The sequence below is a fragment of the Emys orbicularis genome, chromosome 11, assembly GCF_028017835.1.
Source record: "Emys orbicularis isolate rEmyOrb1 chromosome 11, rEmyOrb1.hap1, whole genome shotgun sequence".
NCBI classification, from domain to species: Eukaryota; Metazoa; Chordata; order Testudines; family Emydidae; genus Emys; species Emys orbicularis.
In genome coordinates, this window is record NC_088693.1 from 77,213,094 (window position 1) to 77,283,798 (window position 70,705).

A 70,705-nucleotide genomic window follows, 5' to 3' on the forward strand; every position below is an offset into this window, starting at 1 on the left:
ATCGGTGGAGTCTCCTTCTGCTCCCTTACCTCAGATGGGTCATCTACTCCACTCTCCGCATTAGTACCTGTGGAGAGAACATGGAAACGATTGCTCACCTGTATCTCCATTGCTGGTACATGGACGCTCCTCTTTCTCCTTCTGGAGGTCACATGCTGCCAAACTTCTTCATCATCCGTCTGTCCCTGCTGCGCCTGCTCTGAATCTTCAGAATATTGTGGCCGTAGAAGCATCTCCTGACGTCTGTCCAGGAAATCTTCATTTTCCCTTATGCAACGCAGAGTCGATACTCGTTTCTCCAGACCTCGAACCTTCTCTTCCAAATTCTACCTCAATGAAATTATTTCCGTTTTACACCGATGGGTACGTCTACACTTCAGTCCTGGGGCGTGACTGCAGCTCACATAGTCCCAAGCTTGCTGTGAAGCTGCGGCAGCATGGCTAGCTACTGAAGTAATTACCAACGGTCCAGGCAGGCTTCTACCGCTTGTACTGAAGACCATGCTGCTGTGGCTTCATTGCCCCAGTACCCAAGCTGGCTAAATTAACGCTGTGATTGCAGCATAGGCATTGTAAGGGCTGGGGTGGCGTCTAGGACCTGCAGAGCTGCCACCCAGCAGTAGCTGTAACCACCTTGCACTCCGCTACCTGTGACCCACTGTGGACACAGATCATGGGAAGTCCCACCTCAAGGGGTCTGACAAGCAGCAGCCTCATGGCTCCTGATTGGCTCCCTGTCCGATATAAACCCAAGGAGCGTTCCAGGAAGTATCCAGACAACAGTGCACAGATCTCCTGTAGCTGTCATGACCACTTCTGGTCTTGAACTTTGACCTCAGCTTGATTTGGACTTTGCCTCCTGGAAGCTGACTAAGAACTCCTCCACCACTCCCAGCCTCAGGTTTGACCCTGCTCTGACCCTTGGCCCTGACTGCCCTTGTGGGGATCCTGGCAGTTTGCCTGGACCACCCTGGCCCGTGGTGAAGACATTACCCTGGGGGAACATGGTGGCAGTGGTGCATTTCCTACCCAGGATGCCCCAGGCGGTATTGGAGGTGCCTGAATGGGTTGACCGCTCCCAGGAGGAGCTCCCCAGGCTCCAAGCCCAAGTATCGCAGCTCACAAGAGAGAACCAAGCTTTGCACAGACAGTCCACCCAGCTCTGTGATGAAAATGTGGCACTGCGGGTCCAACTGGAACGGTGCGCCGCAGGTAACCAGCTGCTACAAGAGCAGGTAGCCCGGCTGCAGAATGCGAACACTGCACTACAGGCATGACCCAGTTCCCCTTCCAGAATGTTTTAATGTGGACTGCCAAAAATTCAAGGTGTTTATTAACCAGTGCCGTCTCTGGTCCTATCCCCTGAGCAAGCAAAAGTAGGACTCATTATTAGCCTCTTGATGGTACATGCATTGGACTGGGCCTCACCCCTATTTGAATGAGTGAGCCTCGTGCTATTGAACTGGCTTGCCTTTCTCCAGGTGTTTTCCACCATATTTGATGATCCCCACCATGCCTACTCAGCAGAGGTGGCCCTGTGCAAACTCTCACGGGGCAGGGATTACGTGAGGAGATTATGGATGAGCTAGTTTATGTGGAGTCCCAACCTAGATGCCTTTGTCAACCTTGTCATACACAATGACAGTAGGCTCAGCAAACGGCATGAGGAAAGAAAGGGGTCCGTATTAACATCAAGCCAGTTCCCCTTGGTACCTGTCTCCAACTGGTGCCCACTGCCATGTGACCTCTGAGGAAAAAAAACACCATTGATGTCTACTGTGGAGGATCTGGCTATATTCTTGTCAACTGCCCAGCCTGAGCTCTAGCATGATGCAGTTTGGGAAATGACCACACCCAGACCCAGTAGAGGGAGCTGGCCTGGGAGAGTCCTGAGATAATGTCCCCCTCCTCCACACCAAGGCATGCCCCAGGCATGCTCCCTGCATCTTAAAGTCCAGGTCTGCCTCTGTGTTCCAGGGGAGCCTTAACGAATTCCACCACAGTGGGCACTGGTGGATTACAGGACAGTGGACACCGTCATCAATGTCAATAAGGCCCAACCTCTGGGTATTCCGGTTCAACCAAAAACGGGTCCCAACCTAGTGGAAACTATAGATTTCATCGGTGCTAGGAACACAGGAGATACCTCCTCTGGAAGTTGCCATTTGGGACCATCAGGATGTCTTTCAGTTGTGAGCAGATCGTTCCATGCACTTCCCCATAATCTTTGTCATTTCATGACTGGTGGTTCATGATCCACACATCCTTTGGCATGAGCACCAGGTTAGCTTTTGCTCCAAGTTCTGCCAGCAAGTCTGTCTGCACGCACCATCTGATGAGCTCCAGAAACAAGATGTGCACCACCAGGACCTGGCTGTGACTCAGGTGGGAACACCATCAGAGTTGACTCCAGCACTGCCCCACAAGTACAGTGACTATGGTGATGTCTTCAAGAAAAAGAATGCTGACACCCTACCTCCACACCAGGATTATGATTGCCCAGTCGAGTGCAATCAGGTACCAAGGTGCCCTTTGGCTGTATCTGCGCAATGGCTGCCCTGCATTCCTGTCTCCAGGATAATCTGGCCAAGGGCTTCATATGGCCATCTACCTCACCCGACAGGGCCCCAGTTCTGCTGTTAAAAAGAAAGATGGAAGCTTGAGTCTATGCATGGATTACTGGGCCCTCAATCAGGGTACCATCAGGAATATATACCACCTTCCACTCATCCTGGAACTAGTGGACCATGTACAATTGGCCCATGTATTCACAAAACTTGACCTATGAGGGGCCTACAACCTGGTTTGGATCTGAAGCAGGGATGAGTGGAAGATAGCTTTTCGAATGTGTTATGGCAATTATGAATACCTGGTAATGCCATTTAGCCTCACAAATGCCTCTGCAACATTCCAATACTTCATAAACAAGGCCTTCCGTGACATCCAAGACCGATACATGGTAGTCTACCTAGATAGTATCCTCATGTTTTCTGAGGGTTTCATGCTACACACTCAACACGTCCAGTCTGGATGCATAGCTGGAAAAGTGCAGCTTTGACCAGCACTCCATGGAGTTCCTGGGCTACATCCTGTCCCCCGATGGTCTCTGAATGGACCCAAAGAAGATGGAGGCAGTACGAACCTGGGCATCCCCCCCAAACATCAAGGAACTACAATGCTTCCTGGGGTTCACTAACTGTTATAGGCACTTCATCTCTGGATTTTCAAGCCAAATCACCCCATTGACAGCACATCTGTGCAAAAGCATCACTTTCACTTGGTCTCCAGAGTCCCAACAAGCTTTCAACCAGCTCAAGATGACCTTTATCAGAGCCCTGATCCTGGTCCACCCTGCCCTGGCATGACCCTTCATCACTGAGACAGATGCCTCCAGTGTGGCAATTGGGACCATACTCGTTCAAAGACACAGCACCTTAACCCTTGCACCTACTGTTCTTGGAAGCTCATTCCAGGTGAACAGAATTATGAAATTCTAGATAAGGAGCTTCTAGCCATGAAAGTGACCTTCAAAGAGTGGCACCACTATCTGGAGGCTGCTTGGTACCCAGTACAGGTATACATGGATCCTCACATGAGGCCCCAATTCATATCTCAAAGTTTGCATTTTTCAGCAGCTATAAACTCAATAGATTATTATAATATCATATATTATTTGCCAGCCATGCTGTATGGCAGTGAAACCTGGGCACTGACGAAGAGAGAAGAACAGCAGCTGTTGATAGCTGAAAGGGCAAGGGAACGAGCTATGTTGGGAATTTCCCTTCTGGATCGTATCCCAAATGAAACGATTAGAGAACACAGCGGTGTGAAAGATATTGTTGTGGAAAGCAGATATAATAAGATACGATGGGCGGACCACATAGCACGGTTCACGGACAATAGGTGGACCGCAATCATTACTGAGTGGTACCCGCGAGAACAGAAAAGACCACCTGGTCGGCCTCCAAGAAGATGGGAAGATGACATTGTAAAACGTTTCGGATGAACGTGGAGAAGAAAGGCAAGAATGCGAGAAGAATGGCGGACGTGTTGTGATCAGCGCAGTCTTAACGACAGCTGAAGACCGATCGATCCAGGTGATATTATTTGTATTAAGGTAATATACAGATGTCCCAACTGACAGTCACTCCGAACGGGTGAATCAAGAGTTAGAACAATACTTGTGCTGCTTCACAAGGGCAACTGGTCAAACCTTCTACCCCAAACAGAGTTTGCTTAGAACAACACCGACCATGTCTCCACCAGGCAGAGTCTGTTCTGTGCCAGTTGTGGCTCCCACCCCCATCTCCACCTGGCCACACCTGTCTGCTCCACCAATCCCGCAGCTGCTGACTGGGTGCAACAGATTCAGGAGGTCCAAGAAGAACTCAAGACCCATCTGGACAAGGCCAAGGAAGACTACAAGTGGTATATGACCAACAGCACTGGGAAGGCCAGGCTTGCAGCATCGGGCAAAAAGGGTGGTTCTCAGCCCAAAACCGCCACACCAAATAGCCATGTTGTAAAATGGACCTCCCATACCTCAGCATGTGTTCTGTAAGCCAAGTAATCAGCCGAGTGACCTGAAGCTTCAGTTACCCAGGTCCCTCAAAATACACCCAGTGTTTCATGTATCCTTGCTAACCCTACATTGACAACGGCTTTGCTCACTGGGCTCAACCACCCCCCTCTCTGGTACAGGTCCAAGGACATGATGAGTATGAGGTCCAGGAGAGACTGGAATCAAAAATCAGTCACAGCTTCCTATGGTACCTCAGAGACTGGGAGGACAATGACCTAGAAAGGGGATCTTAGGAGCCCATGTCCTAACCTCATGGTAGCCTTCTTTGTAGGTAGGGTAATGTAAGGGCCTGCAGGTCTAGAGCCTGGGCCTGCAGAGCTGACAGGTAGTAGACATGTCCATGCTGCCACCCTGCAGTAGCTATAACCAGCTTGCGCTCCACTGCCTATGACCTGCTGTGGACACAGACTATAGGAAGTCCCGCCTCAAGGGGTCTGACAGGAAGCAGCCTCATGGCTCTTGATTCACTCCCTGCCCTATATAAACTCAAGGGGTGTTCCAGGAAGTGTTCAAACATCAGTACCGATCTCCAATAGCTGCCTTGACCTTTCCTGCTCCTGAGTGCCAGGCTTCGACTTTGGCTTGATTTGGACTTTGCCTCCTAACCTGGACCCTGAAACCTGACTCGACCTCTGATAAAAATGGCCATACTGGGTCAGACCAAAGGTCCATCTAACCCAGTATCCTGTCTTCCCACAGTGACCAATGCCAGGTGCTTCAGAGGGAATTAACAGAACAGGTAATCATCAAGTGATCCATCCCCTGTCACCCATTCTCAGCTTCTGCAAACAAAGGCTAGGGACACCATCCCTGCCCAACGTGGTTAATAACCATTGATCGACTATCCTCCATGAACTTATCTAGTTCTTTTTTTTAACCCTGTTATACTTTTGGCCTTCACAACATCCTCTGGCAAGGAGTTTCACAGGTTGACTGTGCTTGGTATTGACCCTGGCCTGGAACCTGACTATGAACTTCTCTGCTACTCCCAGCCTCAGGTTTGACCCTGCTCTGACCCTTGGTCCCAACTATCCTTGCTAGGATCCTGTTGACATACCCCAAGAGTAGAATTTGGCCTACATTGTACATGCGTGGATTGAGTATATTTTTCATGGTATGTAATGAGTCAGATACCAGATGGGAAGGGAGTCATCAAAATCTATCTATCTTAGAGTTGGTTGAAAGATTAATTTATTTGAAATGTTTTGGCTTAAACATTCAATTTTTGCTGGAAAAATTTGAAACAGTTTTTATTTTGATGCAATTTTCAACAACTGAAAACTTTGAAAATTTTGGATGTTTATGTTTTCTTCTTTCTGTTTTCCACCACTGAACGCCATAGAATGAATTATATCTTGGGGTTTGCTTGTTTTCTTTTCTTCTTTCCCCCCTTTTTCCACTCTGTAATTTCTCAAGATTTCTACAGCTTTGGAAAAGCTAGAGTAGCACATTTATATTCTAAATTCACATTCCTTGTTGTTGTTGTTGTTATTTATTTGTATTATTATTTCAAGCATACGTAGTTTCATACCATATGTGTTTCACAAAAGGAAACTGCCCATATATAACTGTACCCGAAGTCCTGCCTCCAGGGTTCTCCAAGTTTTCCACTCTGCAGAGCATTCTGGGAAAGAAAGACCTTATCATGAGCCAGCAGCCCACCTCACTGCTTGGTTCTCAAATATTCCATTCCGTGGACCACCACGAAGGACTCTGTGACCTTTGGTAGTCCCTACATCACAGTTTGAGAACCACATAAGTATATGGAAAATAATTGGAAAATTACATGCAGGGGCTCTTTTTCCATGTGGGGCTTTTCCATGTACAGTACTGTGGAGTGAATGACTCATCGGTAAATCAGGACTGCTAGACTGTTGAACTGAAATGCATGGGGCACACTGGGCATGGGGCAGTTACAGTAGCAGGGAAGAAGCAAAAATCAGATTAGGAAAACAAATAGGAACATGGGTTTTCATTAAAATGATGGGTCTGGCTTGTACTTGGAACCCACCAGGGCTTGGCCTGTGAGAGCTATGCACAGGCTACTAACCCAGCACCACGACTGGCAGATCCCACCAAGAGGCCAAGGGCTGAATGGGTTTGGAGAGTGACCTGCTCCCCCAGCCCTAGATTGAGAGGTCAGTTCAGTGCAGTGTCCATGAGTGGGGAGGGCCTAGGACGATGCGGGGACGCTGGCGCTGCCATTCACCCTATTGTGTTTGTCTTTGCATTAGTGACATTAATGGGGGTTGGATCAGGACATTTTCCTGGCCAGGAGGTTGCCAGGGTCCCTGAGTAAGAGGTGAATATTTGTGAAGGCTGCGGGAAGCTGAAGTCTGAGCCCTTCCTGTTTTGAAATGTGCCAGTCCATTTTATGCATTCTCCTCAAGATAGGTTACAAATGGGGGGAAGAGGAGTAACATGAGTGAGTGGTGGAAATCCATGTGGCAGGCACAGAGAGAGCTCCTGTGCTTGGAAAAACATGATTTCCTCTTCCGTTTTTTTTAAAATAATCTCCTAACTGCAACATTACAGCTTCCCTCTGCCCCACTCCAGACACCCCCAGGAAAAGGAGTAGGGATTGGAGGGTGATTCCCACTCCCCAGCCTAGCCTAGTAGGGCTTCGATGGATCTGCAGTGACATCGTGTGGATACTTGGAGTAAGGACATCTTTGGCCTCTGTCACAGACAGAGTTGAAGGAGGAGAATTATAAAGTAGGCAGTTTCTTTTTTGCCAGAGAACAGAGGCTCTCGGCTGGAGAAGCCTCTGCCACTCCTAACTGATCCCTTCTCTTCATCAAAAATAGACACCAAAAACTCTAAGAAAAGAAATCCAACCCTTCCAACCAAAGATGCAGAAGCCCTATTAACACAAAGATTCCAAGACTTTTCTCTTCTTTTCCTGACGCGACTTTCTGGAGGAAACTTCGATCTTGTTTTCAGGTAGGCAAAGACTCTTGCTTCACCATTTAATATCTCCATAAACCTTCCTGCTTCTTTTGAAGCTGCTGCAGATGTAAACGGGGAAACTAACCTTTTTATCTTCAGGTTGTGTTTGTGCATATAACTCATCCAGTGCTGCTTTTTGTGAACTCTTGATCAAGTTGATACAGTAGACTTTCTAGGCATGTTGTTTTTAGAAACTAGACACAGTAAACAGATCTATATTTCACTTATCTCTCTGAGCTGCTGGATAGTTCAGAGATTTGCATGTGTGGATATTTTGGGCAACAAACTCTCTTGGGATTAGAATAATTGTTAATGAGACCACTTTCTGAAGGAAAGTTTTTGGGGAGAGATTCTGCAGCTTCTGCTCCTCACAAGACCCAAGGAAAGTTCAGTCCCTTGTATATGAACTCAAGTTTCAGGCATCATGGCCAAGGGGCTAGTAAATCACTAAAACTTGTTGGGCCAAATTAATCCCTAGTGTAACTCTATTGAAGCCAGTGGCATTACCTGAGGGACAAACTTGGCCCACTGTAACAGTACCAGAATGTTGATGCTGCTACAAAGCCTGAATTATTAGACCCAAGGGCATCTCTTTGACTTTGAATGACACACGAGTACAAGATTCTCTTTGCTCCTCACAGAAATCGGGCATTTTGGTCTGTTGAATTTCACAAGCCTGTCAATTTTCTGTGAAGAGGTAACCGGCAGGGTTTGAACAGGGCTCAGTGTTATTGCTAGGGTATGCGTAACTTGCTTTGTTCGGGCTGAGGGCTTTAAGGAGTGTACTCTGATTTCATGCACACAGTGAAATGTGCATGTGGCTGGTTCACTAGTACTGCAGTTCGCTGATGGGTGTGGTTAACATGGCAGTATAAGCCATCCCCTGGAAGAGGTGCCGTTTCTGCACAAGTGAAAATGGCACCCAGACTGAGATTGTTCCTCCCTCACAAAATGACATTCCCAGGCCTCTTGCCACCTCCTTCCCATGCTATCTGTGCTGTTTGAAGTCCTGTGGTGTTTGCAGTAAGATAGACGAGGTAGAGTTGGGTGCCAGGCAATGGAGGGGAAGCCTTTACAGTGGGTGATCTGCCTGGGAACCGACCACTGAGCACTAAGGGAAAGATCTAAGCAGATTGTTTGACACACACTGAAACTCCTGGCACTCGCACTGAGCGAGCCCAGCCTGTGTGTGCATGAGGGCAGGAGGAAGGCATTTGCCTGCGCATTTGTTACAGACGGGGGCACAGATTTCTCCTAGTTTTATCTTACTTGATTTTCAGAAGAAACCCTAGTGCCTTGGACAGAGCTAGAACAGAGGGTGCCTATGTGACTGCAGACCCAGGCACAGGCCACAGGTCTCAGGGTTGTACCCCGAGATCACATATTCCAGTGCACATATCCTGCTTCTCCACACACTCAACACAACCCATAGCCACTGCCATGAAAACCATGGGCCTGGATGGTTCTTCAAGGAGGAATGTGGAGTGTGAAACGTTATTGTACATTTGCCATCAGCGGGATGATGCACATGGGAATAGTTATCTTCTTGTGAGTGAAACACATCTGGTGGCATTAACTGCTGCTTCCATACAGTATTAGCCCAGACACTGGGGCTGGTTTGCTCAGGTCTGCTAGGGGCACCTCAGGCAAGTGAGATACTCAGGCCTCTTTCAGGGATGCCATGTAGATCTTCAGTGTAGTAGGTACACAAGATGGGGATTCTCACCTGCTGATGCTCCCAGCTCTCACAGTTGGGTGAGTGGACCAGAGTGGTATGGGGGACCCTGGCTATGCAGGGAGGTTCTGGGGCACTGAGCTGGCCCTTCTGGCATGCTAGGGGATCTGCCGGCTGTCTCCACTCTCAAGGATGGGACAGAAGGTCTGTCATGTCTGCTGGCTGGTGTCCCGCTGGTCTGTGAGCAGAGGGAATCTGTATCCCTCGTTGTGAAATTACTGCCACATTTCACTGGACTCCACACTCCACCAGCCAGGGTCTCCCCACTGTTGTAGGGAAGGGCAGCAGGGACAAATGATTGAATGATGTGATCGTGTGCAACAGGACTTGTGGGGGATCATCTCAAATGGTGGGTGGAGTTGCTCTCTTGCCAGGAGGACTTCAGGGGAGGGAGAGGTGTTTTTCCATTCTGCCTGCAAGCGCAGACCCGGCAGTCTCCTGCATGGCCACCGTCCTTGCCAGGCCACTGCTTGGCCATTAGGGCGTGCTGCAAACAAACAGGGCAACCTAGGACAGGTGTGGATGGGTGAGCTCCTGGGCTCCCATGCAGCACCGTACAGTGCATTGCTCCTGCACGTGCCCCCTCAAGTCTCCATAGATCGCTTGAGGTGAGGCCTGAACCACATGCAGGGAGAGGGTCACAGCACAGGCTGGGGCCTTCCGCATCCGCTCCGTGGACATGAAGCCAGGGCTGGCGAGTCCCAGGGCTGCTCCCTCCTGTCTCTATCACCAGCAGGGATGTCTCACTTCTGACTCCCAGACTTTGGAGGAGGGGAGGTCGGGGGAAGCTCTGAGAGGGTCCCCTCATGGACTCTGCCGAATCACTCCTTCAGCCCCTGCAGGCCAGACTGTCCGGGCACCTACGTGGGCCAGTGTAGGTAATACAGACCAGGCGATATGACCTTCCTGGCACCTCTCTGCAGGGCTGCCTGGGGGAGGGTCAGTGTGTGTCCCCCACCCCGCTCGCCCACGCCTCCCCAACCTGCTCACTACCTCCACGTGGGTCCTGAACTCAGCAGAGAACCCTCCACGGGATCCAGGGGGAGGGCAGGGGACAGCACCCATCCAGTGACCGGCGGTCCTGTTGGCATGTGGGCCTGGGGAACACACTTCCCCCATGGGAGGCTGGGGGAAGCAGATGTAATGGTACCACCTGAGGTGGGGCAGGGGTGCACTGAGGTGGGCTGGGGGGAGGAGAGGGTGGGGGCTGTGATGGGGTGAGGACCCCGGCTGCTTTAACTGCTGCTCATACAGCGACTCTGATGGGAGCAGGCCAGTCCCAGGGGAAAGCTCTGGTTACAAATGCCAGGTGGTTTGTCCTGGGGCTCTTGGGGGGCACTGCTGTGCCGTATGTGTCACGGGAGTGTGTGTACACAGAGGAGAGAAGGCTCTGGGTACACACCAGCAGCTCCAAGCCAGCACTACTCTTCTAGTAGCATCATTCATCCTGGTGCAGAAGAGGCCATGGCTAGTGGAACTTCCCCGCCCCCCACTGCTAGTGCACCCAGCCCTCTGCTGGAAGGGCGAGAGGCAATCTCTCACCATGCCCATCCACTCCTTGGCTTCTCCAATAGGGGGCAGCAAATTGCCACGTGGGCTGATGCCTGTCTGTGCTGTTGTGAGCCCCTGTCTGCTGTGAGCTGGACTCAGGATCCTTCTCATTGCACATAGGTCACACAGAGGCAGTCCCTGGCCAGCTGGGGGTGGGGGCCAGGGATAATCAGCTAATTCTTGAGCCAGCCTGTGCTCCAATGACTGGCCCCAGACTGCACAGCAACATCGTCCTCCACGGCGCTTCCCTCTAAACTAAACAAACGGGCGCTGATTTCGCTTTGTGAGCATACCTTAAGTATTTCTTTAATAGGCAGAGGCTCTCTGAATGCTGGCTCCAGTCCTGGGGCTCAGGATGGGGCCCAAAGGGCTGAGGGGTAATACTGGAGGATTTGGGGGTCTCGGAATGCTTGGCGCAACTCTCATCCGAGCCCCTCAAGCACTCTGCAGACATGACTGTTTTCTCAGCACCCTGCTGGCAGGTAGGAAGCTATGGGCATGGTATCCCGATTCCCAGGGGAGGAAACGGCTAAGTGACTGGCACGAGGCCAGACAATGGCTCTGATGCTGATCTCACATCCCTGTAAGTCAGAAATAGCCTTGTTGGACCCAATGGAGTGACACTGGTGGAACCAGCGTGAACCTAGCGAGTCAATGCAGTCAGGACAGCCTGACTCTCACGTTGCTGCGCTGGCCACTAGACCCCTTCCCTTGGAGCAACACGGGCTGGGGAAGCAACCACCCATCTGGCATGAGGTAAAAGCCGCTTAAAAACAACTTCCAGCCACACTCCAAGAAGAGGGGTGTTTAAAATAACTTAGCTGGATTAGTTAGACCTGAAACCTAACTGCGAGTCCCCAAGGTACAGCCACTCTGTGATGAAGGAGGGTGGAGCCACGCTCCGGACTGTGCAGAGAGCACGTTGCTTGGTGGGTCACTACTAGCAGTGGTTCCAGGCCCCGAAGGGAGCACTGTGCTCATCCAGTCTGCCCTCCTGCATAGCACAGGCCAGGGGACTTTGGGAATTAATTCCTGTTTGGACGAGGGCACTATTAGAGAAACATCTGCTCCTGATTTTAAAATGTCCAGTGAGGAGAGTCCAGCCCGACTCTTGGTAAGTTGTTCCAGTGGCTAATTACCCTGACTGACTCCTGGGTTCGGCTTGTTCTCCTGCAGGAAGCTGAATGTGAAGTGGAGTGGCTGAGATGTCCCAACCGGCCTTTTTTGCCGTTCTTCTTTGCATGACGCTGGTTCCCCTCCAGGCTCAGTATGATGACATAACCTTCAGTCCTCGCCCAGCTGCCTGTCCAGGTACCAGCAGGATAACTTGTCTCTCTGCCTCTGTCCTCTGTATTCAGCATTAACACTGAAAACTCCCCTGAGTTCAGTTTTAAAGGCTGCTCAGAGGCACGCCACTGCTCCTTTGCACTGGCTGCACAGTACCAAGCCCCGAGGAGTTTCCTTGCCCTGTGGGTGGGGCAGGGCACACATGCAGCTCCCATTTCTGAGGGATGAGCTGGGGTGCGGATGTCTGGGCATGAGGAGCTCAGTCTGGGGAGGCGGGGGGATCGCCCAGGCCTTCAGAAAGGAAGCAAGATCCGTGTCAGGTGTCAGGAAGTAAACCTGTCCTGTCGCACACGAATGAGAGGGGCAGATACTGGCTCAGACTTGAAAGATGCGGGGGGCGGGGACAGGGTGGGTATGTGCGGGGGAGGCAGGATGTCATTGTAGATAGCACAGTGGGCCCAGTTTGTGTGTATGTTCTTTGTTACCATTGAGACCCTCCCCGCACCTCCCTCCCAAACCCATTCTAAGAAGTCAGTGTAGACAAAGCCCAGTGTAGACAAAGCTGGGTGATTGGGCAACAAAATGGCAGATGAAATTCAATGTTGATAAGTGCAAAGTAATGCACATTGGAAAACATAATCCCAACTGTACATATAAAATGATGGGGGTCTAAATTAGCTGTTAAGAGCATAAGAATGGCCACACTGGGACAGACCAAAGGTCCATCTAGCCCAGTATCCTGTCTTCCAACAGTGGCCAATGCCAGGTGCCCCAGAGGGAATGAACGGAACAGGCAATCATCAAGTGATCCATCCCCTGTCGCCCATTCCCAGCTTCTGGCAAACAGAGGCTAGGGACACCATCCCTGCCCATCCTGTGTTATGAGAAGGAGTAAATAACACGTCCTTATTTACTTTTCCACACCAGGCATGATTGTATGGACATCTATCATATCCCTGCTTAGTCATGTCTTTTCCAAGCTGAAAAGTCTCAGTCTTATTAATCTCTCCTCATACGGCAGCCGTTCCATACCTCTAATCATTTTTGCTGCCCTTTTCTGAACCTTTTCCAATTCCAGTATATCTTTTTTGAGATGGGGCGACCACATCCGCACGCAGGATTCAAGATGTGGGCGTACCATGGATTTATATAGAGGCAATATGATATTTTCTATCTATCCCTTTCTTAATGATTCCCAACATTCTGTTCGCTTTTTTGACTGCCGCTGCACATTGAGTGGATGTTTTCAGAGAACTATCCACAATGACTCCAAGATCTTTCTTGAGTGGTAACAGCTAATTTAGACCCCATCATTTTATATGTATGTTTTTCAATGTGCATTACTTTGCATTTATCAGCATTGAATTTTGTCTGCAATTTTGTTGCCCAGTCACCCAGCTTTGTGAGATCATTTTGTAGCTCTTTGCAGTCTGCTTTGATCCCCCTTTGTCTGTCTGCTTTGCAGTCTGCTTTGATCCCCCTTGTCCACATCCCTTTTGACCCCTTCAAAGAATTCTAGTAGATTGGTGAGGCATGATTTCCCTTTACAAAAACCACGTTGACTCTTCCCCAACAAATTATGTTAATCTGTGTGTCTGACAATTTTGTTCTTTACTATAGTTTCAACCAGTTTGCCGGTACTGAAGTCAGGCTTACTGGCCTGTAATTGCTGGGATCACCTCTTGAACCTTTTTTTTTTTTTAAATGGGGTCATCTGGTACAGAAGCTGATTTAAATGATAGGTTACAGACTACAGTTAGTAGTGCTGCAATTTCACATTTGAGTTCCTTCAGAACTCTTGGGTGAATTCCATCTGGTTCTGGTGACTCATTACTGTTTAGATTATCTTTTTTTTCCAAAACCTCTTCTAATGACACCTCAATCTGGGACAGTTCCTCAGATTTGTCACCTAAAAAGAATGGCTCAGGTTTGGGAATCTCCCTCACATCCTCAGCTGTGAAGACCTATGCAAAGAATTCATTTAGTTTCTCCGCAATGGCCTCATTGTCCTTGAGTGCTCCTTTAACATCTCGATCGCCCAGTGGCCCCACTGGTTGTTTAGCAGGCTTCTTGCTTCTCATGTACTTAAAACAATTTTTGCTCTTACTTTTTGAGTCTTTGGCTAGCTGTTCTTCAAATTCTTTTTTGGCCTTCCTAATTATATTTGTACACTTCATTTGCCAGAGTTTATGCTCCTTTCTATTTTCCTCACTAGGCTGTAACTTCCACTTTTTAAAGGATGCCATTTTGCCTCTCACTGCTTCTTTTACTTTGTTGTTTAGCAATGGTGGCACTTTTTTGGTTCTCTTACTATGTTGAATTTGGGGTATTCATTTCAGTTGTGCCTCTGTTATGGTGTCTTTAAAAAGTTTCCATGCAGCTTGCATGGATTTCATTTTTTGCACTGTATCTTTTAATTTCTGTTTAACTAACTTCCTCATTTTTGTGTAGTCTCCCTTTCTGAAATTAAATGCTACAGTGTTGAGCTGCTGTGGTGTTTTCCCCGCCACAGAGATGTTAAATTTAATTATATTATAGTCACTATTACCAAGCGGTCCAGCTATATTCACCTCTTGGACCAGATCCTGTGATCCACTTAGGACTAAATCAAAAATTGCCTCTCCTCTTGTGGGTTCTAAGACTAGTTGCTCTAAGAAGCAGTCGTTTAAGGTGTCAAGAAAGTTTATCTCTGCATCCCTTCCTGAGGTGACATGTACCCAGTCAATATGGGGATAGTTGAAATCCCCCTTATTATTGAGTTTTTTATTTTAATAGTCTCTCTAATCTCCCTGAGCATTTCCCAGTCACTATCAACATCCTGGTCAGGTGGTCTGTAATATATCCCTACTGCTCTATTCTTATTATTTCAGCATGTAATTACAATCGAGAGAGACTCTATGGTACAGTTTGGTTCATTTAAGATTTTTACTTCATTTGATTCTATGCCTTCTTTCACATATAGTGCCAATCCCCCACCAGCACGACCTGGTCTGTCCTTCCGATATATTTTATACCCTGGTATTACTGTGTCCCATTGATTATCCTCATTCCACCAAGTTTCTGTGATGCCTATTATATCAATATCCTCATTTAATACAAGGCACTCAAGTTCACCCATCTTATTATTTAGACTTCTAGCATTTGTATATAAGCACTTTAAAAACTTGTCCCTTTTTTAGCTGTCTCCCATTACATGATGTAATTGAATGGGATTTTTTTTCATTTGACTGTTTCTCATCAGACCTTGCCTGTATTTTATCGTCTTCATTCATAGAATCATAGAATATCAGGGTTGGAAGGGATCTCAGGAGGTCATCTAGTCCAACCCCCTGCTCAAAGCAGGACCAATCCCCAACTAAATCATCCCAGCCAGGGCTTTGTCAAGCCTGACCTTAAAAATCTCTAAGGAAGGAGATTCTACCACCTCCCTAGGTAACCCATTCCAGTGCTTCACCACCCTTCTAGTGAAAAAGTTTTTCCTAATATCCAACCTAAACCTTCCCCATTGCTCTCCTTCTTACTAGGACATAGAGAATTACCATTAATAGATCCTCCCCTAAGGGATGTCTCTGTCCAAACCACATGCTCCTCCACTCCTGTCGGCTTTTACCACTCAAGAAAGAGATCTTGGAGTCATTGTGGATAGTTCTCTGAAAACATCCACTCAATGTGCAGCAGCAGTCAAAAAAGCGAACAGAATGTTGGGAATCATTAAGAAAGGGATAGATAGAAAATATCATATTGCCTCTATATAAATCCATGGTACGCCCACATCTTGATCACTGCATGCAGATGTGGTTGCCCCATCTCAAAAAAGATATATTGGAATTAGAAAATTTTCAGAAAAGGGCAACAAAAATGATTAGGGGTATGGAACAGCTTCCGTATGAGGAGAGATTTTTCAGCTTAGAAAAGAGACGACTAAGGGGGGATATGATAGAGGTCTATAAACTCATGACTGGTGTGGAGAAAGTAAATAAGGAAGTGTTGTTTACCCCTTCTCATAATACAAGAACTAGGAGTCACGAAATGAAATTAATAGGCAGGAGGTTTAAAATAAACAAAAGGAAGTATTTCTTCACACAACACACAGTCAACCTGTGGGACTCTTGACCTTCACAACATCCTCTGGCAAAGACTATAACAGGGTTCAAAAAACAACTAGATAAATTCATGGAGGATAGGTCCATCAATGGCTATTAGCCAGGATGGTGTCCCTAGCCTCTGTTTGCCAGAAGCTGGGAATAAGCGACAGGGGATGAATCACTTGATGATTACTTGTTCTGTTCATTCCCTCTGGGGCACCTGGCATTGGCCACTGTTGGAAGACAGGATACTGGGCTAGATGGAACTTCTTCTGACCCAGTCTGGCCATTCTTATGACGTGGTTTCTAACCAATAGCCATTTCCATGAGCCATCACCATAAGCCCCTCCAGGGGTGTTCCATGTGCAGAAGGGGTAGGTCTGTGTCGTGTGCTCCTGCACACTGTGTGCTCACTGCTCTGTGGGGGGTTTTCCTGCCCAGTCTGGTGCCTGAGTGGCGCACTCAGTCCCATCCTGATGCTATCTGCCCCATTGTCTCCATACAGAGAAGACAGACTGCCCCATCAACGTGTACTTTGTCATTGACACCTCGGAGAGCATTGCCCTGCAGACTGTGCCCATCCAGAGTCTGGTGGATCACATGAAGCAGTTCATCCCGGCCTTCATCAATAAACTGGAGACCGAGGTCTACCAGAACCAGGTCTCCATCACATGGAATTTCGGGGGACTTCACTTCTCAGACGTGGTGGAGGTTTACAGTGCCTTGACCAACCTCAAGGACGTGTACCTCTCCAAGCTGAATGGCATCAGGTACATTGGCCGGGGCACGTTCACAGACTGCGCGATATCCAACATGACCGCTCAGATCCCGACCCACCAAGGCCGTGCCGTAAACTTCGCTGTGGTCATCACCGACGGCCATGTGACAGGCAGCCCCTGTGGCGGGATGAAGATGCAGGCCGAGAAGGCCCGGGATGCAGGGATCAAGCTCTTTGCAGTGGCCCCCAGCCAGAACATCTTCGAGCAGGGTCTCCGGGAGATCGCCAACCTCCCCCACGAGCTGTACCGCAACAACTATTCCACCACCAAGAGAGGTGCCATCGAGGTGAACGAGGACACCATTGACCGGATTATCCAAGTCATGGTAAGGGACGTTGGCGCACACAATTCCAGCCTGACGCTGCAGCCAGAGGGTGCAGGGTCAGGCCGATGTGACACATGTAGGGATGCAATAGAGATCTTGTTGGACCGGGCTGATGGGACAGAGGCATTGGGGACTAAGGACAGGCGATCCAGGGGCTTGTCTATACACAAAAGTTGTACTGCTCTGACTGTACTGGTACAGATAAGCCAGCAAAACCCCTAGTGGATGCAGTTATACCAGGATTAAAGTGCTTATGCCAGTACTGCTTAATCTATGTGTACACTATGGGGCCCATACCAGCATAGCCTCCTCGTGTAGACACAACCTACACCAACAGAAGGAGCTTTTCTGTCAGTGCAGGAATGCCACCTCCCCAAACAACATTGGCCACATTGAGAGAAGCACTCTTCCATCGACATAGTTGTGTCTGCACTGTCAGCATAGCTACGGCTGTCGGGGTGTGTTTTTTCACACCTGTAGCTATGTTGACATGGCTTTTAATTGCAGACCAAGCCTTACTCCACAGGGAATGAGGAGAATAATAAGCTATACTGGTATAAGCACCTTTATACCAGTAGAAGTGTGTCCACACTAGGCAGTTGTACCACTCTAACCCTCCCACCTGTTAGCAGAAGGGGTAAATCAGTACAAAAGGCATGTGCAGCCCAGGCCTGGGCCGGAGGTTGGGCACTGTTGAAGCAGCTGGCGCACACAGTTTAATAAGCTGATAAATAAATATTTAGGGGGGAAATTTGTGTCAGAGCCCCCTCCCCCCTGAAGATCATCCCAAGGAGAGAGATTATGATGGGCCAAGTCATCGCCTTTTATCGTCGCCGTGTCTGTGTTCCTTCCATATATCCTAGAAGCCCCGTAAGCCAGACTTGAGCCACCAGTTTTATGGTGAATTACTTTACTTCATAATGTTAGAATTGGTGCCAATACCTCTTTGTGGGAGGAGGGGATGTAAACGGTCAATCTGCAGTTCACCAGTCGCTCTCCTGGGTGAGGAAGGTTAGCTCCTGAAACCTGCATTTTGTCACTCTGGGAATGGCGGAGTCTCCACTGCTGTCAGTTTCCCTCTATTCGGAATAGGAGTCAGGGTGAAAAGAAGCTCCACCCCCAATCCTAAATCCCTCCCACAACCTCTCGGAGCAGGATGTCTCTGCTGGAGTGAAATGAAGTAGTTAGCCAGGCTGACACTTCACTGAGTTCTTGCCCCCTTGGGGTGAGAAGATCAGTTCACACCGACCTGAGGAGGTTAGATGCTGTCGGTCTCTCTGCATGCTCAGAAAGACCTGGGTACCCTGTGCAAGGCAAACTCTCAATACCAAGATAGGTAGAGCACTGTAAGCATTTACAGTTAGGTTTTCTCCAAAGCCATAAAGGGCTAGAAACGTTCAGGTGCTGAGCTCCCTCCAGATCTGACTTCAGTGACAACAGCAGATACTCAGCACCTTTGACAACCAGGGCATGTTTTTACAATGAAAGTTTGCTATTGCAGCAGCTGATGGACCCACAAGAAGTGTTCAGTGGATCCCCTACTCATATGCAAGCAGTTAAGAATGTGCATATGTGTCTGCAGGCTCAGGGTCTGACTAAAACATGATTGGTAAACTTCCTTAGGATTCTTACTGGTTTCATGTTCAAGGCTTAGTTAATTCTTTCTTTGTTTGCAGTGTCCAATTCTCCACCCCAGCAAACACGCTTGTACTTTACTAGGAAGGCTACAGACGTCCATAAGTCTTGAAAGGATCGGGGCCCAGATTTGCACAAAATCAGTGTTCCCCCAAATGTTAACCTCTTCTTCCCTCTTTGCACCATGCTGCACTAGATGTGACTGATCAGTGTATGCAGTCTAGTATTTAAAACTACAGTCTTACAGTCCACTTCAACTCATAACTAACAAAACCAACAGCCCTTATTTTCAGTGGAAACTCCTGGGTACTTGACACTGATGAAAATCAGGTAACCCACTCAAATGCCCAAATAATGAATTAGGAGCCAAAGTTTAGGACCACTTTAAAAAAAACCTTGGCAAACAAAGTCTATGAGAGAGAGAAGGTGGGTGAGGTAATATCGCGCTCAGAAGCTTGTCTCTCACCACCAGAAGTTGGTCCAATAAAAGATATTCCCTCACTCACCTTGTCTCTCTAATATCCTGGAACTAACATGGCTGCCACAGCACGGCATAATTAAGTTCATGGATGTTCTGTTCTATCCAAGTATTGTCTGACATAAATCCATCCTTTAAAACCTTATCGGCGTAATAGCACTCGAAGGCCTGTCCTGCAAATGCTCATGTACATGCTGAACGCTCTGCATGGGAGTCGCTCCATTGAAATCACACACTGCAACGGAGGGGAAGGATGGCCCTGTGGTGAGGGAATTAGCCCAGGACGTGGGAGAGCTGTGGGGGTCAAGTCCTGGCTCTGGTACAGATTTGCTGTGTGACCCTGGGCAAGTAACTTCACCTCTCTGTGCCTCAGATCCCATCTGTACAATAAGGACAACAGCCCTGCCCTGCTCATGGGGGGGACGTCCAGTACCAATTGTGAGGTGCCCAGACCCTAGGGTGATGGGGGCTAGAACATCTCAAAGGACAAAGCTGCAGTGACAAACACTCTCTGTTCCTAACCACCAATAACTGGGAAAAGGGGCCAAGACCTTGCCTTTCACTGTCACTCACTGAAAACACAGAGTTTTCAATACAATCCAGTTCCTGGCCCTGCCTCCGTAAAGCTCATGTACGTGCTCAGCTTTCGGCAGCGTGTGCCGTCCCTTTGACAGTAGCAGCGCTATGCACAGTGCGTAACATTACGCCCAAGTGCACATCTCTGCAGGACTGGCCCTACGGTCCCAGCTGGGGAAGGCGAATGTACTGCGCTCTTGCATTCTCTATGGTTTAACATGTGTACCAGTGATAAGTGCTACCGTACATGTAAAGGAGACAGAGCGAGTTAGCCCTTCTCTTTTCTTGAAAGGGGATGTCTCCTTTGCAGGAGTTCTGCAGTCTGTGGCCCCAGTCTGCAGGCTATTCCATCCAACAGGCCTGTGCTCCCACCCAGAGGCCTGGGCTCATACAGAACAATACGCAGAATCGGGGCCTTTGTCCTTGGACAACAGGATACCCAACCTATGTGTCAGAAATCAGAGTAGTCTCACCTCCGTATCTCACACCTGGGACTGAAAGTCACTACTGCTTGGGTTATTGTATGTTGCTTTTAAACCATACAACTACTGTCTCCCACTTTCCCTGCTCCTAGTGGGGAGTGCCAGGACTGCCCAGATCCAGGAGGAGGAGGCATGACAGGTCTCCTCATGCTTTTTTATTGAAATGATCTGATTTCTCTCTCTCTCTCTTTCTCTCACAGAAACATGAAGCCTATGGCGAGGTGAGTGAACAACACCTTCACGCAGCTTGCTCACGCCAATGAGATTGGATTGTACCACAGATGAGTAACCCTGATCCTGCACTGAGCTCCAGGCAGCTGGACCCCTGCACCCATGTGGAACTCAGTGTGGGGTCAGGGACAAGGTCGTGTTGCCTTTTAGTTAAAATGAAACAGCAGGATCCTCAGTTCCTGCCCTAAATCCCAGGTTAGTTTTGCTGAGCATAAATAAACAGCTGCTGTGTCCCCAGAGGTGGCTGCATTTCAGTGCTAGGCATAGTGATTTCTGCCTATATAAAGTTTTGTGAAGTGTTTCTGGCTCCTTCAGGCTGGAAGGAAATACACACAGATATGAAATTCTGGGTTAGAAAACAGCAGCAGGACCTAGCAGCCTGCATCACTGCCCTGGAGGCTGCAAAATCACCATCAGATGGAAGAGGCAGGCACTGCTCCCATGAGGCCATTTATTCCACTGTAATGGTTTGTTTTATTGAACTGCTTTGGGGAGTGAAAGAACTTAAGGATTCAATGCCCAGGCCAACGCGAACCAAGATCTTTCTCACTTCTTTATTTGTTCAACTTGTTTAATATCAAACTCTCGAGGGGCTCAGCTCTGTGGGTGTGGATAGTATTTAAGTACCTTAGCTGGCTTTTATGTCTCTTATAAAGACCCCTTCGGCCTACAGGAGCAAATCGGTGGCTGCATTCATGCTGTAGAGACAGCCCAGCTCTCATGCGCACATGGAGGCCCAACTTGGAGAGCTTTGTTCCAATAACACAGGCTGTGCAGCCCCTCCATTAATTCACTTAGTGTCACCTTGGACCTCTAGGGGAGAACATGGCGTTTTCCTGCCCACCTTCCTCAGGCAAAATCCCCAGGCACTTTGTGGCAGTTTTTCATGAGAAGAGCTGGCTGAGATCATAGCCTCAACTATCCTGCCTGACTGCCCAGAGCGGAGGGCAGCAGCAGACCCAGACCATAGACACCAGCATCGGCCATTACAGCGTTGGTTGATTAGTCCCCAGGCCTGCTGAGGAGAAAGGAGCAAAAATGTGCAAAGGGGTCTCGGCGGCATCCTGTACTTCAGAGGGAAGCGAATGTTTCAGTTGGTGTCTAGCCTCACCTATACTCCCATTGTCCGTTTATCTACCCACACAGACGTGCAGGAGAGCTTCAGATGCACTAGGACCCAAAGGGCATAAGAACTGCACAGAGATGCTCTTTAAACCCAACCAGGCCAGAGCGCCGTTAAGGCTAAGCGTTAACAGTCCCTGCTCCCCAGGGCTGCCCCCAGCCAGGCCAGGATGTGGGGGCTCCTGGCCGGTTCCCCTTCTGAAGTCTAGGGTGGGATTTTCCACCATGCTGCCTGGTGGCCCCACTCTGAGATTCCATCAGAGCAAACGAGGGTGTTCCCCCAAGGCCTATGGGAGCGGAGCTAGACTGACACTGGGCAGTGTCAGCATCCCAGCCTCAATGTTCCCTCAGGCTGGGTGCTGCCTAGGCCAAAACTCAGTGTATGCCCGGCCCAGCCCCTTGTTGCCAAGAAGGCTAACGGCATTTTGGGCTGTATAAGTAGGGGCATTTCCAGCAGATCGAGGGACGTGATCATTCCCCTCTATTCAACATTGGTGAGGCCTCTTCTGGAGTACTGTGTCCAGTTTTGGGCCCCACCCTACAAGAAGGATGTGGAAAAATTGGAAAGAGTCCAGCGGAGGGCAACAAAAATGATTAGGGGGCTTGACTTACGAGGAGAGGCTGAGGGAACTGGGATTGTTTAGTCTGCAGAAGAGAAGAATGAGATGGGATTTGATAGCTGCTTTCAACTACCTGAAAGGGGGTTCCAAAGAGGATGGATCTAGACTGTTCTCAGTGGTACCAGATGACAGAACAAGGAGTAATGGTCTCAAGTTGCAATGGGGGAGGTCTAGGTTGGATATTAGGAAAAACTTTTTCACTAGGAGGGTGGTGAAGCCCTGGAATGGGTTACCTAGGGAGGTGGTGGAATCTCCATCCTGAGAGGTTTTTAAGTTAAGGCTTGACAAAGCCCTGGCTGGGATGATTTAGTTCGGGATTGGTCCTGCTTTGAGCAGGGGGTTGGATTAGATGACCTCCTGAGGTCCCTTCCAACCCTGATATTCTATGATTCAGGCCTGAAACTCCAGGCTGGCTGCAGAGGGCAGGGCCCATACACAGAGCAGCAGCAGTCTCAGCCTTCTCGCTAGGGAGCCAGTGGGCACAGCGAGATCAGCTCCTGGGGACTGAGAATGAGGCTTCTGAAGGCCCCTAAAGGCTGCCAGTTGTTTCCATTACCTCTGTCATCCTGGCCTGGCTCTCCACCTGGCTTTCCCCACGCGTCGTGCCGCGTGCCTCATGTTTAATCTGGTTTATTTCAGTGCTACAAGATGAGCTGTCTGGAGATCACAGGCCCGCCTGGGCCCAAGGGCTACCGGGGGCAGAAGGTGAGTGACACACGCCTGGTGGGCAGGAGGGGCCGTGCTGGGTGAGTCCTTAGACTGCTGGGCTTGGGAACTGGGCGATGACACCGACCAGCCAAGCCCAAGCTGTCATTGCCTTTGCTGACCTGCAGGCTGCAAACCCCACAGCTGCAGCTGGGCTCTCCTTGGCTCATGCTGATTCACAGCCTGGAACAGAGAGAGGTGCAGGAAAACCCGTCCCCTGCGGCGTCACAAACCCAGCACCACCCCACTCTTGCTGTGCTGGAGACCAAAGGAACTGGGGACCCCTCCCCACTCCCAGTAACCACCCCTGTCACCCGGGCTCTAGGCTCACTCCTAACCACCCCCACAGGCTGCCCCAGGCCAGGCTCCCGTGGTGATCCTGATTCTCCTCTCTCCCCAGATGCCCCTTTCGTCTTCCCCTCCCCCACTCCCGGGGTGCCTGGGCAGTACCCCTCCCCCTGCACACTGTTCTCCCCAGGGCACGGCAGGGCAGCCCCAGCCAGTGCCCTAGGCTAGTACACTCAGTGAGGGGCAGCTGTCACACGCTGAGCTGGGATGCATAGTCCCCTGCCCACAAAGCAGAGCTCTGAGTCCATATTGTGTGTCCGTCCTCGGCGCTGAGCACAGCCCACTCCACTCTGGGCTGCGGGAGAGGGGCCAGCATGTGGTGCCCTCTGCTGACCACGAATGAAAAGTCACGCTGCTCTTTGTGTGCTTTATTTGCAGGGTGCAAAGGGGAACATGGGTGAACCAGGAGGTCCTGGGCTCAAAGGGCGACGGGTGAGTGGTGTCAAATCCCCCTTCCGCCTGCTGGCGAGCAGCACCGTGCTGGGTCAGCTGGAAACTGACTGACTTTGGACTAACTCCCATATCTTCTTTTTTTAAGGGTGACCCAGGTATCGAAGGTCCCATCGGATACCCTGGTCCCAAGGTAACGAATCCTGCGCCGGTGGCCGAGCTGTCTGCCTGCATTCTGGTTCGGATTCAGCAGCGGTGCGCGTGGCGTGTGTGCTGCGCAGCTGGCAGTCTAGTGCGCGGCTTCCAGCACCGCTGCGAGGCCATGGGGCTGGGGGAGGGCACACGGCCTGCCCCACAGCCTGCCAGAGTCAGTCACTTGTCTCCCCGGGACTTTGGAGCCGTCCACGAGAGAGGAGATTTTTGCTGAAGGGAATCTATTCAGCCGAATTTTGGCCTGCAGCATTGTGACAGCTGGGTGCAAGACATTGTTATAACAAGGCTTCCTGTCGGCTGTCTGCGTGGGCAGGACAGATGGCCCCTGCCCTTGCGCTACCGCAGCCCACCTCAGACATGCAGGGAGGCTGCAGCTGCAAGTAGCTGCTTGGCCAGACAGGTGCCCCTTGCCCTGCCCCCTGCAGGTCAGCAAACAGGCAGGCGCCCAGCCAGAGAGCGTTCCTCCGCCAGGGCCCTTTGCAGGTAGGCCTGGTCTCTAGCCACTGCTCATCAGCTCCGTGCCGCATGAGGGCGCTCGAGCAGGTGGGTGGTCCCTAAGCCCTTGGAAGGGCTTGGGGGAACAATCACCCTGCATGGAACCTGGAAGCGGACGAGGAGCCAGGGCAGCCTGGAGCACATCAGGAGTGTTACATGCTCCTGGCCCCCATTCCACTCAGCAGTCAGGTCCGTCCCGCCCACCACTGCGCCAGGGGATGCTTGAGTGGTGCCGCAGGTTAGCCCCGAGGAGGGGCATGGCAGGGACCAGCCTGGAGATTGATACTGTCTGTCAGCGCAGATCATTATCAAACAGGCAGAGTCTCCATGTTCCTGGAGGGCATTGCATGTTCGTTGGGTGGGAATGAACACGTGTCCAAAGGGGCCGGGTCTGATGGCACCCACAGGCTGAAAGCTCTGTCAGGATCCAGACACTGCTGTTCTGTGTTTGCACCAAGCAGTGTGGAGTGCTGGGGATCTCGGCCTGTCTATCTCTCACTCTAGCTGGCCGTCTCCTACTTTCTGCAATAGTTGCATCTCTGAGTCCATCTGCCTGCCTGCCCAGAGCCCTTCGCTTCCCCCACCTCCACCCACCCACAGACACTAACAGAAAGGTTTTTGTGTTTTTTCTTGCCCTAGGGTATTCCTGGTCTGAAAGGAGACAAGGTAAGAAAGAGCCTCTGATGCTGGTCTCTGAGCACTGTGCAATGGGCCAGTGGGGCATTTCCACGGGTGCATGTTTAGAGACGGGGCTGGGAACAATAGTAGTAGTAGCTGGGAAAATGAGGAGGAATATTCTACAAGGATTTTGTTCATAGTGGAACTTGACTGTGGGCATCTCTCCATGTTTGTGGCCTCTCCCCCACACGTCTGTGCTTTAACTTTGAAATGCACTTTCCATGTAGTAAAGGTAGCAGACTCCCACGACTGAATACTCATCGCCAGTGAACTCAGAATTGTAGATTCAAAGGTAGTATTTGAAATCGAAGTATGTTGGTAAATTACATAAATCATCCTAGGTGGGAGCAGAAACAGTAGCATGTGATTTATGCAACTAAGCAACACGTGGCCAGACCAGGGCTGGTGTAGGCCAGGGTAGTTCCCAGGAAGTCAATGCAGATATGCCAGTTTTCGCCAGCTGAGGATCTGGCTCAGGGTGTGGCGCATTGACAACAAACTGCCCCATGTCTGTGCCTGCGGGAGTGAGGAGGGGGTGCTGCGAGGATGTAACTGAATCGTTGCCCGTAACGAACAAATCTGAGAACTTGGTGATCTGCTTGCAAACACTTCATGAGCAGAAAGGGGCGGGGAGAGGGCAGCTAGGACACAGTGGTCGTCATTAGGAGGGGTGAGCGGTGCAGTGTACCCAGAGCTGACTACGCATTGTCCCCTTTCTCCGCAGGGCGAGTTTGGAGGCGACGGCCGGAAGGTAAGAAGGCACCTTTCATGCAGCACCTATCCCAGCTTAGAGCCTCAGAGAGTCTCTAGCAAGCTAATTACTTCTTTTCCTTTGGTCCCAGGGGGCAGCTGGTTTCGCAGGAAGGAACGGCACCGATGGACAGAAGGTAACGCCACACAAGGGACAAGCCATGCCCAGTCCAGCTCCGGTGTTCTGGTCGTTTACTGATGGGGTTTCCCGATGCCTGAGGCTGGAGAGAAGCTGTTGCCATCGATGAAAGTGAAATACAAGAAAATATCAGAGAATTCTTTCCTGGGGGCGGGCAGGATCTGTCCCTCTCCCGTACCTGCCAAAACACCTTCCACAGACCAGCCTTCAGCCCTCCCTTGTACACCTCCTCTGGGCACTGCGGGGACCTCAGCACCCACAGAGCCCAGCATGAAAAAGGGACTTGATATATAGGCAGGGCATCTCTCCCGTGCCCCCTCCAGGGTGCTGAAGCTGCCTCCCCGCACCACCTGCAGGGCATCACTGCTGCCTGCCAGGCGTTTCACCAACACGCCCAGGGCTGTGCTCTCTTTTTTTGTTTAAGGTCGATATTTGCAGTCCCTCTCTATCTGGGATCCTTGTGCCAGACCCTTGTGATTAGCTTTGGGGTTCAATTATTTACTGTGATAGACCAGAAACTCCTAATTCTTTCCCCCTGACTCTCCGGTTTTCTCTCCCCTCTTTCTGTTGTAACCTCTGCAGGGCAGTCTGGGACGGATTGGATCCCCTGGCTGTAAGGGAGACCCTGGGGACAAGGTAGGAATGTTTTCTTGTGCTTAATCAGCCAAGGTGCGGTTCACCATCGCAGGGCAGGCTTAGCCTGCATCACAAGCAGTGAGTCTCCCTGCCCAGTTGTCACGCTGTCCAGTGCTGGGCCGTGCACGAGAGCGCAGTGTGGAACGCACACCACGGTCTCCTGCTGATGCACAAGGGGAGCAGCAAGGTAATGAGAGCTGGCCTCTGTTTTGTTCCCACTAGCAGCAAGTTGAGGCCATTCTTGTATCTGAAGCTGCTCTCACTGCAAAGTGATTTTCTAGGGGAGGTGTTTTATCTGGTGGAGAGCGACGCACTGTTATTACTGCAGGCAGACGGTTCTTTGTCCTTTCCCTCCCTAGGGCCCTGATGGTTACCCAGGAGATGCAGGAGATCAAGGAGAAAAAGGAGATGAAGGCGTAAAGGTATGTGAATTCCAAACCAGAGAGCAGAGCGGCAGAGTCTGGACAGAGCACCAAGCGGGAGAGCTAAAATCCCCAGGCCACAGCTGTATCCATCAGCGGAGCAGTGCCCAGTTCCGCCCGCGGTGGACACAGCCCAGTGGGGAATGGAAATGCAGAGAAAGTGGGAGACTTCCCCTGAGAATGTGTTGCTCAGTTTCTGCTTCCTTTACCTTGTGTGCGCTGGGGTGACTTCTGAAAGGCACCTGTGATCCCCCAGCCCTTGTTTGTGCCTTCTGGGTAACTGTCAGAATAAGAGGTTGCGTGTGTGTGAGCGCAGAGTTCACAGCAGTACAACTGTGGCGATCGATGCCGAGTTTCCGAAGGCTGTTGGAGAGTGCTGCGCTGCTGCAGCAGTTGTGTGACACAGCCACTAGATGGCGCATGGGAGGGACTCCAGCTGAGCTGGAGAGGACAGGAGGAGGTGGCTTGTTTGGAGTCCTGCCTGTGTCCCTGTGAGGCTATAAGAACCCCCCACCCCCCCACACACACACCCTGTTCTGAGCTGGTCTAGCTCAGGTCTGTAGCCTGATTTGGGGTGTGTTAATGATGTTGATTTAATTTATCAACTTAATTTAATTTCATGTAATTATTTTTAATTAATAATGATTAATTACAAATATTAATAGTGTGGGTTTGTGGCTCGCCAATCTGTTTGATCAGAAGATAAAGTTCTTGTCCCGAATCAGGCTCCACAGAGTTTATAAAGTGACCCTCAGGGTATGACAGGAAGCTCATACTGAGGCAGATATGGTCATAAAGACTTTTTATTAAAATTAATGAAATAGTAAGTAAATGGTAAAACAGTTAGAATTACAAAATTATAATTGTATCACAGTTATTTAAGACATACATATGGTAATACAATATTATGTGTGGCAACCTTTGGTTAATACTCACCCCCTGTTTTGATAACCTGGTGTTGGAAGACACAGGACCTTGCCTCTGGCGGTTCCGATTTCACACCTCTTGCAGGGGTGTGCAGAGGAAACAAATGCGAAGAGCTGTCAAAGCTGTTTACTCTCTAACTTAACTAAATAAAAACTAAATGGAAAATAAAGCTTTAGGGAAACCAAACTTAGCCTAGTCCCCTTAAAACTTAAAGTTTGAAAAGAAACTAAGTACGGCCTATTAATAGTTAATAGCCGTCGTAGATGGGGAGCATCGATACGTAGTTGAAGATGGAGACAATGAAGAGTAGATAGATAGATAGATCGACCCCAATAGCGAGGTGGATCGCCTTTTTATAAGCATAAATGCCGGAAATCCTTCCTCTTATGCCCAAATTTCATTCCTCCCCCACAGAAATGTTAGGGGGCACTTACCCCATAGGCTAGTATGGATGTGCGTGCGGATGATAGGTACGTGCGCACTTGTGGTGTACTGGTTACGTCTGTGGGTACAACTTTGAAAAATCCCCTCTGCCATCCTTCATTGTCTATTGGTCTAGGGAAAGGTCTTAGACATAGGCGGGGGTGCTTTGTCTATTTGGGTAATAAATGTAGGCCAACTTTACTTTTCTGGGTAAAAGGTCCCGATATAGATATGCTAACTTTGCCTTAGCTTAACATACAGGTTTTTGGCCTGTAGGTCTCTTGCATTACAGCCAAACTTATTTTTAATATAAATCTATAAACCTATTACAATACATCACATACATAAACTTATAAGAAAAGATAGATCTATGCAAGCAAGCAGATTAATCCTTAGGGCTACACGCCCCCTTTGACGGGGTGGTTTGCACCAATGAACCCCATCACATAGATAGGATTTAGTATCTGTGGGGACAGTTTCAACACCAGTTTCATACCTGGGCAGATTTTGGTATGTATCTAGAACGGGCACCATGTATACATATTCATGTTCCTCACCACGTGGTGCCTGTCTAGGTGTCTGTCTAGGTTTTGGCTTTGGTTTGTTGGATTTATACTGCAGGCAACCTAAAATAAGGAAATTAATTCCAATTGCAATTCCTTGGATAAACCACCCATTCTTTTAATCCAAAATTTTCCCTGGGAGTTGTTGCAGGCTCATTACTTTCATTCATTAATCGGGTAATAACTTGTTGGGCTTTGTCCATATCGTTAGTAATTTGGATGAGGTGAGTCTCCTTACGAGCCATTAATGATTTTAGCTGTAACCCTAATGGGGGAATGTAGACAAGAAAGGTGGGTGTGCTTTGGATAGTTAAATCCTGATAGGCTGGGTCGGACTGAATAATGGTGATGTTCTCAAAAGTGGGAATAGGGGAAATAGCTTGATTTCCTATTAAAGTGGGTTATTTTGGAGTAAAACAAAAATTTGGCTCTGTGACAGGACACTCCAAGGGACCATATTGGTACCTCTTTTGGTTGGTAACCACGCAAAATTGGTTACTTCCAGCATAGGTCACCCTCTCCATCGGAGTCTTCCACTTGGTCAGCCTCACCAGACATGACAATGATGAATTCTGTATTTTCTCTCCCTGTAGTCCACACAAAACAGTGTCTGTTTCAAACACGTTACACCTACAGATATACTGAGGCCCTTTCTCAGAACAACAGGCCATCTGTGGCACTTTCCACGTCTGAGTTGGAGTGTGAGAGACCACGAGGGGAGATGCATTAATGCGTTCCCTATAGATGTCGTCTTCGAGGTGACCTATAGAATGGACAGCAACCAATTGCCTGTACACATCCTTGTCTGGGTCAAACACTGGTAACGAGACTGTGAATGAGACATACAAGGATCGTGTCATCATACAATCTTTCGAAAGAGAACCACTGTCTCGGTTGGGGTGAGGTGTCACAGATCCCATCTCTCTCATAGCACCCACTGACAAAAGCTGGCACAACTCCAAACAAGTGGACCATTCCTTTTCCAGCTTTTGAAACCACTTGGGACAGTACCAATTTAACAATTGCTCATCTTTAATTAGGTCAGGAACTTTTCCCAGTCTTAAGGATTGTAATGCGTCAGTAATTGTACTTGCAACATATTCTCCATATGCAGAGCATATAATCTCTTTCCCCAAATGTTGATCCCTGTGCTGATCATTGTTTAAAGCGATTAACGGGTCAGAACAGATGCCCTGGCTGAGGCTCTTGTGTGAGCACACCGAGTTGGTCGCTCGTGACCATTGTTCTCTTGCTGTTTCAGGGAGATCCTGGCCGCCCTGGCCGCAACGGACCCCAGGGATCCCCAGGAGAAAAAGGAAACAGGGTAAGTTCCCCGCCATGCTGGGAGCAGGCCCCTCCCTCTGGAACCCATCTGTGATACCCTGGGGCCACAGATAAAAATACTCACAGGCCCAGTAGTCCTGGGGCAACTGCAGCATACAGCAAGGCTGCCATATCGGCAGCTCAAACACACGGGCCATGGCCCAGCCACTCTGGGAGCTGATATCTGCCTGATGGCAGGTGTGAGCCCTACCATTGCTGTAACAAGCAGGGGACGTGCGCACGCCTGCCAGTGCCCCAGGTGACACTGAAGGAGACTCCTCCTGCAGTTCACCGGGTGGCTTGGAGCAGACGCAGTGGCAGTGGCTAATAGAGTCACTGGGAGATATGGTAGCAGTGCTGCTGTAGTGGAAAGGGAAATCCGTTCTGTGCTGCACAACCACTAGACAAAAGAAGTGAAAGTTACAGCTGGGAGTGGTGGGGATTCCAAAGAGTGCCTGCGGCCAGGGGCATGGCCGGGGTGGGGGGGCAGGGGCAGGGGCTGCGCCCCTGCGGCCAGGCATGCGCGGGGGGGCTAGAACCTCTGCTTCCTGGCACAGGGGACCATGCAGGCTCTGCCTCTCCAGAAAATCCCTTGCTTTGCATCTGTCCTCCTCATTCCCAGCCCTTCGTTGTGTGTGCTGGGCCCCGATGCAGCCTTCCCAGCAGTAACCCCACTGCTCACCATTGGTTGGCACTGGCAGCTGTGGCAGGAGCTTTTGCATCACAAAAGCAAACCGTAGGGACTAACAGCTCACAGCAGTAGCAGAGGTCCTGCCCCCTCACTCAGGGGTCAGTGCCTCAGTGTTCCTCCAGAAAACAACTCGGATTGCACAGGGCGCAGCTGCTGCGGGGGTGCCTGGGCTGGGGGGGCAAAGGGCCAGGAGCTCCTCCCCAGTGGCCAGTCACAGTCCCTGGGGTCCCTGATCAGGGGCAGGGACAGGGGTGTCTGGCAGGAGGGGGAGCCAAGCCTCTAGGAGCCCAATCCCCCTGCACCGCACTGTGCTGAGGCTGGAGTGTTTGGTGTGGGTGGCTGGGTGGGGAGGGGTGTGGCTGGGGGATGTGTGGGTGGTGTGACCCCTGCTGTCTGGTCTGCCTGCTCTCATCAAACACACTCTGATTATTTCCTTTCTTTGCAAAGGGACCTAAAGGAAACAACGGAGCCCCTGGGAGCCCTGGTACCAAGGGAGGCAAAGGAGGCCCAGGACCTGCTGGACCCAAGGGAGAGCGGGTGAGATCCCGAGGGGTTCCCCTATCCCTGCGCGCTGCATACACCTCGCAGTGGGTGATCCCGGCGCCCGGCAGGCACACTGATTGTCCCCGCAGGAAAGGCAACTAAACCGCATTCCTGCAGTGAGCTGGCAAGGCTGGCATCCCCTGCCCGCCCTGCCCGCAGCACCCCCAGGGGACCCCCAGCAGGGAACCGCAGGGATTCGAGCTCCTTGTCTGTCGCAGTCAGAACTGGGATGTAAGACACTATCTTTCGGCTCTTGATTGCAAAGGAAACCTTGAAAACCTGAAGAGAGAGGTCTGCCTGAGTCTGCAGCCAGCCTGAAACACTAGGTCAGAGGGATGTGGGACTGGCCCCATTCACCTGCATTGATTCTGCAAACCCAAAGATCACCAGTTAAAGTCCACAAAGTCCATAATTCACTCTGTTCACTTTAACAGAAACACCCAGCTAATGTGCTACCCCCAGGCCCAAATCACCTCTCTCCTCAGCTGCCCCCTTGCCAGCTCCCCCAGAGCTGTGCTTGCAGGCGATAGGATACTAAGAGCAGAAACTGACAATGCAAGGGCAGTGGAGAATCAATTGATTTTCAGATCAAAAGAAAGTCCCGGCCCTTAGAACGGCTGGACTGAGCGTAACATCCCTTGTCAGATTTCCTCCATTCAAACCCTCCGCGCTTCACTTACACGAAGCTGCTGCAGAATCCTCAGTGCTGTTCTCAGGCATGGCAGAATCCAGGGAACTAGCTACAGACTGTGGGCCAGCTCCCCGGCGGGGGCATAAATCAGCACAAGTCCTTTGAGCCGATTGGCCAGCTCCCCGGCGGGGGTAAATCGTCAAAGCTCCTTTGAGCCGATTGGCCAGCTCCCCAGCAGGGGGGTAAATCGGCACAGCTCCTTTGAGCCGATTGGCCAGATCCCCGGCGGGGGGTAAATCGGCACAGCTCCTTTGAGCCGATTGGCCAGCTCCCCGGTGGGGGGTAAATCGGCACAGCTCCTTTGAGCCGATTGGCCAGCTCCCCGGCGGGGGGTAAATCGGCACAGCTCCTTTGAGCCAATTGGCCAGCTCCCCGGCGGGGGGTAAATCGGCACAGCTCCTTTGAGCCGATTGGCCAGCTCCCCGGTGGGGGGGTAAATCGTCAAAGCTCCTTTGAGCCGATTGGCCAGCTCCCCGGCGGGGGGTAAATCGGCACAGCTCCTTTGAGCCAATTGGCCAGCTCCCCGGCAGGGGGGGGTAAATCGGCACAGCTCCTTTGAGCCGATTGGCCAGCTCCCCGGCGGGGGTAAATCGTCAAAGCTCCTTTGAGCCGATTGGCCAGATCCCCGGCGGGGGGTAAATCGGCACAGCTCCTTTGAGCTGATTGGCCAGCTCCCCGGCGGGGGGGTAAATCGGCACAGCTCCTTTGAGCCGATTGGCCAGCTCCCCGGCGGGGGGTAAATCGGCACAGCTCCTTTGAGCCGATTGGCCAGCTCCCCGGCGGGGGGTAAATCGGCACAGCTCCTTTGAGCCGATTGGCCAGCTCCCCGGCAGGGGCGTAAATCGGCACAGCTCCTTTGAGGCGATTGGCCAGCTCCCTGGCGGGGAGGTAAATCGGAGTCGATCTGTTGGAGTCAGTAGATGAGTTCCAATGGCTGGAAGCTGACACTAGGCAAATTCAAGCTAGAACTAAAGCCCCGTTTTTAGCAGAGCGGAATTAACCATTTGTATCCCTGTGGGAGCTGCGCTGTGATGACTCTCCTAAGAAAATGTTCGGCTCTTGCTTAACAACAAACCCAGCCGCTTCACACCACAGGGCAGCGCAGCACAACGAGGCCTTGGGTGCTCTCTGCTCCCGTCCCGGGGGCCACGCGCTGCCGAGGGAGAGGAAGGAGAAGTGAATCGCGGGTGGGGAGGGGGGACATCACAGGGCAGTAAAGCCACAGCAGGTTAACTGAGCTGGTTTCCACCTTTGAGTCCCGTCTCTCTGATTGGTGTCTGTGTGCGCAGGGTCGTCGCGGGGATCCAGGGACAGAAGGCAGCCCGGGGACCACTGGGACCAAGGGAGAGAAGGTGAGTGCAAGGGCACCAGAGCACAGCAGGGGATGACGTGCACAGCGGCCGGGCTGAGAGCCTCCCCACAATGCTACCAAGCTACCTATGGGCCCCAGTCTCCCCTCCTGCGGCCCCGGGGGACAGCAAAGGCAGGCTGGGCTTGGCTGGGGCACACTTGCTTCTGCCAATCGGACAGTCGGGAGGCGAGCAGGCTGAGTGCACGGGCTGAGCCGGGCTCTCCAACCTCAGCTCAGAGGAAGGGGCAGCTCAGGAGGGAGGCGTGGACGTGGGCTGCCTTCGGATCCATACCCTGAGAGACAGAGCCGTCCGTCCACCCCCACACAGGCCCTGGCTCCTGCAGTCATGGAGGGGGGGGTCTCTGGTAGAGGAGTGCCCCGCAGCATTCTAGCGACCCCACTAGCAGACGCAGGAGCAGCTGGGGGGGTCCTGCTCCACCTGGAGTCAGGGGGGCCTGACCTGGGGCTGAGGGGGCGGAGAGAGGGCAGGGGTGGACACTCCAGGCTGTGAGGGGGGCTGAGGACACCTTGCCCTTGCAGCACCCACCCCAAAGAAAGGAACTGGGCGTGGGCCTCTCCTGAGGTGGCGCCTAGGGCTGGGGCCCTCATCAGCTGAGACACGGCCCAAGGGCAGCGCCGGACAGTGAGCGTATCTTACGACCTTTTTCTGCCAACAGGGAGACCCCGGCCCCGAAGGCCTCCGGGGCCTGCCTGGAGAAGTCGGCAGCAAAGGAGCAAAGGTAAGCACGAATTACAGGCTCGGGGCAGCCAGCAGAGGGAATGGCTCATTGGCCACTGAAGCTCTCCCAAGCCCGTGCAGGATCGCCCCCTGCAAGGCGGCCCTCAGAGGAGCTGTCTCCACAAAGTGTGCGGAATATCCGCCCCCCATTTCCGACGACAGCGCGTGTGCCCTTCCTCCGAGCCCCCGGCAGGCCCCGCTCTCCAACCCCGTGTGGAGCTGCTGCCCGTGGCTGTGTGAGAGCCGAGCCTGCCTGCTGCGTGTCCCCTCGTGCTGCCCTCCATCACACGGGAGGGCTGCGCAGAGGGCAGGAATCTGTCCAGATGCTGTGCACGGTCATGCAGGCAGGTCTCCCAGCCATAAGGAGATCGGAGCCTGGTGTGGGAAGCCACATTTCCCTCTCCCCAATACCCGCCCCCCACAGCCACGTCCCTGTAATCTGGGTTCTGGAGAGAGGTTTCTTTAGCCCTTCTCTCCCTTTCCACAATGCCACAAACGTGAGAAGCCCTGGCCACCTGCTGCCCCTCTTGTGCTTGGCCCCAGGATGGAGAGGCAGCTGCTTGTGGCTGACCGGGGGGGTGTCAGCTGGGAAGGAGCCCCCAGAGAGCCAGCCAGGGGGTGGCCCAAAGCAGAGGAAGCGGGAAAGAGGCCCACTGGCACCGCCCCTGGCAGGAACGCTGAGCTAGGCCTTCCCCGATAGCATAGCCCTGCCCGGGGAGCAGAGTTCGAATGCTGAGCACTTTGTCCCGTGTCAGCCGGGGAAGGGCACATCGCACTGTGTGCTCAGGCAGACGCTCTGCCGTGAGATAGTACAGCGCCAGGAGAGCGTCCCTCGGGCAATCTGCACCCCCGGAGCAGCAGCGAGAGGCTTCCCCTGGGAGAGGGGACGCTAACAGCAAAAGGTTCACCACTCAGAGGTGCCCAGATGGGAGCCTAGGACTGCCCAGGTGCCCTGGTTGACCCCACCCCATCCAATGCCCTGCTGCAAGTGGCACCTGCCCTGACGGTGCTGCGTACACTCTGCACTGCCCGTTGGATGCTGAGAGCTGGTGTGTGCCTGTCTGCTCACAGTGTGGTGACCTGTCTCCTTGCTTTGTTCCTCAAGGGCGATCGAGGACTGCCGGGGCCCCGAGGCCCGCAGGGTGTCGAGGGAGAGCCAGGCAGGCCTGTAAGTTTCCCGGTGATTGCGGAATAGTGAGTGACTTTGATAACAGCCCCCAATATTTACAAAGAATGATACGAACGTCCGCTCACCCTTCCCACCTCCCAGCAGTGGGGCCAGCATGTTTTACAGATGGGCACAGGGACAGAGCCAGGATCAGAATCCAGGGCCCGTTCAGTGGCTCCTGCTGCTGTGTTCGGTCCACTAGGCTGCACTGCCTCTCTCAGGCCTGACTTCCTGGTCGCTTGGCCAGAGCTGCCCCTTTGCACCCTGGTTTAGTTTGTGGTTAATTCCAGCGTCACTTGGTGGCAGTAGTGGTTTCCCTCTGGAGCCCATTAATGCCAGAAGAGTTAGGTGCATGGGCCCTGCGGGGACGCGAGCAGCAATTGAAATGTGGAATTGTTCTGTGTTACTTTAACCCCCCGTATCCCCCAAGCCATCCACAACACCATGCCCTGGCCCAGTGTGCGATCGGTGTCCTCTGCTTATCCTGCTCTCTCCCACGCTGTCTTGCAGGGATCTAGTGGGAACCCAGGCGACAAGGGCCCAAGGGGCAACCAAGGGCCCCCAGGACAAAAGGTAAAGTCTAGACGTACGTCCAGTGCAGTAGAAAGGGGGGAACCAACGGCTTCACCTGTGTACTCCATGGGGGCAGTGAACGCCCCCACCTCAGTCTGCACCTCTAAGACCCACTCTGGGTTCTCACCTGCCCCCTCCAGCCGTGGCAGCTTAGTCCTTCCCCTGGCCAAAGCCACGCTGGTGACACCTGGGTGAAGCGTCCAGGCCCACGCCGGCTCCCTGTCCAAACTCTCCTCCCGTCAGGCAGCCCTGCTGTTTCTGGAAGGCTGGTGCTGTTGGTTTCAGAGTCCTGTGCTGAAGTCATTGCTGTCCATGGCTTCTCTTAGCCCCATTCCTCTGCCTTACAAACCAGGATGCTCCTTCTAGAGCGCTGCAGGGCCCAGCGGCTAGCTAAGCCAGTGACCCAAATGCAGAGATTGCGGGTATGTCTTCTAGAGAGAGAAACTCCCCGACTCACTGGTGTCGCTAGCTCAGCCCGTGCTGGGTTTTAACATTCTGGCTTCACTGAACCGTTCTCTCTTTCCCCCCAAAGGGAGACCAAGGCAGACCTGGCTTCAGCTACCCTGGCCCCATAGGACTTAAGGTACGTATGGCTCAGGCAGAGGCGGATTAAGCTTTTGTGGGGCCCTGGGTCAGAGCAAGTGGGGGGGCCCTCCCCACCCCTTCTGCTTGCAGTCCCCCCAGCTTCCTCCCTGCACTCCTGCTGGGGAAAGGGGGTTGGGTCGCAGGAGCGCCGGGCAGGCGGAGCGGGTTGGGGCACAGGGGCACCCATTTTTCTGGGGGCCCCCAATTGGCCGGGGCCCCTGGCCATGGGTCCCATTGGCCCAGTGGCTAATCGGCCACTGGGCTCAGGCAGCACATTCCTGCCCGGCACACTCGCTGCTCTGGCTGCAGCAGGCTGTGCAGGGGAAGTCCCAGCTCTCCGGGCTGAGCCATTTGAGAGACGCAGAGGAGGGAGCTTCTGGGAGGAAGCCTTGTTGGAGCCAGATCCGGAGAAAGGGGAAAGCTGCTGTCCCGGCGATAGCGCGGCAGTCAGCTGAGCGGCCTGGCATCACTCTGCAGCTGAATCCTTCCCACACAGCAGAGGGGCAGGCGTGGAAGGAGCGGTGAGAGGCTGGCAGGAGGGTTCCATTGTCAGGATGAAGCATTATTGCTCCCCTGAATCAGTAGGAACATAATGGTCCTGTTGGAGGGTCAGGTTCCCTCAGGTAATAAACTAGGGTTTGCATGTTACGTATCTGCTTCTCCCTGATGGCTAAAGGCAGTGTGAGGAATGCAGGTCTGGTACAAGAGCCACCTGCTCTACACATCCCTGCTGAATCAGACTCTGCGTCGAATAGGCGACTGGCTGGTCTGTGTGGTAAATAGCTGCCTGCGGATTATCCCAGCCTGAGCCAGCTGTGCAGTGCTATGTGTTCCCACCACAGTTCTGCCGGGGAATCTTACCCTCTGCTTACAGCCGTCATCCACTCGGTTGTGGGGCTTCAGGGCCAGAGCCAGAGCCCCTTCGACTGTGGAAAGCCTCCCACTGACTCCAGTGGGCTCTTCTGGCTGGGCTGTCAGAGGTGCTGGGGACCTGTAGTCCCCACAGAAGTCCAGGGGAGTTGCAGGGGCTCAACCCCCTCCTCAAACCAGGCCACAAGTATATTGGTGTATTATTTTGAAATGTGCCCATCACTGTTGTCTCTGGGCACATGTGCAGCAAATTTCAATCCAGCACAAAACTGAAGCTAACTAACTCCTGTCTGTTCCCAGGGCGACAAAGGCGAGAATGGGTCACCTGGTCCAGAGGTACGGGGTGTGTGTGTGTGTGTGGGGGGTGTATTTATGAGGCTATCAAATTAACCACTGAGCTAAGCAGTTAGTTCCTGGCCTGTCAATGAGTGACAGAGGAACCCTGCACAGATGGGCATGGCTGAACTGTGACCTGCGAGCAGCTCTGTTGATCCCAGGGGGCACTAACCTGGTGACCTGTGTCCTACCAGCAGCCCCATTGGTCCCAGGGGTGACTCGCCTGGGGAAGGGTGTGCAGGACCCTGATCCATTTGGTTGGGTTTAGCGATGTGTGTACACACAGACACAGGGGCTAGTGTCGCTGTGTGCGCTGCCCTCTCTCAGCACACGCAGTCCAGGGAGGATGCTGAGAAATAACTGTCTTCCAACCCTAGCATTGCCCTGGCACTGACAGACCTGTGCCCTCAGGGTGGCATCCAGCCTGGGGAGGGCCCTAGCAAGGCCCGCTGCCGCCCCGGGCAAGGGGAGCTGGCACAGTGGCCGTGCAGGGAACCATGGCGTGCCCTGCCCCTGGGGTCGTCCCTCAGGGAATACTGGGGCTGGGCCAGCAGAGGGGCCACTGGAACTGTGCACAGGTGGCCAGGAGCCCCCACTGAGAACCCTGTAGTGGCCACAGGGGACTGGTCCAGCCCATTGAATCACTAGGGGTCTGTCCCCGGCCTTCAGGGAGCCTTGGCCTGGCCCCTAGTGCCACACGCAGGCCTCAGCTTGGGCTTGGTGTGGGCCGGGAGGGCTCCACCCACAGCAATGGGCTACCAGCGGCATTTCTCCTCATCACAGAGCCCAGGCTCTGTGTGCTGGTGGTGGGCCGAGGGGCACAGGCGGGGTGGTACCAGGTGAACTATCCAGAGTAACTAAGGACACACAGGTATACAGTCAGTTATCCTCCTCACCCTCACACTTCGTATGTTGGTCATTCCAGGTTTGTACAGCACCTAGCACAATGAGGCACCAATCCAGGGTGGGGCCTCTGGATGCTACCCTGGTAAACGCTGCAATCTAGTGGTGACACTCAGAGGCAGATAGCTACATGCTAGCAGCAATTACCGAGCCTCAGCTTGCCAAAAACCCTACGTACTTCACAGTAATTACCCCTGCATGGTGCACATTGACATGTGCCAGGCATATCTCCGTTCGGTGCAGCATTCAGCACTAGGGCTACACGTAGCTGTCTAACTTCCAGCAGGAGTTAGTCCCATGCACAGGATCACCAAGCTCTCCCGTTGACACACCTGGCCCTGGAGCTCTTCCAGGCATGTGTTTTTGGAGTAGTAACCTGATGTTTCATAAAGCGTCCCCCTTCTGAAATGAATGGCTGGGAAAGCCAGATGTCTGCAGAAATCCCACTTCCTCTTCCGCACACCTGGGGCTCCTTGACGACAGGTGACCTGTGCGCGGACTGCGTTTCTGGGGCAGGAGATCAGCCCGGGCACCGCTGGTGTCTAACAGCAGTGCAGCTTTCCCAGCACATGCTCTGGACTGCCATCACATCTCTCTTCCTCCTTTGAACAGGGTGGAAGGGGTGACCTGGGAGAGAAAGGCGAGCCTGGGCTGAAAGGAGGCAAAGGGGATCCTGTAAGTACACTGTCAGTGCCGCTCCCATGTCCAGGCCCTGCTTTCCTACCGTGGGCAGGGCACCCGTGCTGGCAGAGGTAGAGGGGACGACATACGGACCCTGCTGTTCTGCACGTCTAGCCTCTGGGGCGCCTGGGTGTGATCGAGCCAGGTTAAAGGTCAATAGAGCACCCACCTGGCATTGCTACTGCGCCCCAGCCTGGGCAATGCCTGTCTCGCTACACTGGGAGTGTAGCTGGGATCACTGGTTCAGATTTCTGGCTGGGGGACAAACTGGCAGCTTATGGGCCATGCCACTTGCAAGACCAGAGCACACCCTGCATGTGGCTGGATGCTGGACGTGTTGCCTACCTGGCCACTTAGCACACATGGCCCCCGTACCAGGAACCAAATGTTTGCAGTGAGGTCTGCCTGAGTAGAGCACAGCGACTCCTGTAGCTAGGAGCTAGTGTCCAGCAGGAGAGGCAAGGCCCTTGAGGTACTCAGCTGGGGTGTGAGGGGGCTCTTGCTTCAGCAGTATCGCCCATGTCATGCCTGTCAAATTCATTCCTTTTCTCTTCCTGCCAGGGTGACCCCGGCCCACCCAGCCCACGAGGCCTCAGAGGCAACAAAGGCGACAAGGGCGACGAGGTACCGTACCGTGGCACTGTCAGATCGGTTGCGCCCAGCTGCTCCCTTTCTCCCTCCATCTTATGCGTGCTTGCAGCAGCTAGGCTGAAGAAGTCCTGGTAGGGCCTCCCCCTGCCGGACTGGCAGGGGGCTGCTCCCTTGTGGGCCAGCCATTAATGATTCCAGCTAGGCACTCTGGGGCTGTTACCGTTCCCCTTCCTGCCAGCGCCTGTTACCGTTCCCCTTCCTGCCAGCGCCTGCATGAATCCGGCCCCAGCAGGCAGCTGTGACTAGATCCCAAAGGTGAGTCCAGGAAAGGGCATGACACAGCTGTGTTCTTCTTACAGGGTGACCTGGGCTCACCCGGAGATCCTGGCCTAACCGTAAGTAGAGACAGGTTCCTAATGACCTCCTACGGATACAGCTGGGGGGCGGGGGGATGACGCCCACCCAGGGACGGTTTCCCCTGCGGCATGCTGAGTGGGACTGAGACTCCGAGGCAGATCCTGCTCTTGGTGCCAGGGATGCAGCTCTGGCTGGACTCACCCTGTAGCACAGAGCAGCAGTGAATGCCCCTGTTGGCCACAGCACTAGCAGGAGAGCGGCGTGGGACTGGCCACAGCCAAAGTGGAGTCTGAGGGAGGGAATGCAGAAGGGAAGCTGTGCTGCGGGCCGGGAATGGTGGGGGCACTCCCACCCTACGGGCAGGCTGGCACTCACCAGCGCTCTGCTCCTTGTGTTTTGCTGGCAGGAATGCGATGTGATGACCTACGTGAGAGAAACCTGCGGCTGCTGCGGTCAGTCCAATGCTCTTCTCTTTGGGGGCTCGGTCAGCGCTGAGCAGCTTGGCTCTGAACTCGGAGCATGCTGTGTGTCCCTTGGGGGTCCCTCCCCAGTCATCTCCCTCCGCGCCTGTGGTGTTAGCAGGAAGGTCGTACGTGGCAGACCTCGCCCCCGAGGAGAGGGCCAGCTCTCCCCTATGTGCCACTGATGGCCTCAGAGTTGGGGCAGAGCAGGACTATAGTGGGTTTGCTCACAGACAGTATCGTCCGCACACACAGCTGCTGCCCGTTGGCACCGTTCGTGCTGAGCATGCCCTGCCCGTTGGGGCGATGGAATTGCCAGCAGAACACAGAACCCACTGCTCAGACTCCGGGAAATAACGACACCCCTGCTGGGCCTGACCGTCCGCGCCGGCCTCTGCTCGCTGCCCTGCATGCTGAGCCATCGCGGTGTGAGACAGCCCGGCCGGTCTCTAGTGCTCTCCCAGCAGAGGTGCCAGAGAAAGACATCAGGGAATGGTGGGTCACAGCCTTCCCTGCCAGGGACAGGGACTGAGTCCCTGCTGAGCTGGGTGTGTAAAGGGCTGGAGAATTCACTCAGCTCTGCAAACTCAGATAAGGCTAATGAGCATCCAGCCACCTGCCACAGAGCATCAGCTTAGTTTCCTCCCAGAGGTGCCCAGCTGCTTGTGGATAGCTTCACTTTCCTTCAGGTAGGATGGCAGGGATCTGATGTGGGATCTTCCTGTGGACGGCCTCCCATGTGGTGGAGACCCTCCCTGCTCTCTGAGCAGTCCCTGTTGGCCTTGTTCCCCTGTGATCCGCTCCTCTCTCCCCTCCCCAGACTGTGAGAAGCGCTGTGGTGCCCTGGACATCGTGTTTGTCATAGACAGCTCCGAAAGCATCGGCTACACCAACTTCTCTCTGGAGAAGAACTTTGTCATCAACGTGGTCAGCCGCCTGGGCTCCATTGCCAAGGACCCCAAGTCAGAGACAGGTGAGGAGTGCGTGTGAGCAATGGTGGGGGGCTATGAGGGAGAGACAGATGGGGCCCTTGGACCCCTACAACTTTCCCACCTCTTAACCACCCGCTCTAAGCAGGGCCGGCTCTAGGCACCAGTGTTCCAAGCATGTGCTTGGGGCGGCACTTTTCAAGGGGCGGCACTCCGGCCCCCTTTTTTTTTTTTTTTTTGCTTGGGGCTGCAAAAAACCTGGAGCCGGCCCTGGCCCTAAGGGAGGCGTCCATATGGCAAGCAGCCTATATGTCCTTGTGCAGACTGGGCTCCAAACCAGAGGAGAGCCCGGGAAGAGGCTGCTGCTATGTTCATAACATGGCCGTCTGCCATTGCTGACTGTCTCCCAGCCCTCCTGATTGCTGGGGGCAGTCACATGTTTCTCATAGGACTCCCTCCCCTCATCCGCAGGCTCCCATGATACCAGAGAAACTCCATTCTGTGTCCCTGGCTCCCATGTTAAATAAGCAAGAGTCACTCCACCATTAAATGGAGGTTAAAGGTCACAGTAAAATTGGTGGGAAAACCAAATTAGGGGAAAGGTCAGCAGCTCATAACTCTGAGGTAATGGAAATTGGTGGGATTGCTAGGACTGTTGGCATGCGTTCCGGCATGCTTGGAATGTGGGCATGCGCAGGAGAGAGATTAGCAAAGGTGCCTAGCCAGTTCTGACAGGACAGTAGAAAAGTCAGTGTGGCAGTGGGCAGCCAAAGGCGTCAGGAGGCTGGGCGCTGACAGGAGAGAACAGGAGAGAAGAAAGAAGCTTGCTGGGTGGTCCATTGACATTAGCAGCAGAGGGAGGCAGAGAGAGAGAGAACTCGGGAGAAACAGTCAGCAAGTGGAATAAATCTGTCAGACAATACTAGCATGTCGTGTAGGACAATGGGAGTGTGTATGTGTGTGCATAGGTTAATAAAGATGAATGTGTGTTTGTTGATTGTAAAGGGAATGTTTAAATGTAAGATTTAAAGAAGTGTTACCACTTGCTATCAAAACCTGTGAGAGATGGGTCAGCTGTCATAGAGCGCAGCTACTTAGGAGCATTTTAAACTGTAAGGCAATATGATTTGGGGTGCTCTTTAGCTTCATATTAGGGATTTGTGTTTTAGAACAGCAATAAGGGATTGGTGTTTTAGATTATTATTGTATTAGGATTGTTCCAGGGCCGCCCGGGGGGGGGGGGCAAGTGGGGCAATAGGCCCCGGGCCCCACAGGGGCCCCATGAGAGTTTTTCGGGGGCCCTGGAGCGGGGTCCTTCACTCGCTCCAGGGGCCCCGGAAAACTCTTGTGGGGACCGGCCCCCCCGGAGCTTCTTCCGTTCCAGGTCTTCGGTGGCAATTCGGCGGCGGGGGGTCCTTCTGCCCCGGGACCCGCTGCTGAAGCGCCGGGTCTTCGGCGGCAATTCGGCGGCAGGGGCCCCCCGCCGCCGAAGACCCCAGGCCCCCTGAATCCTCTGGGCGGCCCTGGATTGTTCTATACAAAAATCCGGGTTGTTTTCTATTGTTCAGAGCCTGAGAGAATTGGAATTGTTTGTTGTTTTTTAACACCATGTCAGCACTTTGACCATGTGAAACCATTCTGTCTTTCAGTGCATGTCACTGGTGCAAATCATTGGCATGCATGATGCAGCGTGGCAGTGTCATGATGTCACATGTGATGCTGCCATGCAGCGGTCCTGAGTGATGGTGCCCTCCCCAGACAGTTTGGCATGTATAGTGTGGTGCCAGCATGTGCCCTGTGTTGGGACAACACCCCAGTGAGCTGGGGGAGGGCGCCAGGGGAGTGAGGATGGCGGGGTGTGACCATCTGTCTCCCTGCAGGTGCCCGAGTCGGGGTGGTGCAGTACAGCCACGAGGGGACGTTCGAGGCCATCCAGCTCAACGATGAGCGCATCAACTCGCTGTCCAACTTCAAGGAGGCGGTGAAGCGTCTGGAGTGGATCGCCGGGGGCACCTGGACACCCTCCGCCCTGCAGTTTGCCTACAACCAGCTCATCAAGGAGAGTAAGCGAGAGAAAGCCCGTGTGTTTGCCGTGGTGGTGACAGACGGGCGCCACGATCCGCGGGACGACGACATCAACCTCCGGGCCTTCTGCCAGGGAGACGTGATCGTTAACGCCATCGGCATCGGAGACATGTTCAACCAGCCAGACCAGGACGAGACCCTGCAGTCCATTGCATGCAACGACCAGCAGCACGTCCAGAAAATGAAGCTCTTCTCGGAGCTGGTGGCTGAGGAATTCATTGACAAGATGGAGGACGTCCTCTGCCCAGGTCTGCACCTGCCACCCTGGCTCAGTCACCGCGCGAGGCTGGGGCTGGGGCTGGGGCTGGGGCTGGGGTGCGAGTTAGTCGATTGTATTCAGCACACAGTGCGGTACCACCGGGTGACAATGCATATAATTGGGTCAGTTACACTGGAGAGCGCATCTCCCTAATGCAGATCAGCACAGCCGGCTCTTCCCCAACCGGAGAGCAGATCCCCATGGGCAGCACCCACCCCCGTGTGTGTCCTCGCCCACCATGGGAGCAAGAGGCCTGGCCTGCTGCTGAGATGGGGCAGCACCATCTCACTAGCTGCTCCTTTGTTCTCGTTTCAGATCCGCAGATCGTCTGCCCAGAACTTCCCTGCCAAACAGGTAAAAATAACGCCAAACGGCTCCGTACCTTGCGCACCGCACGGTAGTGGGTGGGTGGGGAACGGCAGCCTCTCTATCCACGGAATACCCCGGTGGGGGCAGAGAAAGGGGCTGTCACTTTATCTCAAGAGAGGCCCCAATTTCCATCTCCCCCTGCACTTTGCCTGTCTGGCTGAGGGCTCTCCACAGGCAGGTACATGTGTGCAGTACAGCCATGCTCAGCCCTCTCTCCCTTCTCCTCATCCCAGTGGAGATGGCACTGAACCTAAACCCCGGATCCTAACCCCTCACGGGACCTGGCAGGGCTTGGAATCCAAATCCAGGAATGAACTGCTCACGTGGCACCGGGCATTCCCTGGGGCTGGGCGGGCAGTACAGTGGAACTGGAAGGCTTCCCGTGGAGACTTGGCTCACACTGGCTGTACTGAAATGAACTAGTAACACCGAGTTGGGGAGTAGGGTGCAAAGGGGCTGTGTGATGGGGCGGGACAACCCTGTGGGGTGAGAGAGGCAGATGCTGCTTGGTGCGGATCCCAGTACTTGGACCACGTTCTGCTTGTTAAGTGTTAAAACTCCAGCCTCAGCTACTATTGCTAGCACAGAAAGTGCAACGTCTCTCTGTCTGCAGACCTGCCAATGAGCTCTGGGCAGCTTGAAAGTTTCTCTTTCCCCAACAGAAGTTGGTCCAATAACAGGTATTACCTCACACTCCCTATCTATCGATCTAATCATAGACCCAGTGTTTGGCGATAGGCGAGTTGTGCAGGTTACAGCGGGTCACGCAGTGTTGCCAATACTTGTGATTTAGTCGTGAGTCTCACCATGTTGTTTTCCGAAAGCCCCAGCTCCACAAGTCAGGTGACTGTGGGATCTCAACTTACATGGACTGGAAAGTGACTTGCTTAAAAATGAATCTGTAGAGCAAGGCTGGAAAACAGGACCCCTGCAGGCTGAGGAAGCAGAAGAAAAGAAAAGGAATCCCAGTTTATTCTCTGTTTAAAATCTCATGATTTTTCAGCCAGTCTCATGACGTTGGGGGCCCTGACTTGTGAATTTGGAGGCAAGACTGAGGAGGGATTGCAGGGAGCGCCATGCTGTGCCCTATGGCGAGGGTTGTCCTGGAAAGCCATGTGTAGGGAGCTCTCCTTCCCTACTGCCCTGGGGAAATACTGTGCAAGCTTCTCTTCCAGTCTGCCCAGCCTCCCTCTCTGGGGAAGACTGGGCAAGGACTGCCAGCAGGAGGGAGAGATGGCAGCTGGCAAAGCCTTGAGCAGGGAAGACAGTGAAATTTTGCACCTTGTGATGAAAGTGCCAACCTGCTGTCCCAGGCCAGAGAAGGGGCTAGCTGGGCACCCTCCCCTCCTACTGATCTGCTGCTGTGCGTCAGCGCTGACCGCTCCGGCTGCTGCAGCCTCGCCTGTCTTGAGCAGCACCTGACAGTCGTGTCAATCGGTGTGTTGTGCACGAATATCCAGTCGGGACTGTGCAAACCCCACTGACTCCTTTCACTGACTCAGGTTTAACCCTGCGCTGCGGAGCTGAACAGCTAGCCCCGAATGCGGCACCTTCCCACTGAATTAGGGGCTCTGGACGATGCACTCCAGCCCCACGTCTGATGGAGTCATACCCAGCTGCTTTGAATTTGGATCTGGACAGATCTCAAAGGATGCAGCAGCCTGCTCTTCCAGTCACTGCTTTGTCTTAGGCTGCGCCAGGCTTCAGAGCCCTGCTTGTGCTTAGTTGCGAGGTCAGACTGGCAGTGGGGGTGGGAGCAGTGCCATGGGCGCAGGATTGATTTGTAAAGAGGAACCGTGCCAGGGCAGCGTCACTGGCGCTTGGAACAGCAGCATGTTCGGGTTCTGCTCAGTCTCTGCCAAGCGTCCATCAGGAGACCCCAGGCCCGGGCGAACGTGGCCTTCGTCACACAGCAGCTCTCGGCCATTCTCATTGCCCATGACAGGTACGGCACTGCTTAGAACCACTTCCCTTTTCCTGCACTGCATAGGGCTGGATTAGAAACCCCCTGGGAGGCCTGGGGGGAGTCAGGGGACTCTAAAAGCGGAATTCCCCCACCCAGGCCTTAGCCCGGGCAGGGCTCAGCCTGCACCCACTGAACACGGCGGTTGTAGAACGACTCCCCTCGGGAGTGGTGGCAGAGCAGGCGTAGGCCTGGCGGTGACGGGTGGGTGTCACTTTGCTCTGGGTGGGTGGAATTCCCACTGGGCTGGGGAGTGAGCCCAGGTGCCCCCTAGCGCTGTGCTGGCTCTGGCTCACTGCCAGGCTGCGTGTGACATCTGGCAATGTCCGGCCGGGTTTGGCCTGGGAAGCCGGGCCGTGGCCAAAGCTGGGAGGATCCAGGCTGTGCTAGAGGAGCCCAGTGACGGGCAGCGTAGGCGAGCTGAGGGCTTGGTAGTACATGGCTGCAATGATGTGGTGGGCTCTGCTCCCCTCTGACCTTTCTGCCGTGTGGCTGAAAGCTGTGTCCGTGCTGAGCTCTGAGGAGCCGCATGTTACCTGGGGTATGTGAGATGTGTATGTGCCACCCGCACCTCGGACGAGTCAGTGGCCAGCCAGGGCCTGGAGCCAAACGCAGACAGGCCTGGCCCGGGGCCTCACTAATACCAACCCCTGGGTCTTACAGAGCACATGTCAGCAGCAGGCCTCAACGCACCCACACTCTCTAATGGCTTTCCCCCTGCCCCCGGGCAGGGCAGGGCTGGCAGACCTGGGCAGGTGGGGGCTGGCACTGAGAGGCTGCGTGTCTTGCCCAGGGTCACACAGGCAGGTCTGTGGCAGGGTGGGAATTGGGAATTGTGTAACAATCTTGGGGTTCGTTAAACATCCAGCCAGGGAATGAGAAAGGAATAAAACTTGTAATAAACCAAACTAAAGAGTGTCTGAGGTGATGTACTGAGCACAGCTACACTGGGTTCTCCACCTCCACTTCCAGGGCACCTCTCTAAATTCCTGTATTTATCATACGATCCCTTATGAGGGAGCGTCTCTAAATTATAAACTTCCACAAACATGTCTCTATATCGTCCCTCTTAACGAAAAACAAAAATTAACAGCTAACAACTATCTAATAACACATGCATTAAATTCTCAACCCATCTAGTACGTTTCCATAAACCCAGTGTGTCCTCTCCCTAGAGAGGAGAGGTTACCAGCACATCACTCTGGAGCGAGTCTTCCCCACTCACTTTTCTCAACTACCCCTTCTCCAGGCAGGTTAGCATGTCTCTGAGTCTTTCAGGACTCCCTCTCCAATCTTCTCAATATCCGTCTTTTCTTTCATTAGAGTCTGAGTTGTTCTCTTGTTCCTTGACAGTTTCTCCTTTCTCTGTTGATGATAAAGGATCAGTCAGATGGGAAATGCCAGAGTGCACCTCAGCTGTCAGTGTGTTGGAACTTTCTGGGATTACTCGTAGATCCCTTCAGTTATGCCAAAATGGGTCCCTCTGGCTATCTGGACTACATAAGACCTTGGACACAGTTGTTCTTTAATGGAACCCCTTTGGCTCCAAGTATCAGAGGTGTGATTCCTCAGGCACTGGCCCTTTTGTCAAAATTATATTTCTGCTTCCACTGCTTTTCTTTCATTTCCATGTGGTTTAATTGATATGAGATTTTAGCAAGTTATCAGTGATTGGTACATTAGATCTGAGCCTTCTTCCCATTAACAGCTCAGCTGGAGAAAAGTCATTCTCCAGAGGTGCACTTCGGTAAACCAATAACACTTTACACCAATCACCCCCATTGGCAAAAATCTTTTTCATAAGGTTCTTTACTGTCTGTAGAGACTTTTCCACAAGTCCATTTGATTGGGGGTAATTTGGACTTGATGTTTTGTGATGAAAATCCCAATCTAGGGCAAATTGCCTAAAATCTGCAGCTCATTATCACTAAAGACTTCCTCTGGAATTCCATGTCTGGAGAAGATTCCCTTCATGCCAGCTGTCACTGATTTACTATTAGTACTGTGCAGCGTGCACATTTCTGGCTATAGAGAATAATCTGTGACTATTAAATAATCCTTTGATTGCCAGGTAAATAAGTCAGCACGAACCTTCTCATGAGGCCTTTGTGGAGCTGGGTGAGGTCTCAGCTGCTCTGCCTGTTGGCTTGGCTTGTTCAAGCATGAAAAGCAGTTTCCTACCACATTAGTAATGTCCTGGTTGATCCGCAGCCAGTACAGCTCCCCTCGTGCTCATGGTTTGCACTTCTCAATTCCTAAATGACCCTCGTGGGTCTTCTGTGGCATTTCTTTTCAGAAGCTCATTGGAATTACAGCCTTTCTGCCCTTGAAAACCACCCCATCTATCGCAGCAAGTTCATGTCTGCACTTCCAACAGTCTCTTATACTTGGACAGCAACTGCTTATTTCTTCAGGCCACACTTTAATGATCACTACTTTAAGGATCCCCAATTATTCATCTTTCTCCATTTCCCCTCTTGTTTGTTGCAGTTTCCTTATAGCTATGGGAATTGACTTTACAATCAAATCTACATAGGCTTGCATTTCTATCTCTAAAGGCTTCTCTGGTTTCGTGGGAGCCACTGCTCTGGAAAAAGCCACAGAGAGTCCCGTGGCACCTTAAAGACTAACAGATGTATTGGAGCATAAGCTTTCATGGGTGAATACCCACTTCGTCAGACGCATGGAAAGTGCATCTGCAGTGAACATGAATTTACTGGGAGTGTAGGTCACAACCAAATCATACTTTTGCAGCTTTATCATCAGGCTTTGAATCGTTAAGGTGCAGTCATTTAACAGTTTGCTAAATAACACTATCCAGGGCTTGTGGTCCATTTCAACTTCCGCTGTCTGGCCATAAATATACTGATTGAATCTCTCACAGGCAAATAATATTCCTAAAAGCTCCTTCTGGATCTGTGTGTATCTGGTTTCTACCTCAGTCAGTGATTTGGCTGGATATGCCACTGTTTGCCAACAATATTCCTCACGCTTCTATAAAATCACTGCATCTAACCCAGACTATGAAGCGTTTGCTCAAATTTTAATAGGCCATCCTGGTGCATAGAACTTCAACACTGGCTCTTGTATTGTTTGTTTGTTTGTTTTGTTTTTAAACCTTCCCATGATTCCTCCTATTCTGCACCCTGATTTTTATTCTCTAGGAGTTTTCTCAAAGCTGCTGCTTTGGGAGATAGATTAGGTTTGAATTTTCCAAGATAATTAACCATTCCCAGGAACCATTGGACATCTTTCTTTGTGTGGGGACGTGGCATCATTTCAATGGCTGAAATCTTCCTCTGATCAGTTTTTACACCTTCGTTGGAAATAATGTCCTCAACAAAAGTCAGTTCTGTAACCCCTAAAACACATTTCTCACTATTTAGTTTGAGGTTTGCAGCTCTAGTTGCATCTAGGACATCCTGAAGTCTATAATCATGTTCCTCCCTAGTTGAGTCCCAGATGAGCATGTCGTCCATTGAGGTGTCAACGACATTAATGTTTCCATAGATCATCTGTATGGTCCTGTGGCACACTTCTGGTGCTGAAGCTAAGCCGAAGGGTAAGCGTAAGAATCTGTATCTTCCAACTGGGGTATTTAATGCACATAGTTTTGAGCTTTCTTAGTTAATTTTAGCTGCCAAAATCCTGAGGATGAATCCAATATACTGAAATATTGAGCATTTGCAAATTGAGCCATAATCTCTTCTCTGGTTGGTAGTTTGACATGTTCTCTTTTTATAGCCTTGTTGAGGTCTCTGGGATCTAAGCATATGCATAGCAGGCCATTACCTTTTCTCTACAATGACTAGGGAGCTCACCCATTCCGTTGGCTCCTCAATTTTTTCGTATTACTTTCATTGCTTCCATTCTTGCAAGCTCAGCCTTGAATTTATCACAGAGTGCAAATGGCACCTTTCTGCACGGATGGAGAACTGGAGGGACCTGCATTTTTGTCTGGATTCTGTGTTCACCCTGCAAGCAATCCAACCCTTGAAACACATCACAATATTCCCGAATGAATGCCTCATCATCAAATGCAGTTGGGATCTGCAGCATTTTTCAAAATTATTATTTCCCCCACATTTATGACAGTTTCCCAAAGGCAACACACTGTCTGGGGCCTTGCTGTGATCCACAACTTCCACATGACCGTCTGTACCCAGCCTTCAGATAGAAGTGGTTCACTCTTTGATTTGACCTATTCTGGCTATCTGCCTTTGTACTTAGTACATGGAGAACCCCTTCTGGTGAATTCAGCTCTCTGGCTTGTGCTTTCACAGTTTCTGCTGCCCTGTATATCTGGAGAGCTTTTTCTAAAGTTAAGTCTCCTTCACAGAGCAGTTTCTCTCTTAGAATCATTGATGGCATTAAAGACAATGTGGTGAGCTGACAGAGTCTCTGGTCAGAGATAACAAAGTTTCCTTAATTCTGTGACATATTGCTATTGGTATCGTCATTTTTTTGTTTGTTTGTTTGTTTTTGCATGCATGTAAAAAATGTGTCTCTCTCAGAGGTCTCATTCCTTTTTGGCATGCAACGTTCCTCAAATGTAATCAGTATTTTACTTAACACCATACTTTCACTGTCTCCAAACTTAAAGTTGTTATAACTATCCAGTGCTTCCTCCCCAACAACATGCAAAAAGATGGATGATTTCACTTTATCACTTTTCTCAACTGCCCCTATATACAATTCAAATCTCTGTCTGAATTTTTTCCAGTTCTTTGCAACTTTGCTGGACAATGACAGACTGGATGGAGGTTGCAACATATCCATTTTTGGCTTCTTATCCCCTTCTTAAGCTAGTCAAGCTATTGTTGTGCTCATAAAATACATACACAAGCCTTGGTGCTTCTCTGTTTGCTACTCCACCTGCTCCCCTTGCCTCTGCTTTCAGTTTCAAAGACAGGAGTTAACCTCACCATGAGGGCAGTCTCCTCATCCGGCACTTCTCACACCCTGTAGTGATCCTGGGGTTCGTTAAACAACCCGCCAGGGAATGAGAGAGGAATAAAACTTTCAATAAAACAAACTAGAGCGGTCTGTGCACAGCTACACTTGGGTTCTCCACCCCCACTTCCAGGGCACCTCTCTAAATTCCTCTAGTCATCATACTGTCCCCTATGAGGGAGTGTCTCTAAATTATAATCTTCCACAAACATGTCTCTACACTCAGGTCTCCAAAGTGGTAGGCCGGCCTGCGCACAGCCCCTCGGCATTGCAGAGCCAGCCCTGTAGGGAGCCGAGCTGCATACTGCCCTGGGGTACATCGCCCAGAGGAGGCAGCCTATGGAGCCAGCTGTACCGCACGTACTCCCCACAGGCGTAGGAGGCCCGAAAAGGTTTCTGCCCCCCAGCGCTGCCAGCTCCCCAGGGCAGCTGGGGCCTAGCAGGAGCGCCAGAGCCCCAGGCCCTTCCCGTGCACAGGGCTGCGCTTGCTGGAGAACAATGTATTTATTGCTGTGGGGCCCATGCTCAGCATGCGGGGCTGAGCACAGAGCCCACCTGAGCTGAGGGAAAGGCTGGGGTGGAAACCATGTTAAACTCTGTGGGTCTGGGGGGCCCCTTCTAACCCAGGCAACCAGCCACTTCAGACGAGCGCTGCTTGGAGTTTCAGGGAGCAGGCTCAGTGCAGTGCAGGAATGTAGCTTTTGTTCATAGGGTGGTTTCTCATGGAAGCCTCGTTAGCTGCCCGTGGCTGCACCCCGATGCACTCTGTTGAGTTCTGCATGGATGGGCCCTTGGAAACGCTTTGACAGCTGCCCAGAAACAACCTGGCAAACCCTGTCTGCTGCCAGCTGACCCCTTGCTCAGAGGGAGGTCGGACAGTTTCCTTCTTCAGCAGCTCTCCCCATAGCGGGAGGTGCAGGAGGAAGGAAGGGACATGCATCAAAACTGTATAGAAGCTTCATACATTTACTGCAAATCCTCTTCCAAGTACTGTCTAAGGGCCCAATCCAAACCCCATGGGAGGCAACGAGCAGCTCTCCCTTCACTTTGTGAGATAGGGCTGCAGCGGAGCTTCCAGGCTTTGGTCTTTGCTTCTCCCTCCCGTGCTGGCTGTCGCTCCTACAGTGCAGGTTACGTAAGAGAACTGAGCAGCGGTGGGGGACACAGCAGTGCTAGCGAGCCCTGAAAATATTCTTTTGACGCTCACTTGCAGATGGCAGGAACCCTGGGAATCCAAACCCACTTATTTTCCGCCCCATGGAAGAGGAGGTCAAGATACATTTCCCCTCCACCAAAGAGTCAATCGCCCAGTTCCTAAACTCTACGCGGGAAATCCAGGACCCCGGCATGTACAGACAGCTGGTGGCCACTTTGGCCTATACCGCCGAGAACGCCAAGTTTGCCACTGGACATGAGCGGCAGGAGTGGATTGACCTGTTCATTGACACTTTTAAAATAGTGCACAGTGAAATTGTGGGGGATCCAGAAACCGTGCTGGGGCTCTGCTGAGCTTTGCACTAGGGACAATGTACAAGGAATGGCCGCTGAGCTGGAGCAGGCGCTCTTGGAAAAGCAATGTTCCCTGTAAACAGTGCCTCTGGAGAATTCCCATGAGGGGCTGGGTACCAGGATGGACGCATTGAGCTTAGAGGAGCCCCGAGAATCTCGGTTGCTCCCAGCCAGTGATTTGATGGCAGGGGCGGTTCTCTTCAGCGTGGCTGGCAGAGCAGCACAGTGCATCTTCCCAGAAACCAGGAGAGATGCTCCTGCTTCACCCACTATCTCTGCAGCACTTTTTAAGGGAACGTTGGGTGCTTGCAGAGGAGCTGTCCTGTCCTGAAGAGATACTCTTATTCTGTCCTTCTAAACACGCCAAGCCCACAATGACAGGCTAGCTTGTCAAATAGCCCTTGTGGGCCCTCCCAGCCCTCAGTCCCGCCTGGGCTCCGTGGCGGAATCAGGGAGGTTGCTTGCCGATGTGTACCAGAGGGCCAGAGCGAGCCCTTTCTCAGCGATGGGTGTAGGGATGTGTACTAACGTGTCTCTTTTCCTACGTAGCTTTTGTTCCGATTGTCCTCGAATTTTCTCCTGTGTTCTCTTTTTGTGTTAACTAACCGGGCTTTCCGTGGGTTATGCCAGCCCCGAGAGAGGCCAGGCTCCCAAGCGAGAAGCCCCAGCACGCTACCCCCTTTGCTATAATCACAATGTTTAATCACTCAACTTGCGCTGTAACCTGTGCTATTAAAGAAAAGACAGCAGTGCGAGCGGTTCGGGGTGGGCCCCCTTTGTGTCTCCCTTGGCCTTTGCTGGAAAACGCCCTGGTCTCAACACGTGCCATGTGTCTTTGTCTGATTGTCATTCTGCCTGCATGTCGTATGCAAACTGGACTTGCTCTTCTCACTGTCCTACAAGCCACATGCATAGTCCTAGGCAGGAAAATACAGCACGTGTCGGAAGAAGGAGCTAAAAGCTGTTACCCAGTGACTGCGCCGTTTTGAAGTATAATAATGTACCGTACGTATGTACGGCAATAGGTGTAAACAGGCTGTAGTTCTGTGCATGGGAAGTTCCTAACCAGCTGTGTATGCGATTCAGAGACGTTATAGTCCCATGATGTGAGCCATGGTCATTATAACCTGCTCCAAGGGACCACATGGGGAGAGTTTCAAAGGCACCTAACTCCCATTGACTTTGAAAGAGAGTTGGGCACCATGCTGCTATCTGTGCTTTCAAACCTCTCCCCCATAGCTACAGAAGAGCAGACCAAAGAGTACGGGGTACAAAGATTAGGTTCCGGTGGGTGAATTCTGCTAGCCCCCTGACATTGAGGTAGCTTCAATGCGATGACTTCAGCTATCTTGTGCATTTCATTAGCTAATATGCAGATGAAAATACACAGAACTGGACTGAGCCTCCCATCGTACCGTGATGTTTGGGCTATAATGCCGTCTGCTTTCAAGGGCCTGAAGCGGGTACATTTGCCAGAGTGCTAGGCCGGGCCAGGAGTGGGAAGCAGGAGCTGGAACTGGGAGTCTGCAAACCTCAAATGTTTTGTGATTCTGCACCCCAAATTCTGGCTAGGTACGAGAGCTTCACAAGAATGAGCCAGAGCTCTGGGGCCTGTGAAACCAGGCTGAGCATTGCATGGGAATAGGCATGTCGGCTGGCATCTGCCATTTTCTGCTTTTGGTGGGGCAGATGCCCCTCTTGCTCTGCAGCTGGGCCCATTTGCTGCCAGCCTGCCTGGTGGGAGGGAGCTCAGAGAATCCCAGCGCTGGCAAATATTGAGAAAAGGGCTGACAACACTCGGCCAGGCTTTTGAATGGCTTGGCTTGGCTTGAGCTTTGGGCAAAGGGTTGGGAGCAGGGCGAGGTCCTACCAGTGTCTGACTCCATTTGTTCGTCTCTAGATGTAATCAACGTAGGTACGGTGGGGTGAAGTGAACAATCCCTCACACACACCACCACCATTTTGGTGTGCGACACCAAAGAGAGCCTGTGGCTTTAGTTTGCTGGGGTGCGGCTGAGAAGCGCTAAACTCAGAGCATTGTTGCTGCTTTGGCCTGAGCCAACGACGCATAACTGTTGGCACAGGAGGAATCCCGTCTGGCTTCTGCGGGGCTGCCTGAGGCCTGACGTGTTTTGCTGAACCGGCTCCTAAGTCAATACAGTTTAGTTTGTTTTAGCCAGGTGAGTTTATCCCTCCTCCCCCTCAGGCTGCAGCTAGTTGTTTGGTTTCCCTGGCGGAGCTCGCCCAGAAAAGGAATAAAACAAATCAGAAGAAATTTAAGTCCCCAGAACACAAGAACAGTATCTCAGAGGGCAGTCTCAGTATCTCTGCGCAGTTCTGAGCCAGTGAGTGGGGATGGCGCCTGGAGAACCTGCTCTTGGCAAGGCCCTAGCAGCCCCCAGGCAGACTCTGACGCAGAATCCATGTCTCACGGCGCAGCGGACAGGTGGGGGGATTGAGGGGACAGATGATCGCGGGGGAAGGGTAGGAGGTTGCCGTGAGATTGCCCACCATGAAATGGCAAAGGGATTCCCTGGCTGCTGGGCTCTTCATTGTAGGGAAACAATAAAAAGACATGGACAGAATTGCAAACAGGGCAGTGGGTGGTTCTGTCAGAGCTCGGAATTCCCCGTATGTAAAATCAGGTGTTAGGTGTGGGAAGCAGGGGTGTGTCAGTGTGTGTGTGGGACAGGCTGGGTTATCTGTGTGGGACAGGCTGGGTTCTCCGCAGCAAAGCACTGGTGGTGCTTGTTCAGTTGATCTGCTTTACCCACTGTCTCCTTTCGACCTGCACCGACCTGGTGCAGCCGTAGCCTCCTCGCTCTGGACGCTGCAGGGGAAGGACCCGTACTGCAGTTGCAGCAGGCTGTGAAGAGCACATGCTGCTGGCCTTGGGCTGGCTATTGCAGGCCTCAGGGATGCTCCTTTCCCAGTGTGGGGGTGGCAGATTTGCAGAGCTTATTGGCAGCCCTCCTGTCACATCCCAATGGGGTAGTTGATGGTAGCAGCCCCCATCCTTCACGGGGGAGGAGGAACATCGGCCCGACCTCTGGGCTGCACCCACAGCCTGGCTGGCAGCTGGGAAGACAAATGATGGGCGGCAGCATGACGCCAGGGACCACTAACGCTGAGGGGGGCTTGTCTAGATCTGCTTCCCCTGCCCCACCTTGGGGGAGCCTCCTGCCTAGGGGGGCCCTTCCCTCCCTCACCCGAAATCAGGCCATGCCAAGCAGGGATCTCGGGGGCAGCTCATCCCCACAGAGGCAGGTGCATAATCCCCCTGACTCAAAGGGCAGCCGCACCCACAGCCCGGGGCAGGGAGCGGCCGGTGTGTGGGTGCGACGTGAATGGGCCTGGAGCCTGCGGACATGCCCCTCCACGCCAGGCAGGGAGCAGGCCCATGTTCCAACCGGCTCTGAGGGCGCCCGGCCATTGAACGGGGTGGCAGGAGGCTCAGGCTGACCTCTCTGCTGCGGGCTACAGCACAGGGCTGAGGTGAGTGACTGGTGAGCCCCTTTCTGATGCTGCCCCTAGCCCCACCCCTGGGACAGAGCTCTCTGCGCCCTGCTCAGCCAGCAGCTGGGCTCAGGGGCCTGGCCCAGCACAATGGAAGAACCCACTTGTTGAGGACAGGCCGGGCAGAGTCTAAACAGCCTTTTCCCCCTTGGCTTCATCCCTTGCGCCTGCAATCGGTAGGTGCCTGCAGCTCTCCCGGTCTCGCTCCTCTGGGGCAGGATCCCTGCTGGAACTGATTGGTGACAGGTCTCAGCCCCGGGACAGAGGAGCTTTGGGCGGGGAGGGGAGGCGTCAGGGAACCAGTCAAACCCTACAAGGCTTTGTTATACTCTCCCCCTTCCAGCAGCCCCGGCCTGAGCGTGCTGGGGCTCTATGAGAGGAGCTCAGCGAAGACACACCCAGCAGAATGGCCTGTGCCCCCAGGTAGCGCAGTGCCCCAGTGAATGACCAGACCACTGGGTATACAAGACAGCTGCGGGGGAGCAGCGGGCCGGGCAAGGGCAGAGAGTCAGCCCCCTCTTCGTCTGTTCTGACACTGAATGGGGCTTCTCCTTCCACTGGACTGTGGCAAGGAGACAGCTCCCTGGCCTTTGTCTGCTAGCCTTTGTGCTGGCCTGTACCCCACGCCAGGGGCTGCCACCGGAGAGGCTGGGGTGGCTGCAGAGTGAGTGGCCTCCCGCTGCACCATTGCCCTCCTCGCTGCGGCTGGATGGTGTGACAATGCGGTTCTGGTGGAACCCAACTGAGAGTGCCAACTCAGGACAAATTGCTCAAACAGGGCAGTTACAGCCCAAGGCTGGGGTTTTCCCACCTCTAAGGCAAACCAAACCAACCAGACTAAGAGGACTTCGGTCTCACCCCACTGGCTAACCGCAAGTCTCATAAGCAATCTCCTTGGACACTCCAGTTTCCCAGATTACCACCAGTGCCATTCGTTATGGGGACAAATGGTTATGAAAACCAAGACCCCAGTAAAAGAAAAAGGTTCTCCTGATCCCAAAGGACCAAGCCCCAGACCCAGGTCAATATACAAATCAGATCTTACCCACAAATCACGCTGTTGCCAATCCTTTAGAATCTAAAATCTAAAGGTTTATTCATAAAAGGAAAAAGATAGGGATGGGAGTTAGAATTGGTTAAATGGAATCAATTACATACAGTAATGGCAAAGTTCTTGGTTCAGGCTTGCAGCAGCGATAGAATAAACTGCAGGTTCCAATCAAGTCTCTGGAGTACATCCCCCGCTGGGATGGGTCCTCAGTCCTTTGTTCAAAGCTTCAGCTTGTAGCAAAGTTCCTCCAGAGGTGTGAAGCAGGATTGAAGACCAAATGGAGATGAGGCATTAGCCTTATATAGTCTTTTCCAGGTGTAAGAACACCCCTTTGTTCTTACTGTGGAAAATTACAGCAGAATGGAGTCTGGAGTCACATGGGCCAGTCCCTGCATACTTTGCTGAGTCTCAAGGCATATTTGCCTTTTCTCAATGAGTCCATTGTATAGCTGATGGTTCTTAATGGGCCATCAAGCAGGCTAGGCAGAGCTAACACCAGCTTGTCTGGGATGTCACCCAGAAGCATAGCATAAGTTTGCAACACAGACAGTATAGAGCCAATATTCATAACTTCAACTATAACACTGATACACACATATAGACAGCATAATTATAACCAGTAATCCATAACCTTGTCTTAGACACCCCATTTGACCCCCTTTATACAAGATTTGGGTGCCACTACAGGACCTTGGTTGCAACAATGATCTATATGGTCCCAGATTATATCAATAACGTCACAGATGGTCACAGCCCTTCCTCAGCTGCCTCACGCCCTGCTCAGACTGCAACTCTGGCCTGGTGGGGAGCAGCCAGAGGGGCTTGGAGTCCCAGAGGAGAGGGTTGGGGTTCCAGGGAAGCAGCGTGGGGTTGCCCCCACAAACACACCACTTTTGTCCAACCCAGGCACTGTGAGGAAATGGTGGAGCCCTCCTCTGGCTCCTTTTCCCCAGGCTCGAGGTGACTGTTTTCCCTCTGCCCACAGAGCTGGCGGTGGCACAGTGCACACAGCGCCCTGTTGACATCGTCTTCCTGCTGGATGGCTCGGAACGAACTGGAGAGGTGAACTTCCGCAGGGCCCACAGCTTTGTGGAGGAGGTGTCCCACCGCCTCACGCTGGCCAGGGGTGACAATGACAACATGAATGCGCGGATCGCCCTCCTGCAGTATGGCAGCGAAAGAGAGCAGGTGGTGATCTTCCCCCTGACATACAACCTGACCTACATCTCAGAGGCCCTGTCCAAGATCAAGTACCTGGACTCCTCCTCTAACATCGGCTCCGCCATCATCCATGCCATCAACAACATCGTCATCAACCCGCAGAACCAGCAGAGAGCTGCCCGGCGCAACGCTGAGCTCTCCTTCGTCTTCATTACCGACGGCATCACGGGCAGCAAGAATCTCAATGAGGCCGTTAACTCCATGAAGAAGCAGGATGTCATGCCCACAGTGGTGGCCCTCGGGAGTGATGTGGACATGGATGTCCTGCTGAAGATTGGCCTAGGGGACCGAGCTGCCATCTTCCGGGAGAAGGACTATGTCAGCCTCTCCCAACCCGGCTTCTTCGACAGGTTCATTAGGTGGATATGTTAGTTCAGGAGAATGCGCACGTTCTCCGTCACCAATACACACACCCATGATATTCCTTGGTTTGTTTTGTTCTCTTGCCACTCTATGGTTGTAAGCAGGCCCTGAGCGGTTGGTACAAACTGCCCTCTGGACTGTCTCTTTTTTAACCAAAGTTTGAAGCTGATTTTTTTTATTTTCATGATGAACAACAATGTCGCTCATGTTAATGGTGCTAATTATAATCAAGATCAAAGAAGTATTCAGAGCCATACCATGTCATTTGTCATGCCCTAAGCAAACAAAACGCTCTCGTAGTGTGTGTGCTGTGATCCTATGGGTGCTAAACAGCGGGGCAGCAAAACTTTCCAATTCAGCAAGAGGAAGAGTCATCTCTGGCATCCAAGAATGTGTCCAGCCACCCACCCCACAGCCCCTATCCCCCCACCTTCCCAAGCATTCCTAGGTGGAGCTTGCATCGCGCTGGGGGCAGTACATCCCCACTGCTGTTGCTGATGGCTCTTTGTCCTGGGATCAAGCTCAATGGCTTCTAAGTGGGCCTGTGCACTGAGCTTGGACCTCAGGTTTATTCATAGTTAAAAAGAGTAGAAGAAAAATAATTGGAGCCTTCATTATCCTAGTGGCATCCCCAGGCTTTGACGTGTTCCACTGGTGAGCACCTTCTCTTCCCGCTCACCTCTCCCCCTGCCCTCGCTGAGGGGCTTCAGGGGTAGATTGCCTCTGGTACATCCTGGTATGTCTTGATGTGACCAGCAAAGGGCACTTCCATTGCCTTGTTACCTGTTCTTACCAGGGGGTTACCTGTCCCCCTCCCTAGCAATGATGGGTTGGTCTGTTAGCCCAAGTTCTGAACCATTCCTTATGCTCCCATATGACCCATTCAGCGCTACATCTGCCTTGCATTTCACTGGCCTCCTCCTGCATCCAGACTGTTCTGTGACTCTCCTTGTCTTGCTTCCTTCTGCTACCATCACTCATCTCTCCTGAGTGCCTGTGCATTTACCACCTCCATTAGAGTCCTCATGGGGAGGACCAGCGTGCAGGCTGGGTGGCAGCACCCAGCCAGGCTCCTGGCGGGGCGGTCTGAGCTGGAGCGCACCCAAGGGTGTGCATGCGAAACCAGGAAATTGCAGCTTAGAGCACACGTGCGACTGGGGTCGCCTGAATGACATCCAGCCCTGGACTCCGCTTGTGCTCTGCAAAATAAATCAATAAATAAACTACCCCACCCTAAAACTATTGTGTGGTTTGTGTGTGTGTGTGTTCAGTGCATCTGGGAAATGAGCTCAGGTTCCACCTGGTGTCAATTGGGGCATCTCAAGTGGAGTCAACAGGCCAGATCCCCCATGCTGATGCAAATCACCATCACGCAACTGAAGTCCCAGGCCCTATAACTCCTGAGTGAGTCCCAGCAGCACTAGGGGGGTAGGGTTGTTTCTAAGAAGCCTCTGTTCCATAGGACCTTTGTGCTGTGGGGAGACAAATAAGGAAGATAATGTCACTGACCCCTCCCCAGCCACTACAGCATGTTAATCCTGGCTGGACAGAGCCAAAAGGGGCAGGGACTTCACTGGGAACACTCTCCACCAGCCGAGGAGATTATTGTACTTGGATAGAACTGAAGGGACTGACTATGTCGTTCCATGACTCTGCCCACCCAGCACCTCATGGGGATTGGCTACCTCATTCCCTAGTGACCCTGAATGCCCAGCCACCTATGTGTAAGCTGGGGGAGCTGAGGAGCAGACTACATTTCCATAGACACACCTATTTTGCCAGTGTGCTCAGCAGACAGCCCTGTTTTGTCAAGGTGATCTGTTTTGGGTTAAATTTCACGTAATTCTTGGAGGTGAAATGTTGTTCTCCTTATTGTATGAGTCCTGTGCAGCAGAACATAGCATATCCTGATTACTCCCAGGGGAATTCTGCGCCACTGCGCAGTGCAGAATTTTGCAGAAATTAATGTTGGGTGAGCAGAATTTCCTTTTTTCCCCACAGAAATGGGCTGCAGAGATGCCACTAGGGGCCACTGGACCCTCAGAGCCCATCTCACAAATACAAGACAAAGTCGGGGGAATGGGGAGGGAACTGGAGGGTTCCCAGGAGCTGCAGTTCCCAGCATGCCCTGAAGGAAGGAGAGGGCAGTGCACAGGAAATCCAGCATCAGGCTGTTTCTCCCTGTGGATCCCTGGGCTCCAGTGTGTGTGTCTAGGCCAGCAGGCCATGGGGGCCACGGCTGGGCTCAGGGGCGTGGGGTTGTGTGTGGCTGGGCTGTGGCTGGGCTCTGGGGAGGAGGGGGAGTGAGTGTCCCCTCCGGTGGGGAAGGGGGCAGAGAAACAGGAACTGGGCTGTAGGGGTTTCTTTAACTCTCTACTCCTGGGGGAATATTTGTGTGTGTCTGCATTGTTACAGACATACTTGCTGACAGGTATTTTGAAATAAATTACCAAAATAATTGAAACTGGCGTGATTATGTAGAGTTATTTTGTCAAATAAAATTAGCATATTTTAACGTATCGTGCAGAAATTTTATTTTTTTGGTGCAGAATCCCCCCAGGAGTAAGCCCGATTGACAGGCCACCCTGCTCGCTAAGTGAGGGGTAGTGACGGTCAGGTGTTTCTGGGGCGAGGGGAGGAAGGACTTGGTTTAAGGGTCCTAGATTTCATTTGACCCTCCCCCTCCAGCAATTAAAGATGAAGCTGCATAGACCCAACAGAGAGTCCTTGTTCCTGCTCAGTGACCACTAGAGTTGAAATCACTGATGAGCTGGCCTGGGGCTGAGCCTTAAACCTTCGGAGGGGCTGAAGCACTGGAGAGTGGACGGAGGAGCAGTGAGGCCCCCGCCCCCCTTAAATCACTAGGAGCTGAAATCACAAAGAACGAGGCTCGGCGGTGGGACCTCAGATCCCCACAGTGCAGCCAAAGGCAGCGGCGTGGGGACAGACAGAGCAGCTGCATCAAAGATGCCACCTACCCAGTAAATTCCCCAGCTGGGATTGCCGATAGCTGGGCTGGGTGGCCATGGCACTGCAGGACTGGGCTGAACGAGACCAAGGACCCAGCAGCACAGCAGCCAATGCAGCCGCAGAGGTGGCAGTGACAGGAGCATCAGTCACAGGGCATCACTCACCACCACAGGGGCGCGAGAGGTGATCCCACGAACACACTCCTGGACGCTGGATCTTTGCTCACCTCACACAACAAACCATGAGTGGGGTGCAGCAGAGGGAACAGGGGAGTGGCGTGTTAAAGGGACATTCGACCATCGGACTTTACCACTGCTGGGTGGAAAACAGGCAAAGGACACTGCCCAAGATACGGTGGGATGGCGTTTCACATATTGTTTGGGGATACTTTGGAGTCACTGCTCCCTCTTCCCAAGTAAATTTGCTGTTCCCGCTACTCTCACTAGAAGATTTCTGTTTGTTGTGCCCAGACTCAGGGCTTGCCCGTGGGGAAGAATTGCCTCGTAGAGGCGACTGGGGCGGTGTGTAGTTTTCCCAGATGTCTGGCTCGGGACTCACACCATTCTGATGTGCATTGTGAAGAGAACCCCCAGGTATCGACCATGGCCCTGGTTGCTGCTGATACCACCTGGCGGAGGGGTTCAGTGACAGAGGGGAAACGAGCCACGTCATGAGCTTAAAATGCTTCCAGACAGAAATTGAACCAACCAAATAAAAGAGAATCACTAGCCACAAGGTTACACGACATTCATTTAGAAGAGGGAGCAAAGGGCAGCAGAAGAGCGAACTGAAGCAAACTAACAGACGTTCTTAAATTGTATTTGGCTGCTGCTGCTGTGCCACCGATGTGAGCCAGGCCGGTGGGAGGCGCTTTCTTAATCCGAGTCAGAACTGCTGCTCGACCCACTTCCATGCTGAAAGGGACAAGGATTGACGTGTATTAGATACCGTGAGAATAGCCCTCTCCCACGGCTGTCTGCATTCACAGCAGTTATCATCCTGCAGCCTGTGTCACAAGACGGGAGCTGGCCCTCGTGCTGAGCCAGTTACACTCCGGCTGCTCCCAGGTCAGCTGTACGTGGTGCCCTCCACTTCCTGACCCAGACATTGGCATCATTTTCCGGTGGCTCCTGGGAGGGACGGCCAGGGCTAGTAACTGGCTTCTCTGCTCGCCCGTAGCACAGAGCTAGGGATGATGATGGCAGCTCTCCTAGCCAGGCCTGCAGCAGGCATGGGGGGGAGCCAGGACTGCTCAGGCATTGAGGAATGGGCAGGGGAGTGAAGACGGAAGATTCGACCTTCGAGGGAAGCGCAAGCCCACGAGCTACCCTTCAGGAACTGCCCTGGCAGGCTTGGGGACTCCCGGCCAGGCCGAGCCAGCAGGAAGGAGGCGGGAGGGCTGCAACCCTGGCCCCCGAGTATGCCCAGTGTGATGAGAAGGCCCTGGGCACAGAGAAAGCAGTGGCCAGGCCCAGCGGGCAGATGGGCACCTCACAACGCTAAACAACGAGCTCACTGCACAATATTTGTTGCCAACCAGAGGCTGCTTCACCTTGGAAAGGAATCGCCCTGCAGAGACGGGCTGCGCAGGGAGACACTGAAACGGCCCGACCTGCAACCCCTGGCACTGTGGGGGGAGGCCGGGCTTTGAGTCCAGTTCTCAGCCCCGAACCTCTGCACCCCCCCATGCTGCTGGGCTTCTCGACACCCGCCAGGTGATTCCAGGGGCAGGTCCCCGCTCCTGAGCCCAGCCAAGTAGAATTGCCACTAACTGCACCACAGCAACCCCAGGGGCTGCGGCAGCACGTGCGGTACTACGTCCCCAGCAGGACGCTAAGGCCCCACCCGGTGAAGACGTGTATATGTGCCTGACGGTACCTCGGACTTAGCAGCACTGATTTCCAGGTGCTGCTTACGAGCTAAGGCTGAGCATGTGCACACGTCTGTGCAGACTCGGGGCCTCAGGCAGGGAGTCAGTCCCTGCAAGGGCTCCCAGCGCCGGGCTCTGTGGCAGAGGGATATTCTGGCTGGATGACGGGTTTGTACAAAGGCGTCACACCCAGCAAGCTGGGTTGGTTTGTTGCAGCCACGTGTCCCGGTACATGAGTGAGGCTGGCCACAGAATGCAGGTGGGCGCGGCACTGGGCAACGTGCTGGAGAGGTCCCTGGGAACCCAGCCTGCCTTTGTGAGGTGTGTCTAGGTGCCACGTCACGGCTCTGACATTGTGTGCTGAGTAGGATTGCCAACTGTCTAATTGCACAAATCCAAACACCCTTCCCCTGCCCCCGACCCGTGGCCACACCTGTGTCCTGCCTCTTACCCTGACCCTGCCCCGCCCCCCACTCACTCCATCCCCCATCCCGCCGTTGCTCACTCTCCCACACCACTCACTTTTACTGGGCTGGGGCAGGGGGTTGGGATGTGGGAGGGAGTGTGGGTTCTGGGCTGGGAGGTGGGGCCGATGGGTGCAGAGTATGGGAGGGAGCTCCAGTCTGAGGCAGAGGGTTGGGGTGCGAGAGGAGGTGTAGGCTCTGGGAAGGAGTTTGGGTGCAGGAGGGGGCTCTGGGCTAGGGCTGGGGCTGGGGTGCAGGAGGGGGTGCACAGTGCAGGCTCTGGGAAGGAGTTTGGGTGCAGGAGGGGGCTCAGGATTGGGGCTGGGGTGCAGGAGGGGGTGCAGGGTGCAGGCTCTGGGAGGGAGTTTGGGTGTGGGAGGGGGCTCTGGGCTGGGGCCGGGGGTTGGGGCGCACGAGGGAGTGAGGGGTGCGGGCTCCAGGCAGTTCTTACCTCCGGTGGCTCCTGTAAGCGGCGCCATGTCTCTGCAGCTGCCATTGGCCACGGTTCCCGGCCAATGGGAACTGCAGAGTCAGTGCTCAGATCGGAGGCAACGCACAGAGACTCCCTGGCCACCCCTGCCTGAACCTAGGAGCCGCAAGGACATGCCGCCACTTCCGGGAGCCACACGGAGCCAGGGCAGGTAGAGAGCCTGCCTTAGCCCCGCTGCGCCACCCTCGCCAACTGGACTTTTGGCCTATTAAAATCTCCCGGATTCCTTTCAATAGCAAGCGGGAGATTGAGGCCGATTCCGGGAGACTCGCAGCCAATCCGGGAGGGTTGGCAACACTAGTGCTGAGCTGAGTTCTCCGTCCCACCCGAGTGCCCTGAGCTGTGGCTGCGTGCTAGTCCTGCTCCCTCTGTTTCATTTCCTGACGCTGACTGTAGGAACACCTGGGTTCCCAGCAGAGCTGGGCTGGTCCTGCACTGGTTTGGCTGCACAAGGTGCGATGCAGCAGCCTGTAGGTGCAGGCGGGTTTGGTTTGAGGTTTGAATACATGAACCAGTGATGCCCTGGCCAGTACAAACCCTAATCCAGAATCCAGGGACCTGGTGAAAACAGCCGACTCTTAAGGGGAAAGGAAAATGTTTCCAGGGACTTGTGTAATGTCCCCTGGCTGCAGGGAGCAGAGAGGGTGGGTTCTCATGTCCCCAGAGCCCCATGTACCGGTTGGGAACAGAGCAGTCCCTAGCCCAGCTAGGCCTTGGACTGTGGGCCCTGCACGGCATCCCAGCACAGAGCTGACGCTAATGGTGCATCTTCTTCTGCAACGTGGCCCCCACACCTCAGTGACCAGGGCTCCGTACCTTGTGTCCATGGTGACCATGGCCATGCTTCTTATGCTTGTGCTTTTTATGCTGCCCATGAGGGCCACCTGGGGGAGGACACCCAGGAGGGGGAGGGCATCCAGGTCCACCAGGCATCGGGGGTCCATGCGGGTGGTGTCCATGCCGGTGGTGTCCATGCGAGTGGTGTCCATGTGGGTGGTGTCCATGCGGGTGGTGTCCATGCGGGTGGGGCTCACCAGGCCCAGGGCATACAGGAGGGGGAGGAGGGCAGACAACGGGAGGGAATGGATTCATGCCAGGCCAAGGGTTAGGGCCAGGGCATGGTCCAGGGGGAGGGGGACAATATGGCGCATTTGGTGGGGGCATCCCACCAGGCGCTCCTGCCAGACAAAAGGAAAGAAGAGGAGATACATTAGAGACCATGGCAAGGGCCCTTCACCCATCCTGACAATGACCCAGTCCATGGTGCAGTCACTTCGGCCAGACGACTCCCGCTGAGTAGGGCATTGCCTGATTTCAGTGGCCTGCCAGCTCCGGAGTAAGGGGGCTGGGGAAGGCGAGGAGGCAGAATGGGGCCAGCATGTGGAGTAACTTTCAAACCGGGCCATGAATACTACACACGTATATGTACACACGTCACGCTACTGGAGGGCTGGGTGCTGCAGTCCTTACACAGGCAAATCTCCCAGAGACAGCCACGCTGTCTGGCTCCCAGCCAATCCCCACCTTAGCCATGGCCCCACACAGAGAGTCCTGAAACCCGTCTGTGTCCCCAGAGAACAGAGGAACTGGCCTTAGCCTTCGGCCCAGGAAACAGCCCTCGAGTTCCCCAGCTTTAAGCAAAGCAGCCGGAAACAGCCCGTCCCGGCTCCCCCAGGCCGGCCAGCCTGTGCTGAGCCAGGATCTCACCTGCATTCGCACTCCACATGCCGGGAGTGTCCATCAGCACCTGCAAGGGAAGGAGAGTCCTGGTCAGAAGGTTTCTCCCCCCCGCCCGCCCTCCAGTCACCTGCCTCCCGCCCCTGGAGCCGCTCTCTGCACCAGCGCCGCAAACCACGGAAAAGCACCCGCAGCAGGGAGGCAGAACGGTCCCCGCCCGCAGCCCGTGCCCCCTGCACAGCCCCACTCCCTGGGGAGGTTGAGGGGGGAGTCAAGCATGGCCCTGCCTCCTCCCTGGGGAGTAGGGAGTGAGGGGGCCCTGCACCCCCAGCACAGGGGCTGGGGTTCTGCTGGCCCTTGCCCACACCCTCCCAGAGATGCAAGCCGTGGCCAGAGGTGGCAGGTGCAGGACGCAGAGCTCAGTACAGAGCCAGGAGCAGCAGCAGCAGGGCCCTGCCCAGGGTATTGCCTGTCTTCTCTTGGCCAGTGGGCTCCCAGCCAAGGGTTAGAGCAGCTCCTCGGGGCTCTGCCCAGCTCCGCTGTCCCTCCCGCATGGGGCTGGGGCAGGCGGCAGTGCACTCCAGCTCCCCCCACCTGCACGAGGAGGGGAGGGGCTGCCAGCGTGCGATGGCACCGCACACACACACCCTGCTCCAGCAGGCTGCCAGCCTGGGCTCCCGTCCTGTCTCTGCCACAAGCTGCTGGGTGACCTTGGGCACTTCCCCTGCCACCTTGGTCTGCCTTGGCAGCAGCTCTTCAGAACAGGGCCTGTCCCAGTGCATGTGCAGCGCCCAGCACCAGCGACTCCTCAGCTCAGCTGGGGCCTCGTGGGGCTGCTGGAATACACAGCGCAAGGAACAGGAGCAGCAAACCCACAAAGCCAGCTGCGCCCACGGCCCCGCAGCAAAACTGCCATTGGCTCCAAAGGGGCAGGGGCAGCTCGGACAGCATGTGCCTGTCTGTAATGGGGTGGGGCCCCATGCTGCCCTGTCCTGTGCCCACTCACACAGCGGCTGCGGGAACGCCCAGGAGCAGGGCCGTGTACTTCTCTGCCTTTGGGAACGGGGGATTGGCTCCGAGCTACCAGCCTGGAGCCACCTGAGCAGCGCCGTGTGTCCAGCCCTCTTGGCGTCATGCAGTTAATGCCCCTGCTGCCAATCCCGTGCAGCCTGGCACTGCTGCCACGCAATGCCCACCGCACTCTGCCAGCCTGGCATTCCTATTGCCCGTTTGCAGGATGTGCCTGAAGCTCCTTGCAGCGCAGCAGCTAGCAGCCCTGCCGTCTCCAGACCGGCCTCGCCACAGCCAGCAGCTCTGGGCTAGATTCTAGTTTGCACACAGCCGTGGGTGCTGGCTGGTGCATACGTGGCACTGCCCCAGGGCCACTGTCACTCCAACGCCCCTCTGAGTCATGCTCCCTCCCTGCTCCCCGAGTTAGTAACTGGCTGGTGGCCCACACCAGGGTAAAGTGCTAACCTCCTCTGCACAGATTCACTACTCCGGCCTCAGGAACGAGCAGCATCTAAAGGCCGGTACTTGGGCTACAGAGTTTGCCCTTAGAACACGAAATAAACTCCCCATTTGAAACCAGAGGCTCCCTGTGCTCTGTGGTTGTTGATACTCACCTCCAGGTCACAGAGCAGCATTTAGGACAGATTGAAAGTCCAGTGCTCTTCTCCTGTCCGCTTAGCCTAACAGGCTTTAGTCAGCCTGGGGGTAGCGCCGCTGGCTCTATTTATATATAAGCTCCAGTTGGGCCCTCTGCATAATGTAACCGCAGAGGCAACGCAGCTACAACATCCTGCAAAGGGACCAGCGCCCCCAGGGATAAATACGGCCCACAGCAGGTAGCCCCTTGGCTTCTCCTTGGGCCAAGGACGTTCAGAATCCCAAAGCACCAGCGCTAATCTCAGAAATCTGACTGCGTGGCTGGCCCTGGCTCTGCTGCCATAGACATGGAGTAAGTGAGATATGATTGTCATTTGGCATTGCGGCAGTGCCCAGGGACCAACCAAGAGTGCCCCCCCCCCCGTGCCAGGCACTGCACAGACCCAGTTTAAGAGACAATGTTTGCCCCAAAGAGTTTAGCATCTAAACAGACTAGACAGACAAAGGCTGGGAGAAAGGGATCGAACATGTGAGCTGAGGGAAACACACATATTCACACCATGCATGGGGAAAGTGTTGCAAGGAGCAATACTATTTCAAGCCTAGCAAGCAGACTATAGCTACGAAACAAAACTGCCTACGATACCAGCACGAGACGGTTACACAGATGCCGCTCCCTGTGGCTGCTCTCGCCGGTCCGGCTAAAATGTGCTGACAGAACAGACCACGAGTCCCTTAAATACGCTCCCCCCCCCCCCCCCCCGCCCATCGTCGGCTGAGCCAGTGAGCAGGCGGGGCGCGCAGAGCACCGGAGATGCTGTGGGCAGGGCTGAGTACAATAAAGCTGCGTAACTGGCTTCTCACTTCTTGCCTCCCTTGTTGCCAGGCCCTGGCGCTGTGTACGAACATGACGTCAATACTCCACTCCCAGGTGAAGCGCGAAGGTCACATTGGGCTTGGAAGGGCTGGCGCAGAGGCTGGAGGGGTGGGGTGGTTACTTCCTCTCACAGTTCAGCCGTGATTAACAATCAGCTGAGTGAAATGAGTCCTACTTATTCCGATTGCTCTTGGGCATGGGCCTTTCCCGCGCCCCCACTGTCATCAGTGCCAACCCCCGTGACTGCCATGGGCATAGGCCTGGACCTTGGGGGCAGACTCTCCTTTCTGCTCTGGCCACCTTACACTGGGCATAATCCCCCATTGAGCACTCCAGCACAGGGGTTTCCTCAGGAGGCTGAGCACAGGCAGGATGGCCTTAGCCTGACCCTTTCCCGGCCCACTATCTCGGGAGAGGACGGGTGTGGCCAGAGCTTGCTGTGCTCTTGCTGTTCCTAGATGCTGCCATGCCCCTGAGGTGAGCATAGGTTACAGCAGCCCTGAGGCTGCTCTAATCATGCCAGCAGCCAGTGCAATCACAGCCACACGAAGGCATGTGAAAGCCACCTTGGGCCACCTGCCAGCCCTGCACTGAGCACAGCTTGGGCAGAACAGAGACTCAGGCTCGATTCTCCTCTCGCTGCCACGCCTGCTGTTGTCAGATGTTGGCTGCGTGTGTGTGTTCTCTCCGCGGGCTGCACTGGCTCTGGCCAGATAACCCGGAGAGCAGACTCCGATCGAACTGCCCAAGAGCCACAGTCCCATTATTAGCAAAGGCACCCGTCCAGGTTTCTTGCCACCAAAGCATGGTACTCACTCCCCGGATCAATGTATACAGTTACACTAGCACATGTATGCCGTGACAATAGACCACCTCAGTCACTGGTGGGACTTTCCACTGCCCCCTCAGCTGGCCAAAGACATTCCCCCAAGACCCCTCTTCATACAAACAAGTTACGTATTGCCCCCCTGACATAGCTAGTTACCCCGCTCTGACACAGTTAGCTACCAACCTCTACCTTGTACGTGTTGGTTTGATCAAAACTTCTCTATCCATCACCCTGTCATCCTGACCATCTCTTTAAGGGAGGTTGGTGTGTTCCTGTTATCTTTGGGGAATGTGTTGGTAGTAGGGTTACCCACTTTCCAATCGCACAAAACCGAACACCCTAGCGCTGCCCCCTCCCTGGGGCCCCGCCCCCTGCCCCACCCCTTCCTGAGACCCTACCCCCTGCTCACTACATTCCCCCTCCCTCAGTGGCTCATTCTCCCCAACCCTCACTCACTTTCACTGGGCTGAGGCAAGGGTTTGGGGTGCGGGAGGGGACTCCAGGTTTGGGGAGGCTGAGGGCTGGGGGAGGGGGGTTAGATCTAGGGGTGGGGGCATGGGCTTACCTCGGGCGGCTCCCGTTCAGTGGCACAGCAGGGCTAAGGAAGGCTGCCTACATGCCCTGGCAACCTGCTGTGTCCTGGAAGCAGCCAGCTGGTCCAGCTCCAAGGCGGGGGGGGGGGGGGGGCAGGAGGCTCCACGTGCTGCTTTCAC

General features: G+C 53.3%; 1 protein-coding gene across 1 annotated transcript; it reads left to right on the top strand.

The window, feature by feature from the left end:
- Positions 1-1,034: 1,034 nt before the first annotated feature.
- On the top strand, positions 1,035-59,216 carry COL6A2 (collagen type VI alpha 2 chain). The gene is made up of 31 exons (XM_065413024.1): positions 1,035-1,235; positions 1,482-1,565; positions 2,311-2,517; positions 4,702-4,769; positions 12,010-12,128; positions 16,695-17,293; positions 20,665-20,685; positions 23,077-23,142; positions 23,869-23,922; positions 24,029-24,073; positions 25,228-25,254; positions 25,991-26,017; positions 26,109-26,153; positions 26,738-26,791; positions 27,151-27,213; positions 30,388-30,450; positions 31,588-31,677; positions 33,664-33,726; positions 34,403-34,465; positions 35,570-35,632; positions 36,143-36,205; positions 36,738-36,788; positions 37,961-37,996; positions 39,512-39,574; positions 40,142-40,204; positions 40,531-40,566; positions 40,935-40,980; positions 41,810-41,962; positions 43,799-44,251; positions 44,578-44,616; positions 58,609-59,216. Exons 1-31 carry the CDS (start codon positions 1,035-1,037, stop codon positions 59,214-59,216), a joined length of 3,633 nt encoding a protein of 1,210 aa, XP_065269096.1.
- Positions 59,217-70,705: the final 11,489 nt, after the last annotated feature.

Coding starts and splice junctions, on each gene's coding strand:
- COL6A2 (XM_065413024.1), top strand. CDS start 1,035: ATGCCCCAGGCGGTATTGGAGGTGCCTGAATGGGTTGACCGCTCCCAG. Junction 4,770..12,009: donor ATCAGTCACAGCTTCCTATG/GTACCTCAGAGA, acceptor CTGAATGTGAAG/TGGAGTGGCTGAGATGTCCC. Junction 40,567..40,934: donor CCGGAGATCCTGGCCTAACC/GTAAGTAGAGAC, acceptor TTTTGCTGGCAG/GAATGCGATGTGATGACCTA.